At 40.1% G+C, this 56,492-nt stretch overlaps 3 protein-coding genes and 1 pseudogene across 4 annotated transcripts in view; all 4 read right to left on the bottom strand.

Annotated features, from left to right (window-relative positions):
• The window catches only part of ovol1a (ovo-like zinc finger 1a), an 11,466-nt gene extending 5,213 nt beyond the window's left edge, over nt 1-6,253 (bottom strand). Inside the window, exon 1 of the mRNA XM_085154806.1 lies at nt 5,548-6,253. Within this exon, the coding sequence (XP_085010932.1) occupies nt 5,548-5,647 (100 nt within the window). The 5' untranslated portion in view covers nt 5,648-6,253. The remainder of the gene's footprint in view (nt 1-5,547) is intronic.
• An 11,248-nt stretch (nt 6,254-17,501) lies between these two features.
• LOC146522581 (N-acylneuraminate cytidylyltransferase-like) lies at nt 17,502-24,809 on the bottom strand. Its single transcript, XM_085152846.1, has 8 exons — nt 24,179-24,809; nt 23,352-23,494; nt 23,055-23,210; nt 21,431-21,564; nt 21,232-21,326; nt 21,019-21,154; nt 20,756-20,921; nt 17,502-20,677 (listed from the first exon to the last, which is right to left on the bottom strand). Exons 1-8 carry the CDS (start codon nt 24,418-24,420, stop codon nt 20,496-20,498), a joined length of 1,254 nt encoding a protein of 417 aa, XP_085008972.1. The 5' UTR covers nt 24,421-24,809; the 3' UTR covers nt 17,502-20,495.
• Nucleotides 24,810-34,604: 9,795 nt separating this feature from the next.
• Nucleotides 34,605-44,587, bottom strand: cmasa (cytidine monophosphate N-acetylneuraminic acid synthetase a). The gene is made up of 8 exons (XM_085152832.1): nt 44,203-44,587; nt 42,455-42,597; nt 42,218-42,373; nt 38,350-38,486; nt 37,491-37,585; nt 37,230-37,401; nt 36,970-37,135; nt 34,605-36,639 (listed from the first exon to the last, which is right to left on the bottom strand). The coding sequence occupies exons 1-8, from the start codon at nt 44,415-44,417 to the stop codon at nt 36,425-36,427; spliced, it is 1,299 nt and encodes a 432-aa protein (XP_085008958.1). The 5' UTR covers nt 44,418-44,587; the 3' UTR covers nt 34,605-36,424.
• Nucleotides 44,588-45,932: 1,345 nt separating this feature from the next.
• LOC146522583 (GTPase IMAP family member 8-like) lies at nt 45,933-52,972 on the bottom strand (annotated as a pseudogene). Its single transcript, XR_014872581.1, has 2 exons — nt 51,870-52,972; nt 45,933-50,737 (listed from the first exon to the last, which is right to left on the bottom strand). The product of XR_014872581.1 is annotated as a GTPase IMAP family member 8-like (transcript).
• Nucleotides 52,973-56,492: the final 3,520 nt, after the last annotated feature.

The raw sequence follows: 56,492 nt of genomic DNA on the forward strand, positions 1-56,492 counted from the left end.
CAAAACACAGAGAGGCGTGCAGGTGTGCATGTAGGGGTGTGTGTTACTCAAAGGCAGGCGTGGCTGAGCTCAGCCGAGACAACGGATCAGTTGAATGTGCCGTCGGGGCCTCGATCAGATAAAACCCAAATGTAAATGCAAATGAAGTGAGCTATATGAAGAGAAGACATAAAGCCAGTCTGTGAAGCAGCCGGATTAACGGAACGCTGAGAGAAACAGTGACGGCTCTGTGCAACATCAACACCACAACTGGTGAAGACATATCACTCTTCGAGCCACTGTGGGTCTCCGGGTTGGGTTTACAGTGACGGCTCAAACAGGCCAACGGCTCAAAATAAACCCGGTGAAAGACTTGAGCATTATTTGGTTAAACAAACGCATTCAGTGCTGTAGTACTAACCTCCCTGCTCTCCCTACGATTCTGATTAAAATAGATCAAGCTATGCTGCACACTGAGATCATTCCACACAGAAAGAGACTCCTCCAATCATGTATTCAAAACCAGCTCTGCAGGTTATTTGTACAAACAGCTGAATTTCCATATGTGCATTGAAAGGTGACAGATAGATGAGAGGGCAACTTGGTGAAACTCATAGTTGAAAGTCGGATTTATTTATAGAAGAAACTTTTGTGAAACACATTGGACATGAGACCATCAGTAAGATGCCTCACTGAGCATTTTCTAGTGTTTTAAACCCTCAGTCACAAATGTCTAGAGCAGAAGTGGGGAACTCCAGACCTCGAGGGTCCTGCAGGTTTTAGATATCACCCCGGGTCAACACACCTGAATCAAATGATTAGTTCATTACCAGGCGTCAAGGAGAACTTCAAGACATGTTGAGGAGGTAATTTAGCCATTTAAATCAGCTGTGTTGGATCAAGGATACATCTAAAACCTGCAGGACACCGGCTTTTGAGGCCTGGAATTCCCCACTCCTGGCCTAGAGACAGGTGGCATGTGATCACCAGCAACCACAGGTCGCTGTGGCAATCCCCCGACTGGTAGGAGACTGGTTGCTGGAGGTAACTGGCTCTTGCCAGATAAAAATCAGTCGTAAAGACGTTGCTGCACCAACAACATCTTTGATTGCTTTGGTGGCCAACAAGTCTGAACTAGTCTGGAAACACGTGTCAACTACACGCCGAGAAACCTGTAAAACTTGAAAAAGTGCAGCGCAAGCTAGAAACGAAGAGTGGTCACCTTCAGAGTAAATGCTGCGGCCTCTGTTTGCTACCAACATGTGTCAAAGGCGGAACTTTTTTACTTGAAGAGAATTTTCTTCATTTCCAGTTTGTTACAGTCTTCATAGTTTCACTACTGCTCTGTGAGCAGTTGGCAAGTGTTTGCAGACAAGTTGGCATCTTACATGCAAACTACAGGCATTCTGCTAGAGACCTTTGGGAATACAAATTTTTCCTTGGTGAACTCTAGTTGCCAGGTTGTGGCCAACTGGTGACCAGGATGTTGATAACAAGCTATTTCCCAGCAACCACTTGCAACCAGTGTGGGAATACTAATTATTCAGGAGTTCCAAAGGGCTGTCAGGCTGATCTGCCATCTTGTGTGACTGAGGGCTTAGAGGAATTTAAGAAAAAAATGAAAAGTCGCTGGACATATGACAAATGAGGCTTAATGATAAAAGTTCTAAGAGAGACTTTATGACTTGTAAAATGAGAGATCCTTTGTTTTTAAGTCACAACATGCCTGTACCATGACTGTATCCTCGCTTCAGTGCCTGAAAGACTCACATCTTCAACATTAGCATTTCACATTTCATGAACAAATCTGTTAATCAAATTATCTCCATGAGGAACTTGATCTCCACATTTAGTTTCATCTACAAAGTTTAAAGCTTTTTGAACCTGTTTCTGGTGTGTGACACAAAACATGTGCTATCTGCCACTGAGAGCCTAATCCTATGATTAAAAGCCGCCGAGATGATCAGAAATTTTCACTGTACTTTTTTACCACGTTTTCAAATCCTTCTTAATTACTCCTGAGTGCTGATAGTTTCTGTGGTGATTGCTGCTGGCTGGACATTTAATCTCATCTTGTATTGTTTGTTCACCTCTCCTGCCTCCCCCCCCCCCCCCCCCCCCCCCACATGAATGAGGTGTGTGTGTGTATGTGTGTTTGGTAGTTAAAGGGCAATGTGGACAACTCAAGGCTTCTACTCCATGAGCAAGTAAAGGAGGAGTGGTGCTGCTTTAAATGCTCTGTAATATTTTCCTTTTATTCATTTAACATCGCTCAGCTGGTAGAAAGAGTCAACAATCAGTAGATAACTTGATCAAACAGAGGATGTGTGTGTGTGTGCGTGCGTGCGTGCGCGTGTGTTTGCTTAAGGCGTATTGCCTGCAGCAGCAGGCTGTCCATAGGGTCCGTTACATTTCCTTCCATCCAATAAACATTAACCTTGAAGCAGTCATTGAGCAGATAGTGGAAACTATTGGTGCAATGCAACAAACCCCCCAAACAAAACATGACATCAGCTCCTCCTGGACTGCTCTGAGATTCTAGAGAACACGTTTAGTCGTTTTTCGCGACATCTTTCTTGTGTGTGCATACATGAGCCAGTCTGTGTGAAGGTGAAACTAACGTCTGCTAAAACTACAGAATGAAGTCAACACGACAACAACAAGTCTTTTATTTGTGTTATAATATAACCTCAAATATTATTATATTATTTAGCTTTATAGATAAAAGCTAAGTTTATATACATTTGGAAAGTAATAATTAGATTATATGTGACCTCTGAGTGTAACAGAAAAATAAGGCATAATGATACATAGACTTATTCAAAAACTAAGTATGCTATAAGCTAATTTTTACGGTTTATAATAATAATAATTTATTATTATTATTATTATTATTATTATTAGAGAAAAGCGGCGTGTAGGAGAAGATTTTTCATTTCTATTTTTCATTCTTTTCCCCCTCTTTTTCAGTTTTACTTCAGTTTTCTTACTTTTTAAATTTCTTTCAAAATGTAAAACACTTAAATGAACTTTCGATATATTTTCAATTACAACTTTTATTTGAATAAAAAAGGGATGTCTCGTCTACTGCGCTTGAAATCAACGTTGTATGTTTGATGGGTTTGAGGAGTTTCATGGCGGATACTGATGGGATGCAAGTTGATTTTCTGCTGTGTCCAGTTAACCACCTGGTCCTTACATCTGGGCCCAAAAACTTTTAAGCATTTATTTATGTATATTGACGATTTGTTTCTTTTCTCTGCCACCAGTATAAGGAGGGAATAAACTTTTATTTCAAACACTGGTACCGACCGGCGCAGAAGTTCAGAATCAGCGCATAGGCAGCAAATACCTGCGCATGTTAACAGCGGTACTCAGTAGTATTTTATGTAAAAGTTAAGAAGGAAGTATACCTACTTGGCAGTGATGCTGAAACTCAGCAGTCTTTGCAAGGGCAGTTATTATGACGTACTGTCTAAATTAGCTTTCATTTCAATAGCCACTGGGACATTAAAATGGCGAAATATTTTTAATTTCTATTTAGGAATATGTTTTTTCTCTGTTGCCTTTTTCACACGCAGCGGTTCAATGTGTGTCTGGAAGATGGAGGAGGGATGATACAGACTGAAAACAAAGGTTGATTTCAGACTGATGACCCATCAGAAACAGGCCCCGGCACATGTTTGTGGATAAAAATAAACCCTTGCGCGCGCCCACACACACACACACACACAGAAAAGTGTCGAAAGCCATGGCATGTGGCGTGTCACAGAATTATTCAACACGCAGATTACTGAAGACAATTATCACATCTGAGTGTGTCAGCTTGTTATTGGGTTTTTGTACGTGCGTCTCTCATACACGCCGGGCAGGTACATCAAGTAACGGCACATACCAGAAGATTTAGCTGAGACCGTTGCTGGGCTTGGCAAAGCGTTAACAGTACGCGGCACAATTACGCACTGACGTTCAGGTTTTATCTTAAGGTTTTTCCTGGAAAACTAGTTGCTGAAACTTTCTGCGACGTTTCTTTGGCTCGTGGATGTTGAGAAAATACCTGAATAAAGACATTAGACGGCAGATTCCCTTTGTGTGTGAGTGGGGAAGAGGAAGGTGGAAATAACTGCAGAGAGATATCATGTTTGCTCTTCTCACTCTCTTGTCACTAAAGCTTCACATAAGACCTGAATCAAACCCAAAATGCCCGCGCGCTTTTATTTAGGTGGTTACATCGTTTGTGAGTCTGAGTTTTTCCTCTTTTCCTTTCTTTTTCTTTTTATTGATCCTGTTTGGGAAAAAAACAGTTTGAAGCGTATCCTGGTTCAGTTCATCCAAGTGTTCCGGTTGCAAACACCCCAAGAGGATGTAAAAGTCAATGATTAAAAGTTAACGGTGATGGGATGAGGACAGAAAAAGGACACACACACAGGGAGAGAGAGACACACACACACAGAGAGAGAGAGAGAGGGAACGAAAGAGGGGGGAGGGAGAAGAGAGAAAGGAGAGCGAGAGAGACGTTTAGGGTGTAGTCCGTTACTTGTTATCTGATACCGGCGGGGTCTTACAATAAAAACTCCGCCGATGGCAACAATGGGGATTGTTTTCACGAAAACTGGGGGATGCGGAGGGGGCAGAAGGAGTCATTTGGGACCTCAACGTGTCATTTAAATGTAAAGTGACGCATTCAAAGAATCTAACTTGGACACCCAGCTCAGTGAAAAAGTATGAAAATCATTGTGCAGGTCAAGAAAGCTGATGTGTTTAGTTTCTTTAAAAAAAAAAAAAAAAAAGTAAGACCAACACGTGTAAATACAATAAAAACAAAAAACAAACAAACAAAAAATTAAAGGTGTAAAACATCATCTCATCATTTAAAACTAAGAAAATTAAGAGATTTGAATTCAAGTGTTTATTAATTGGCCTGTGCTGAATGACTAATCAGAAGCCGATTAATAGGTCGTTATTTGTGCTTCATAAGTCAGGCCGGTGCTATGCTGTACAAGGAAGAACAATCAGGGGTTGAAGGTCGATATGAAAAAAAAAAACAAAAAAAAAACAAACACCGGGCCTTTGCGATCGCTTATAGGCCACAACACTGGTGTTGGTGTAAGAACACATTAGTCCTGTCACTGTTTGCTTTTGTGACACTGTGCTCAAATTGTTCATATGTGAACCATCAAAAACACGAAAACGAGGAATGGTTTTTAACATTTTCATTAAAATGAAATAAGTTTAACATAAAATGTTATCTAAAGTAAGAAGAGCACAGCTCTGACACCCCACAAAACAGGAACTACTTTCTCCGAGCACGGCGGGCCGCTGCTGTTTCCCGTTATTCCGTGGCCCCGTTACAATCACCGCCGGACACCCCTTTCCCCGCCACCTGTCACATCGGTATTCCCGCTGGATTCCAAACCGCGCAAACAAACAAACAAACAAACAACAAAAATCCACAAATCTGTGCGTAAAGGCGCCCGAAAACAAGCCCGTACACGCTATCGCCAACATTTCTTTTTCTTTTTAAACAACAACAACAACAAAAATGGCTCATCACGGCAGTGGACTCACCTGGGATGTAGACGTCCCCTCGTTCATGATCGGGGAGTTCACTCCAGTTCCGCTTTCCCGGCGAAACGTTCGCCTTTTTAACCAGAAAGGCCCTCGGCATGCTCAGTCAACACAAAGTCCCTTTGAGAGAAAGCGATGTGCAGGGAAAGCCGCTGTGGCGACGTAAAGTTACGTTAAAAGTGACAAAAAAAAAAAAAGCAGGAAACCGAGAGGAAAAACTGGAAGGTCGGTCCCCTCTTCTCCTTCTTCCTCCTCTTCGCACCTTTCTTCTCGTTTCGCAAGCCTCGTCCCGCTTTTTCCCCTCCTTCCAGCACACCTTTCCTCTCTACCAGATTTGTTTTCGAGCTGTAAAGAAAAGTCTTTTCGGCGTCGGGACAGGTGAGTCCGCTCAGGTGAGCTACCAGGTCAGGTACAGACAGATATCGCCCACAGCGCCCTGAAATAACGGGAGTGTGGCGTCACTAGGTGAGGGAGCGGGGCTGGGAGGGAGAAAAAAACGCAGATATTCCTGGTCGCACGCACACACACATACACAAGTGTCGATAGAGGTGGGTCAGAGAGCTGCACAGGTACTCATTTAAAAGCAGGAAACAGGCAGCAGCGCGCATGCGCGGGAGAAATAACGGTGACAACAAGCCGGAGAGAGCCTAGGTTAGGCCTCTACCTGCTGAACCGGTTTACCCCTCCTTTTATTCTCTGTCTCGGCCTTTCCTATCCTCTCTTTCTCCACCTCTTCTCCATTCCGCTTTAAGGTGTGGGAACGGTGAAAATGACGAGAAGAAAGAGTGAAAGATTGAGAGTGTGTGTGGAAGTGTGTGTGTGCAGGAGTGAAGGGCAGTTATACAAGAAACTGTAGACACAAAGAGACAGAGGCACACTTTAACTGTGCAGATGCACAAACACAGCAGTCAGAATAAAGAGACTAATGGAGGAGTTCATTATTTTAACCACACTGTCAGTCACACTTATTTAGCAGATATTTGTAGAACATACAGACAAATATCTGCTAAATATGAGAGTCTAATGCTCAACTTACTATCTTTTTTGTCGGAGTACTTAAAAGATGAAAAATCTTCACAGTCAGGAACATTTTAATGTTTCGAGACGTGACAAAAAACCAGTTTATCATGAATCACTGAAACAGAAACGAACATTTGTCTGAATCTCGGGCGAAACGAAGTGAACCTATGAGAGGTATAACCATGGATTTGCTGTAACAAGTGAAAACAACAGTCAAGTTTGAGTGTGCATGTTGCAGATTGATCTCTGAGGATGCTCAGCTGTGTGTGAAGTTTTTAGTTTATTTTAAATGTGTCCTGAGTGATTAGATCAGAGTCAGGGAGCTGAAATAGACCCCTCCCACACCCCCCAATTCACCATTATGTCTATCAAGTGTCTCCGAGGTGTCTAAGCTGGCTACACAATTCATTACTGTTTAAGTTGATTACTCTACAAGGTCATAGGTCTCCATGTGCATTGATCTGCTGCCAGGAAGGTGCCGAATTCATTCAGATAGGCCCAGCAAAAGAAAACAAACTGCTTCAAGAACTGTAAAGACTCTTCCAGCAGTTGAGATTTTGCAGGACAAAGTTATTTGTGATTTTGAATAAAAGCCACCATGCTTTGCTTTGTTCACATGCAATATTTTCCTGTTTATTCCTTGTTGTAGACGTATCATCAGACCAGGTGTAGATTACACACTGACACAAACAGGACCGTGTAGGTCAGTCCTTTTATATCATCTAGTGTGTCATAATAAAGGAAAACCTACACTGCAGCTGGGAAGACTCGGTACTGTTGTATCAGAAAGACTCGTGTGTTGTGATGTTTGTTTTAGTCTTCCTCTCTGGTTTCCTCACTGCTGTACGGTTGATCAGTATGAACAGAGAGCTCTCTACCAGCTGTTGAGTGTTTTCCTTCAATTAACTGTGTACATATTGTGTAAATGATGCTGTCGCCGTAGCTAGGTGAGTCGACAGCCTGTACCAAGCGGAAAGAACAGCAATTTATTGTTGACACTAGGACACAGAAAACATATCAAATGTTTAGACTGAGAAAATATTACCTTGTTTAGAATTTCATGACAGGTAAAAGTCTCAAAAAACCTGGGACAGGGTTTTGTTTACCGCTGTGTAGCATCCCCTCTTTTTTTGTAACAGCCTGTAATGGTCTGAGAACTGAGGAGAGCAGCTGCTGGGGGAGGAATTTTGCCTCAGTCTTGTCTGATAGATGAGTTTAACAGTCTTTGTTGTCATATTTTTCATTTCATGATACTCTAAATGGTAAAAAGTCTGGACACCAGGCAGGTCAGTTCACCACCTGGACTCTTCTAATATGAAGCCATGCTGCTGTAATAGATGCAGTATGTGATTTAGTACCATCTTGTTGAAGTATTCAAGGCCTTCCCTAAAAAAGATGTAATCTGGATGAGGACATGTAAAACCTATAGATACCTTTCAGCATTAACAGCGCCTTTCCAGATGTGAAAGTTACTAATTCAGTGGGCACTGATATGCCTACGTACCAGCAGAGATAGGCCTGTTGAAAACGTTGCTAAAAGCAAAAGGCCTGATCAGATCACTCACATGATGTTGTATTTGCATAATATATTGAACACCAGGACCTCATGTAATGATGTTATAATTTGTGTTTCTGTGTAATGAAAGAGACGTGACAGCAAACTTGCCACAGCCCCACACCTTTGTTTTATGAATCGAAAAAGTTTTTGATGTGTGTCGGAACTTTGTTTTGTGCCCCGATTGCCAAAATTTTGCAACAACTTTGACAAAACAATTAAAAAAGAATCAAAATGACACATCATGAAGGTGCTGGGTGAAGGTTAGGGACATCAGCGGTGACCTCTCGGGGTTTAAAGAGTCTCTTCTCTCCACGCTGCCTTTAAATACAACAGGAAACTCCAGTACAGCGAGATTCACCTCTTACCTGTCTGTTCTTCTCATGACTAATAGCAAAAGAAATGCTTCTCAAGACAACTAATACGCAAAGTATTTATTAGGCTGTAACAGGAGACACGCTATAATGCCATGTAGCTGCGTTGTCTGTGTGGGTGGCACGTTGTCATTTGAGATCATGGGCGTTTAAATTGTTATGATCTGAGGATAATTTTAATGGATAACAAATATTTACTACGTGTAATGCAAAATAGATTTTCACAATCAATGGACAAAACAGTTAACCTGTGAAAACACTTAGATAACAAAGAACACTTTAAAGTGGTTCAATGCAATGAAAACCACTGACCTGGCAACCCTGTTTATGTTTTGTGTTTTTTCCCTGTTTAATAATCGTGCAGACATCAACATATCCACAGCACCAGTGTGACAGTGACATCATGGCCGTTAATCTAGTGCAGTACATCTCAGGCCAAATACAGCCCACTTTGATCTTAAGTGGGCCGAAACTACAAAATTGCCCTTTCTGTCAGTGTAAAGATGTGTAACTACACATTTAATCCCCTTCAATATAAAGAGCAGTGCAATATCAACAGTATTCCTCAGTTTTTCTACTCGATAAAGAAATGCTGCCATGCTAAATGAAAGAAATCTGTCAGCAAAATAAATAAATTCGTAAAATTACAGACCAAAGCTCCTGTAGCTCACTGAACAGAAAATGCCCCCCCCCCCCCCCCCCCCCCCCCTGTGGACCCACTGTAAAATAGAATATGGTGAACGAAACAGGAACCTTTCTGTGATTTGATTGTTTTTGTTTATCTGTTACTTAATTAATTTGTTGTAGTATGAATGGTAGTGGGGAAGGTTTTTAGAAAGTAGGAAATGCTGTAAAACCTTTAAAGTACAGTTAAAAGTCCAAAATCTGTGCCCTCGTTTCAAAGCTGTTCTGTTGGCCGGATTGGGGTCTTTGTCAGGCTAATTCTAGCCCCCGGGCCTTGTGTTTGACACCACTGATCTAGTACATTATCACTGATAAAGGGACAAACCTCAACCTTTAGGTATGCAAATTTGCAAGTGTGCCCCCCACCTTTCCATCCCTGCTGTGTGTTTACAGCCCCCTCTTGGTTTCTCACTGTTCCCTCATCTTTGGAGCTTAAGTAGCCTAACACACCCACCCACCCACTCAGACCCACCCTAGTCTCTTAATGGCTGCTTGAAAAAACTGAAACCTAAAGGCGATACACAGAAACACAGAAACTCTGCTGATCTGGACCCTCCATCCATCTCAGATTTAACCATTTATCCAAAGCCATTGAGTAACCGCGGTTCAGTTAAATGCATGCATGTCTTTAGACTGTGGGAGGAAGTTGGAGCACTCACAGAGAAATGGCAGGAGGAAAAGATGTAGACCTTGGAGGAAATTCATGGATGCTACAGAGAACTTTAAACTTTTATGCAGTGTTTTAAAATTTAATGGATTACTAAGTATTTCTAATCCGAATGACAGTGACTGTTATCAAGACACTTTGTTGTTAGGATTGTAAACCAGCACATTTCCTTTTCTCATGTTTTACCTTTGTGAAGAGTTTTGTCCAATAACTTTGAATGTATGGATGAGGTGTTTGTTGTGTGTGTTTATTATTGTTGTCCTTAAATATTTTTTTTTATTACATTTGCATTTTTCCTTCTGGACCTCAGGCAGGAATTTGAGGGTGAAGCTGCAACTTTGTGTTTTCTGTCCCTCTGTGTTGCCTTGCAGGTTCCAGATAGGCGGGGCTAACCAGTGTAACTGGGAGTACCTGCTCATGGCTCCCTGGAGCGTTTAACCCTTTAAGATAGCGAGCACGCTCCGTTTTGCATAACTATTTTCAAATCCCTGTAGAACTGCAGCCACATAAGCTAGCACAATACATTTTTTTTGTATATGAAACTGGAGAAGTTGCACTTACATCTTATGCCATCAGTTTGTCACAGTTTCCTTTCACATATAGCTTTACAGCAATAACAACATAATATTCCAGAAACGCGCTTTGCCGATCCGATCAGCTGTTCATAAAACGTCCTATACTGGAATAGACTTCAGTGCTTACTATCGCATGTCCGCCATTGTCAGAAACCGGAAATGATTTCATTTTTAAAAATACCTTCAGGACCTTGTAAGCCTACACTGGTGTTTTTAGAAGTCAAGTTCGACTTTATGCTTTTCTGTATCGTTTCTGGGATGCTTAGAACTTAAATTGCACGGCTGGAAATAGTTTATTTTGATGCATATGATGTATTGCATTATAATTGCATTTTGCATTATAATATTTATTTTTGTTTTTCCTGCAGTATATAAAAATTGGTGTATCTCAAAAATAAAACTACAAAGACACTCAAAATAAATTTCCTGTGGTTGGAAACTATTTTGTGCAACTTTTTTGTAGTTACAGTTTTGAGAGATAAACCTCTTAAATTTCTCTAACTAGAAATATATGTATAAAAACAAAACAAAAACGATTTTCATTTTTTTTTGCAGTTTATAGCACTTTTTTGCAATTTATGTAGTTACTATGGACTTAATGCATACATCTTATTAAAATCTGGGCTATAACGGTTGTATTGATGTATAACAACTTGAAATGCTCCCAGAAATGGCACTACAGCATTTAAAAATATAAAGATAAGCTTGGCAGACTCTAATCTGACCTGTTCTTGAGTGTAACCAGTGGTTTGCACCTTGTTGTAAAGCCTCTGTATTTACATTCATAAATGTGTCTCTTGATTGTAGACATTGACAGTGATAATCCTACCTCAGCGGTCCCCAACCCCTGGGCCATGGAGCGGTCGGCGAGGCCTTATGGTACCGGGCTGTGCGAGTTGAGGCAAAATTGCCAAAAATATAGGTCACTCGCCAAAAACCAATGGACTAATAAATATGCTGGAAAATCATACAGCTTCAGTATAAATTAGTTGAAGGCTCAGTGATCGATTTAGTTCATTAAAAGCCTTTGAAAACCACATAAAGAATGTTATTACAATACCTGTCATAAATAAAAGGCTGCTGAACAATAAACATTACGGGAAGTGTTTGTACTGAACTGAAAGTAACAGTAACATACTGGCACTCGACATACTGAGCTGTGAATGAGCACCGAATGCTGCTTGACTGCATCTGGGCACAGATGCAGTTAAAAAGCAAATCAGATTATCAGCACCTCTGAATCGCACAGATTTAAAAGCAACATTATACTTAAGTAGTCTTTAAACCTGTGATGTCACTAAAGGTTTGGTCATTGGATGTAGAATAGGTCGCGATGTGACTGAAATGTAAAATCAGCTCGTGAATTCCACATCAAAGGCCCAAACTGTGTTCCAAGAAGAGTCGCCTTTGACAGATGCAAGCCTGGTTGTGTTTGTTTTGGATCACTTCCAACCTGAGAAACCCTTTTTTGTCACATGTCACAAGCAGAAGTCATTTTCATTTCCTGGTAGCTTACGTGTCTTTAAATGTAAGAATTTATTCAAAGCAAATATTTTAAGGCTTGTACGCACACATTTTGTTGTCATATACAGCTCAGTTACCCTCTTTGTTTACTACCAAGTGCCATTTTCACTCTTTTTTTCCTTCCGCTGTCCACCTCTGCTGGGATGTCTTCTTCTCCTTTACCTTGCACGCCCTTACTCTGACACGCAGTAAACAAAACCTTTCCCATCCAAAAATAAACCTATGCAAAACTTATGCAGTGTCTGAACAGAGGAGGAGAAATCAGACCCAGGTATGTAGAAGAAGAAGAAAAGGAGTGGTGCAGGATAAATGAATGAGCGGTATGTCGCCCGGGCTGTTGGAGGAGTTTCAGCAGATGGGTTGGGGTGGCTTCCCCTCTCTTCCTTTACTTTCATTCTTCATAACTGCCATCTACACTTGTGTAGACTACACTACACTTTGGTGCAACTTATCCCAATTTATCACCTGAAATCCCAGCGTTACTTTTCCTGGTTGCCCATTAACCTCAAACCAGCAAGACCAGAGGGATCAAAGCCAACTTTTACACCAGTTGGACCTGATCAACAGCCTTGTAATTTCTCGGTCCGCCTCCGCGTGAACATTAATTCGTTTAGTTTCCCCCTCACTGTGTGTTACCACACAACAGGCAGAGATTCCTATAAGTTTTGTTCTTCTGTGTAAACTATGAGTAAAAATATTAGATTCGATTTGCTGTCATTTGTGTCAGGACACCTCACAGTGTGCTTTTCCATTCACGACTGACCTGATCTGGTAAGTTTAAAGGCCTCATGTGTTAAAACTGGTTAATGTGTGAGTTCAGCAGCTCTGAGTGGCAAAAATCGGAGAGCATGGAAATAAGATACAAATCAAAGTGTTAGTATGCTGATTTTCTTGCAGAAAATAGCCCGATCCCTCCCCTTTGCTTAGGTGCACCAAGCCCACATACCAGGCATCCATCTTTATGTGAGACTGCACAGCATTTTTATTATTTATGCCTCTTACTGAGAATGTATGTCACATTTTGGCTAACTTTACATTATACAATTGAACTCACGTCTCAAAAGAGATGTGATCCACAAAAATACAGATGTGCATGCTCATAGAAACCCAAAGATGATGACCGGACAACAGCAGCTGAAATAACAGTCAGCACTTGTAATACATGAATGTCAGAGGCTATTGTTTGAGGTTGTGGAGAAGTTTCAGTTAAGATGACCTGGGGAGCGTCATTCTTCATACAACTGATGCCAAACTTATAACCTGCACAGGTTTTTGTCTGACTTTTTTGGGATGTGCTGTGGAGTCTTCCCCCGTGGCCTCCATGGATCGGGGGGACCCTTTGACACTTTAGGATCTTTGTGATGTGCCTTTGCAGTGCGGTGGCTGTGAGGTCATACTGCCACACTGGGGTTTGTGCTTTGCCTCTAACAAATTGTCTCTGTTTACGTGGGTGGTACTTTTCAAAGTGACATCCACATTATTGGCAGGAACTAAGTTTCCCAGCAGAGCTTTGTATTCTAACAAGATTTTAATCAATATGTTTTTTTATTGTTGTGGCTGAGTAGGTGTCACAGAGTGAAAGTTAATCAGAGTGGGTATATGAATTATGGAGGGACAGCACTGGTTGTATAATCCTAGACGTGTTACTGTGAAGGAACGTTTCTGTGGGTTGAATGTTGAACTGCCAGCTGTTTGGAATGCATCAATATTTCTTGCTGAGGGAATCTGTTATTCCTGTGGGTGTTCAGCTGATGCAGAACTGGATTCCAGTTCTGATGCAGAAGTCATCCAAACGTCAGTGGCTGTGGATAATTAATGAGTCCCAACCGCTTAGTGGACACACTGCTGAACGTGTTGTCTAACCCATGTTGCAGCTCAAAACCTGCGTTCTTTTAGGACCCAAGCTTCACATTGTGTCATATTTAGAATTTGAATTGTAGAGATTTTCTCCTTTCTACATTTTTCTTTTTACCCGATCTCTTTTTTTTTTACTATAATTTTGAACTTTTTTTGTGATAAGTGATGAGTTTTTTACAGCTCTGTGGAGGAATAATGGTCCACTCATATTTGCAGAATTGTTACAAATGCGGAGAAGTGTAAAAACACATATTGGGTGAAGAAAAGTGAATGTAGAAGAAACATGGGAATCCCCAGCAGCCTAGACCTATGGCAGCATAACTAAGGGAGGATTCAGGGTCACCTGATCCAGCCCTAACTATATGCTGTCGCAAAAACGAAAGTTTAAAGCCTAATCTTAAAAGTAGATAGTGTCTGTCTCCCATTCTACTTTTTAATACTCTAGGAACCACAAGGTAGCAGTCTGAGTGCCAAGTGCTCTAAAGGGGTGATATGGTTTTGAGAGGTCTTTAAGATAAGATGGGGCCTCATTATTCAAGACCTTGTATGTAAAGATGTAAGATGTATGTAAGAGAACATTGATCCATCTTTTATTGTTGATTGGTTTTGAAATGTATGACATGAACACCTTCAAGCTTGTGTATCCCACTAGAAAGCATCTGAACAATGTTGGTTTAGCGTGTTAACATATCAGAGGATGATGGGAGTTCGTGTCCTTGGTTTTTCATGTGTTTGCTCCCAAAAGGTGAGATGCTAAGACTTAAGTCATTTGTAAGTTATCCCACTTATCTTCAGTCAGCTACAACAAAAATATAAAATAATTGTTAATATTTAAAAAATACTCCCTCTGGTGTTTTATAGCTGGTGAACTTAGAGTTGATAAGAATCCAATTTCAGGCTGATCACGGCCACTATTTTTACTGACCTACTTATTTTAATTTCTTTCTTTACTTTTAATCCTCTTTAATCATCTTTACCCGTCATATATTACTGCAGTAGGTCAGTTTGCGTACTTCATATTCATAGCCTTTGCTTTTTTTTTTATTATATAACCATAGGTAGGAGCACTGGTCAGGTAGCATACCTGTGTGTGAGTGTGCAGTTGTTGACAAGAAAAGCCTGCCGTGGCACAGCATATTTTTCCAAGTGTTGGGTGTAGCACCGGTGATGTATATTTTGGTTTTTGACTGACAGACGCACAATGTTTCTCTTTAATCCTGAGAAGAAATGTAACAAAGGGCCTGCAGGAGAAATGAAACGAAATGAAAAGAAAAAACCAACGAGTTCGACAGCTACAAGGAAGAGGCACCGGCTACTGTCAGCACTTCTTAGACGCGTCATTTTTCATGTGGGATTTATGAACGTCTGTGTGGTGCTCTACAAAAACAAACTAAAACCAACCAATGGCTAAACTTAAACTGTAAGGGAGAGGAATTTACTTTAATCCTCATATTTTTGCAGTCTCCATGACTCAGTAAAAGAAATCTTGTGTTGTGATATTTCTATTATGAAGTAAAAGGTCAACATGGTTGTCAGGCCATAAATCTTTAGATTATTAACTAATTATTAATTCATTTACTATATATCCATCAGTAAAGACTTGTAGTTCTTTGTATATCTGTAGTGTTTGTGTCATTTGTGTCTTTTAAATGCTTTCAAATTCCCTTTTTGTTCATTTCCTTTTTCCTTTTTCTTTTCTGCAGTGTGATGCATTAAATCAGAATCACTATGGCGTATTTATTCAAACCTTTGCATTGATAAGCTTTTTCTCTCTTGTTCTTCTTTTTATTTCTGCCTCATAGAAAGAAAAAAATGAACTGATTCAGCAATAAATTGTTCATTTTGAATATAATATAAATGTGCATGAAGGATTACTAAAGTCAGTCCAATTCAAACACTTCACACTGTTGAGGAAACTTTGACCAAAGACCAAAATACGGACTAAAGTCTACACTAGTGGCCACTCTATTAGACTCACTGTCAACAAAGTCAACCAATCACATGAGCATCAGAACCGGGAAGAAAAAAGGCTGGGATTTTCTTGCATAACTATCTCTGGGGTTCACAGCAAAAGTATCTGAATCTGAAAAAGAAAACGCGAGCATGCAGTATGCAGTGAGCATCTCTGTATGCTCTTCTGCACGGATTAGGAGGCAATAAATCAGCAGCAACTGTGTGACGCTGTTGTGTTAATATGGACCAAAATCTCTGAGAAAATTTTCCTCTGAGATGTTGTTAAAGCAATGCCATGAAAAATTAGGTCAGTTCTGAAAGCCAAAATGGTACTAGCAAGTACTAGCAAGGTGTACCTAATGAAGTGGCCAGTGAGTGTATACTACAGTGTCCCAGTCTAAATCTTTAGGACTGCTCCAATAATAATCACAGTATTTCACTGGTACTCTGATAGACTCTGATAAACTAGAACATAACCAATTTCCTTCTTCTTCTCCCGTCTGTTAGAGTAGATTTCACTGTTACATCACTGTTATATTAAAAACAACATTTCTCTGCATAATTAGCGACTACTGTCCTACATAATATAGGATCAAGTAGTTTTCTGCTAATAACACAAGACCATCTGAAAATCTCAACAGTCATCGCAACACTGTTTACTTTAATTACAAAAGGAAGGCTGTATAAACAATAACCTGGAAGAAACACTTTTATTTGTGGACAGGTTGTTTCTAGATTATATGACTAACCACATACAAAAGGATACTAGCCTTTATTACTGCAGCAGCACATGACTAAACATAATGACTTATATGTGCAAGGAAAAAGGGAAGGTCCAGAAATTCAGTCATTATCCAGGAAAACAGCAGATTTGCTCGTCGGTCCAAAAGCAAAAGGTGGCGCTGTTGAGCAAGAAAAGTGAATGCACAGAAAAGTTGCTCAGTTGTGAATCACCAGCACTCATCAACATGATTTATTATTTCTGTGAATCTGTTGTGGGTGTTACTCCACAGCTAACCCAGATCAACAGATCCTCCGTCCACACAGTGTTTTCACTTCCTGCCTGAGCTAAAGTCTACACTATTTTATTCTTTGACTGTTTCTAACTAATCTACATAACTACACCGTGACAGGTCAGATTAACATTTGTGATAATTCAACATTTTAGAGACTGTTCAGGAGTCAACATTAAAGAATGGTTTTGTTTGTGAGTCTTTTACACCAGACCATTTATTTGTATTAATTGTATTACAAAAGTTGATTTTATAATTAATAATCAGCATTTACATCAACTTGTATGCTTTTCCACATGAGACAGAAAGACTAAGTTCAGCGCGGTTTCCCTGAAATTACAGCAGCCCATTCTCAGTCCCGAGGCTTAACATCCCGACGATTTGGAGAATGATTTGCTCTGTTTACAGAAAGTCAGTAAAGGGCAACACTGCCAAATGCTGGCTAACCTGCAAATTACCGCATATATCTGTACATGAAATGTAAAAGCACAGCTTTAAAGTCCATCACTTGTCATTTTGGAAATTGAATCAACAAACGTCTTTATTTTTTTGACTGCACTTTCAACTGGTGTCAATATCCTACCATATATATCTATAGATAGATAGATAGATTATATATATACACACACACTTATAATTGTAATTAGTTTTTACTTTGCTGTTTAAAACCTAAATCTAATGATGGAACTATATCAACTATATCAATCAAAATCAATGATAAACAGTCAGATGTTTGTACCCCGTCAACATCAGCAAGTTTATTTATTTGATGAATCACAAAATGATCAGTTCAATAAAATTAAAATCAGAAATGATTCATGAGATTTTCCAACAAAGCAGACGCCTCCGAGAAATGAAACTGCAAACAGAAAAAAGACATTTTTAACAAAATCAGGAGCAGTTTAACCAAGCATAAAGCCTCAATGTGGGTGGAAGCAGCAAAATCCAGCGTGAAGTCTAAACTTTACCAAGTAAAAACAAAAATATAAAAAACAAAAAAAACCTTTGGTTATATATGAAGGTCTTTCCAGCACACACCACGTCATTTCTGGTCTTTGGGTTAGGCTAAAGTGTAACGGGCTAGTAGATGTAGCTAGCAGTTATTAAGTAGCTCCAATCTTCTCAGCAGGAAAGTAAAGCAGCATATTAAAGAACTTTGAGAACTCCAGCCTTACTTTATCAAATTCAATCTTAAACACAGAAATGTTCTAGAGGAACTCAGGTCTGCAACAAAAGCTGCCTGAGCCTGTCCTGCCAATCACGGAGATGCACAGGGTCTACAATTGATTGCAAAGGGGACCACAGCAGTTAGCACTACAGCCTCACAACCAAAAGATCCAGTGTTCAAATTCACTCTAGGATCTTTCCTTGGGGAGTCTGCATATTCACATATCTGTGTGTTCTCTCTGAGTACTCCTGAATACATCCATGGCTTTATGTAAGCTGGTGATTCTAAACTGGCTGTTGGTATGAACGTCTGTCTCTCTGATGACTTGGATAATTGGGAGAAAATGGACTGAATAACTCTGAGCCCTGCAAACCACATTTGAGAACCAGTGCTATAAGGGGATATGAGCAGCACGATAACTGTGAAATGTTTTTCTCTTCCCACACTGACCTTGTTATTGTTCGCTTCTTGCATGTCTTCTGTCAAGGATTCAGAGGACCTATCTGCCATATATGACAAAGAAAGCAGCAACTGTACCCACTGAAATGTGCTTACAGACAATTTTAGTTACTCTATTTGAAATGTTGATGCTGTTTAGAATCAGCCCTGAGGTGTGCACTACAGAGCAAGTTCAATGCTTCGCTACAGCTCCTTATTGTTGCAAGTGCGTGGACAATAAGATTATGCTCACACAGCGACAGTCACTTTAAAAGTGCATGAAACAAGGTGCTGCAGTAATAAGGAGAGGTAGTAAGACACTGTAGTTAATGCTGGATGGACCTGGCACATCCAGGTCATCGTAGTTCATCAGAACTCTAGAAAGTTCTTGGATGAGAGGTGAAACGTCTTCAAGAAACTTAAGTACAGAAGCTTTTCTTTCCAAGCTCCTTAGATTTAATTATGTTTGATAGAAAATGTTGTCCAGCATAATATAGTGTAGCTTACATAGCTCCTGAGGTTATTGAGGGACTACAGATATGTTTTTGTCCATCTTGGAACTAGACGTCAGCACACAGTCACAGAAACCTTTCAAGACTTAGTGTTCAGTACCTTACTATGTGACATTTGACTAATTTTACTTCCATTTTAGCACCTCATCTTCTTTTCTACATCATGTGTTACCATGGTGATGGTCTCTGATAAGATGTGTTTATGTGTTTCGTAGTACAGAAACTCAGAATAAAACCCAGATTCTGCTCCATAGTCTAGGCCTCTGGTGTCCTTGCAGTAAAATGAGGGATCCTTCCTGTTTATACTTCACTTTATCTAATCATATGCAAACACAGCCTTTCTTAACATTTGATTTAATTTGTAAAATTCAAAACACTGCTGACATTCCTCTTGCTCGACACAGGAAAAGTTTCTTGCTTAGAGATGGTAATAAATTAAAAAAAAAAAAAAAAAAAAAAAAAAGACAGCTCTGAGGTGTTACATATCAGGATGTAATAAACTTTTCTGGCCTTTACCAGATCTTACAATTAGGTAAATGCAACATCAGATGAACAAAAACACGACATATTACAACATGACATTGTTTGTTTAATAAAACTAAACCAAAATGCAAAAACAATGTGTAAAAAAAACCCCCAAATGCAGTCTATGAATCAGTAGCTTGTAGAACCACCTTCAGCAGGACTAAGTATGCACTTTAGCAGCCTCAAATCACTGTAGAGGAATTTTAGCTCACTGTTCTTTACAGTTAAAGGGTTCAGATCTGGACTTTAACTCTCTGCAACACAAGACCCAGTTTCAGTAAAGACAGACAGATGGCCTCACATTTGAGTAGTTTGGTACACAAAGGTGGTCATGGTCGACTCAGAGACCACACCACCGTGTCTGACAGCTGATTGGTGTTTCTGCTGATGCTGTGCTTGGTTTTCTCCAAACATGGTGCTGTGCATTATAGCTAAACATCTCCACCTTGGCCAGGTCAGAAGTCTTGTTCAGATACACTTTAATCAACCTAAGCCATGCTGTCACATTGTTTTTAGAAGCAGAAGAGACTTTCTGCTAGCAACCCTTCCAAACAAGCCATACTCGTCTTTTTCTGTTTGTTTGTTTTTTGCACTCTTTGAACATCGCACAGTCCAACCTTGGGATCATGAGACGTCCACTTCTGGGAAGCGTGTGGCATTGTGTTAACTCACAGGTGAGAGCTCTGGACCTTAAAAATGGTCAAACCTCTGCTTTTATAGAGGTCCACACACATGCTGATGATAAATTAATCAAATGAATTTGACTAGCAGGTGCTGCTAACCTCCTGCATTTTGGCTTAGCTTCTGTTAAACTGGGACAAATTGTAGTAGCCGTGTGTTTTTGCACATCTAAGGTTGCCTTTCCCCATTTTTAACAACTGGTGAGGACCAGATGATTATTTTATTATGTCCTGATATAAAAAAAAACAAAACCTTAGAATTGAATGAGGATCTGCTTTTTTACCATTACTACAAACCCGTCTCTTGACATTTCTAACATATACATGACTAATTTTAATTATTTTGATTTCTTCCATTATCAAAATTAATCTGCCATTAGAAGTTCTTACAAATGCTGTGGTCCTACTGAGGTTTTGCCATTGGTTTCTGCAGGAGAATGTGCTCAGCAAAATCCCACACAGCTCCTGATCCCCTAGAAAGGGGGCAGATGTACTTTGCAGCCTTTGAGGCCAACTCTGGAGCATCCCCGGGTACTGCACTCAAGCCTGCCAGCTTCAGCAATTTCTCATCTGCTTGATCAAAACCTGAGAGGAGAACAGAAAAACATAGTGAGGCTAAACTGAAATGATAACAATCGAGAAATAAGAGTGCAGTTGTTTTACCCATGAATGCCACATGTTTCCAGTCCAGACTCTTGTCTTTCATGACCTCTTGCAAATCGTTCAGTGGCTTCTTTCCCACCTCCATGACCTGGCACCCTGTCCTTTTTTGAAGTTTGGCAGCCAAAGACTGGGCCACAGCATCATCACTGGAGGTCAACAGTATGACCTTGTGAAACAAGACAGAGGGCAGTTTGTGGGCAATGTTATACATGATGGGTCAGTTTACTCAATTCTGTTCAGACAGCTGATGAAAAAAAGCCAACCTCCACTTGTTTTTCCTGCAGCATGTGAATAGCAGATGTGTTTCTGGTATTACTAGACAGAGCGTTGATTCCTTCTGCTAAACATGCAGAAACATTGCAGAACAGGAGGCGGACTACCTTACCGGGGTACCCGTACCTGATTGAGGAAGCACAGATTAAATGAGAAAAAGGAGTCGATAGTTGATTAAAAGCAGACTGAGAGGCGCTTCTCACCTGAGAACTCTCTGTTCTGCAACAGGCCAGTCGATGTCTCCATCTATGTCCACACTGAACTCCGGCAGCATCTCATAGTAGATTGACTTACCGCCCTAGAGAGGTGAAAATGCAAGGGTGACAAAAATATGCAGTTACCTGAATGAAAGATGGTGTAGTTTCATGCACTGGTACTTGAGGCACAGTTTTGCCCCGTTACCTGCAGCTGTCCCGTCTTAATGAGATCTTTTGTGGTGAAGTAAAACGAGCCATTCTCACACAGCTCTCCGGGCCAGTCCTGACGCCGCGGCCGGTTGGCTGGGTCCAGATTTATAGCCTCAGTTTTTTCATCAGCTAGGAGGAAAGAGGCTCAATTACATAAATTGAAGGATTAAAAGCATATGACTGAATAGAGTTTCAAAAATCAAACTTAGTGGAAACTCAGGCTATCATTGCAGCAGACGTGTAATTAAATTTGGAAAGAGGAAAAACATAAAATGAACCTAATAACAGAGTTATTGGTTGTTATCAATTTGATAGTGAGTGCTCATTTTCTGTATTTCATGTATCCAGAATTTTAAAAGCAAAGGCAAAACCTTCATCACTGAGGACTAGGATCTTCATCTTGCCGATCTTTTCATTTTTAGTTTCACCTTCAGGTAATCCATTCTTTCCTCTATTGGTGAAGTGGTACTAGCTACAACATGAGCCCAAAGCATTCCCGATCCGTACTTGTGTACATAAATTTTCCACGAAAATGAGAACAGCACGTTGCCACTCAGTCCGCCAGTCTTCCTGAAAGCCTTTTGCAGTTACACCAGGAGTTCAGATTTCTAGTGAAGAACAACAAGCAACTCTAAAAAGATTTCTTGATCTTCCAGACATCAACTAATGCAAGAGTTATAGTCCTGCATTGCTATAGGTCTTTGACTAGACAGTGAGGATGACTGTGGGAATTTAGGGAGCAAAATTCTTTGTTTAATGCAAAGAGCTTTAACTAGAGGAACAGAACAAAAACAGCCAGATGGTTGTTCCTCATATTTGAGGCCAGGCCAGTAAACCACTTTAACATGTAAAGTTGGGCCTGCTGTGACAGACAACCTACACACAATACCACCATACCAACTGATATCTAATTAATTAATTGATGTCACTCTAATATCTAAAATTCAAAGGCTGTGAGTGATCAGTTGTTTGTTCAGAAAGGAGAATATTTGAGTTGCATCGGTAGGATTTGTTTCATCCCAGTTAATAAGTTACTAAGGTGGAGGTCCACTGACACATTCAAAGTAGGTCCACACTGACAAAAAGATTTTTGCAGAACTGACAGACTGCAACTTGTAAAGATATGCACATAGATCTATTTAGCAAAACAACAAATAAAACATCAACAAACCAAGACTGTCTAAAATTACTTCAAATAGGCTGTTGTAATGTCATTTACAGATACAATACAATGTCAATATTATTCACTCACTTATCCAAATAATTGAATTCAGGTGTATAAAATCAAGCACCTATTACTACACCTACAGGATGCTACCTGTGCAGCAAGTCCAGTTGTGAAATTTCCTTGCTATTAAATATTTCAGTCAGCAGTTTGTAGTTTTATATCCAAGTGGAAGCAACTGTGAAAGACAGCAACTCGCCTACAAAGTGGTAGGCCACATAAAATCACAGAGCAGGCTCAGCTAATGGTGAGGCACACAGTGTGCAGAGGTTGCCAATCACTTCAGACCTCCAAACGTAACATGGCCTGTAGACTAGCTCGAGAACAGTGCGTGCTATGAACCACTGTCTGTGAACTCAGCATGCACATAACAGTCAAACATGTGTTAACTTACATAATTCATCTACCTCCTTCCACCGAAACTGGTGTCTCCTGACCACTGAAAAGACGGAGTCATAGCCGTCCTCTGTGATCTTTTTTAAGGCCTCCCTCACATCAAACGGATGGAGGCACGGGGATGTAGCCTGGATGTTGCAAACTATATCCACCTCTGTGAAAACAAAAGCCAAAGAATTTAACTGCGTGGCAGAAGAATGATGCTTGTGAAACAACAGCGCAAAAACTGATTCTTTGACACTTCAGCAGTTTTGCGTGATGGGGAGGGGCAGCTGTGGGTTGCAGGTGTACCTACCATTATGGTATTCGAGGAACTCTTGGATAGTTTCTAATGATGAAGTTGAGTCTCTGGAGACTTCAGGACTCCTCTGGTGCACCTGAGCACCCCATGCCTCAGCAACTTTCTTAATCTCGGCATGGTCTGTTGATACCCACACACTGTGAAAGAAAAGACGCATTGTTGTTGTTTTTATTGCATTTCAAATAGGCATGTTGCAACAACAAGAAAGTTGTAGAGAGCCCTCTGGTGAAAAAAACTACACAATATAAACACTCATAGCATGGTTGAAGGGTGCTTCTCTTCTTCACGTTTCATTTTTATTTATCAGACATTATAAAGGCCCATACTGACAGATGGACAAATTGATAACAGTGGGCAAACATATCCACCAACAAATAAATAAGTCGGCTGAGTAACCCCCATCACTCAGACCACTCACACATGGACTCTATACACACACATAGCCATTTGTGCTACTTCAAAGCACTTTGTTCTCCAACTTCTCCCTTTCTCTTCTTTTATATATCCCTCTTGATTGTGTATATGACGAATCTGTGGATGCAACACGGAGAGTGGAATATGTAAACAAATCTAACCAGTAATAATAACCCATAAAAATCAGTTAGCCTGGAACACCGACTCAGAGTAGATTGATAAGCCATTAATACTTAAAGAGTGCCACCTATAAGAAACAGGGAAATGCGCAGTAGGGTACAATGATCATCCCGTGTGGATCTAATTTGAACTGGTGGTTCCACACGGGACATGGAGCAGACACAGAGATATGAGCTCCTTGCAGCTCTAATTCAGTTTGAAATCACCGTCACACATTTGCAACGTACCTATCAAAAACTTCGGAGTCCACAGCAGCCCTCAGCACCCATCCCATGAGGGGGACACCGGCTAAGGGCTTGATGTTTTTAAGCGGAATGCCTTTGCTTCCCCCCCGTGCCAAAATGAGAGCAGCTACATGTCTCTTCTGGTTCTTGTTGGAAGAAGCAGCTACTTGTCTCTTCTTCTGTTTCATGTCGGAAGAAGCAGCTCCGTCCGCATCGTTGTCATCGTGTCTTCGCTTAGCGGACATTAAAGCGGTTCTTGTGGTTAAAAACAGACTTTTGGGGCAAAAGGGAGGAAATGAAGCTGCTGGAAACAAATTCTTATTCCTCTTTATAGGGTTTACTGGCGGTTAGCAAACAGCAAAATGGTGCATTACCGCCACCAACTGGCGTGGAGTGTGGACCGAAATGACAAAAAATAAATAAAAAAAATCCTCCCAAACAAACGAGTCTGCCTTAAAAACGAAAATATGGCCTGCTAGCTTTCACTCACTGAGTTCTTGCGAAATAAATCAACCAAGTCCAGTTTTACTTTAATATCGTCAAGCTTTTTGATCAGTTGTCTTCTTTCATCATCATGCTTCTGACACTGCAATAAAACATGCAGTCACGCTACGCTGTAAAGGTCTCGGTCGTTGTGTCTTTGGGCGAGACACTTCACCAGTTGCCTACTGGTGGTGGTCAGAGGGCCCGGTGGCGCCAGCGTCCGGCAGCCTCGCCTCTGTCAGTGCACCCCAGGGTGGCTGTGGCTACAATGTAGCTTGCCATCACCAGTGTGTGAATGGGTGGATGACTGGATGTGTAAAGCGCTTTGGGGTCCTTAGGGACTAGTAAAGCGTAAGACAGATGTCCTCACATTTGAATAGTTTGGTACGCAGAGGTGGTCATTTAGTAAAGTATAAATACAGGCCATTTACCAGGCCATATTATAGTACCATTTTCCTGTATGGCTCTTTCCTGTTAAAAATAACCTGCTGCCCAAATCTAAGTTGTGATTTAACGGTCTCATCTCATCTCTGCTGTTTTCCTTTGGATTTTGTAAAACAATCTTCCTTTTCTTTCTTCGTACCATTGCTTTTGCCACCTTTCCTTCATTTTCTGCTTTATTATGCCCTTTTTTGTTGTCCCGCTGACACCAACAACCACAACCTCTGAAAGACTTTTTGTGGCTTTCATTCCCTTTAACCCCACAGTGTGCTGGTACCCAAAAAAGGTCTCCTTAAGCCAAATCAAGTGTTTTGTGAATTTCTATCAGGATGTCTGCTCTGCTGTCTGAATTACAGCACTGTAAACCGGTTAATGATGAACTTGACTCTAGGCATATCACTGTTCTTTATGGCTTCTCTATTGAGTAGGTAAAAAGTATTGAAAGCATTTCTCCTGTGTATACTGACGCCCCAGCCAGAGGCCGATCTACTGGGGTGGCGTGTGGCACCCAAGTTTTGCACATGACAATATTGCTTATTAATATAAGCTAGCACTAAGACTTTGAGCTTAGCTACAATTAACACAGAATATGAATTCAAAAACTGCATATATTGCATTATTTTACGGTCTCCCATTTATTTTTAAAAATGGTTCAGCTCATAGAGTCTGAAACTGCATTATTTCTATATTTATATATAGAGAGAATATAGAAACATTTTTATTTCTATATTTATTTATTAATCAACATCATGGGCAATTTAGATTACAACACAGGTGTTTGATTGCTAAACTCTGGAAAAGCCATGAAGGTGTGAGTTATTAACCTAATAAATCATGAAAAAATGAGGTTTGTTCATGACAGTGCAGATTTTTGTCATTTTTTTGTACATTTAAGCATGAAAAAAAAAGATTATTTCTGTGTATGTGTATACTTGCTGTACTTTAACCAATGATATAGTACACAAAGAATATAACACCTGCACATGTGTAAAAAAAAAATGGCTTTGATTTTGTCACCCTAAGAAACTTTCTCTAGATCCGCCACACTGATCCTTTTCCTGCTTTGGCATGAAACCCATGTGCAACAAATGCCATTCCAGCTGGGTTTGTTGGCTTTGGTGCATCTGTATATATTTGGACGTAACTGTAAAACTGACCCATGCATGCAAGTTTAAAACGATACTCACTGTCCACACAGAGCTCTTTATCCCTCCTTCCTCTTCCCAGCAGGATTTAAGCACATCTTGTGTTGGATGATCTTGTCCGTGTCTACTGGCATTTCTCCGTCTACCTGTAATCCTACTGCTGGGTTGTTTTAAATGATTTTTGGTATTAAAAGATTATTGCAAACTCTTCTCTGATCATCTTTTTTGTCCTACACTTACCTTCACCTGAGCTATTTTCCTCTATTAACTTCGTTTGCTGCTCCGTGTTCCTAAAAACTTCCTTCCTCTCTTCTGCTTCTCCCACTTCCCGATCCTCTCCCGCCATGAACCGTCCTGTCACCATGCCGCCGCCTATCTGCGGGGCAATTCCTGTCTCACTAATGCCAACCGGCAAAGCCCGTGATCCAAACGCCCAAAATCCATGGCTTCTATTTGTAGTCGTTTTAATCTCGCGTTTCTTTCTACCTTCAGCGTCCAAACTCTTAATACCGGCGCTGACTGACCTTAAAATCCAGGAAGCATGTCAAAGCAGTCATCCCCAGTGTGCACGCGCCTTCTAGTGGTCCGCGAAGGTACTGCAGGTGGCCCGCAGTAAAGACAGAAACGATTGCATATTTATATACATGTATTTATTTATATAAAAATCGACTTAAAGCTGCTTTCTGATGTTACATTCCTCTCACCTGAATTTCCCTTACACTGTAATTTGTTTCGGGATGACACACTGGCCTTATTAAATCCCCTCAGTCAGTTTGCAGATAGGAGCTTTAGTTTGTATCAATTTTGCTACATCTGGCATTTCTGGTGCAATTTATTGCTTCAAAATTGAATATGGAATTAATCCAGGTTTTTGAAGAAAACAAAATCCATACAAAAATCATGCCAATTGCAAAAGTCGCCATCAAGTGTGGGATTTACTGAGGAAATGCTCTGCCCCCACTGCTGTGCTACATAGGTCTGAACACCCTCACCGAGATAACTGAAAAGAGTGGCTACACATACCGATTATGGAATGGAGCAGTCTTTAGCTACATCCTCTCTGACATCAAGATGTATGCCAGGAGGGAACGAGTTACTGATTGACTGATCCTCACCACTACTATGGATGCCTACCCTTACATGTGAGAAATGTGTTCACCTGAAGCATGATTGCATACTCCCTCCTTTCAGTGGTGGTGGGGATGAATAGAATAAAAGCATTCTATTTTATACTATTTTCATCTTCATCTTTGGAGGACACAAGGCCCTGGGTTGGCTAGGCATTTGACCTTGTTAGTGCCCAAGTTCAAAGCTAACCTTGAAAAAATATTTCAAGAAATTTTATAGAGTAATACAACATCAAGGTGATGCCATAACTACCTGAAATTATCATATTGTAATTGAAACAGGCTGATGTCAACATGTTGTAATGAAAACATCACAAAACATCCAAGTATTAGTTTAGCTCTTGCCCTTCAAGGGCAGTTGTGCTCTCTGGGTGCTCTTGTTGTTATAGTCATTATGTAATATTCCCTCACACCCCTCCTTTAGGCTACATGCATTTCTCTGTAGTAGATCATTAATTTATCCCTTTTATCACAAAGCCATCAGACACTTGCTGAACAGGACTTGCAGACAACACCATTCATCCATGCCAAAAATTAAATATTGACTCAAACATCCTAGTCAAAGGCACACACCTGCAGTGCAAACAGAATTTAGAAAGGCACCACTCTGTGTGGGAGACATAAGAACAGGGCACTGATAAAGACAAACATCCAGGAGAATAAATGAGAAGGAAAAGTAAGAGTAGAGGAAAGAGGAGCATAAAAAATGTTTGGATCCATGTTGGATCAGCTGGTCTGAAATCCATAATAAAGAAAAAAGCTTAAAATAAATTAACTGACCACAGATCATGTGCTGGGCTGTTTTAGAAAGCAGCAAAAAAACTTCTGAAATGTGGATTGACTGACCTTAAGATGTAACTGTGTAGAAATTCTAGCTAGAATTACCGGTTTTCCTCTCATAGCAGCTGGACAGAGGGAAATAAAGCGAAAAGCCTCTGTTTGAATCCAGTGTATACAGAAATATGAATTTATTTTAATTTTTAAAAGAGACAACCCCATTTCCTTTCATTGATCAGGATATTACATCGGATTTTTCAAAAAATGTGTACTTCATCGTCTCATGGAGTGTTTTTACTAATCTTTCTGGAAGCAGCCCTGTAGAGACTCCAGCAGGTTTGATTTTCAACCACATCTCCAAACACACACAACCTCAGAGAGACTTTCTTATAGATTAGTAATTTACACCTCACACCTCACATTGTTAGGTGCATCTTTTCATTTACTTGTTAACCCAAATATCTAATGAGCTAGTCACATGGCATAAGTGGTCAACGCAGCCTGTTTAGATTCAAACCCAGCATCAAAATGAGGAAGAAAGGGGACTTTGAACTTGACATGGTTAGTCGAAAGGGTACAGAGGATGGTTTGAAAAGAGAAAATTTCCAAAATTGAGTGGCAGTTCTCTGGTAGAAAATGTCTTGTTGATACCAGAGATCAGAGGAGAGGGGCCTGATTGCTTTGAGCTGACAGGAAAGCAGCAGTTTCTCGAATAACCACTCATTTGGTGCAGAAGAGCATCTCTGGTCTGGTCTGGTCAACAGCAGCAGAAGACCTCACCAAGTGCCACTCCTGTCAGTTAAAAACAGGAAACTTGGGCTACAATTGATACAACCTTACCAAAGCTGGACAATAGAAGACTGGAAAAACTTTACCTGGTCTGACGAGTCTCAATTTCTGCTTATACATTTGAATGGTAGGGACAGACTTTGGCATAAACAAAATCAAAGTATGGATCCATCCTAGCTTTTATCGATAGCTCAGGCTGGTAATGATAGTGTAATGATGTTGATAGATATTTCATGGCACACTTTCAGGTCTCTTAGTACCAATTGGGCATCGTTTAAACACCAAAGCCTACATGAGAATTGGTTGCTGACCATGTCCATCACATTTGTTCCACAGTCACCAGATCTCAGTCCACTAGAGCACCTTCGGGATGTGATTGATCAAGAGAGTGTCATTGTGGATGTGCAGCCGATAAATCTGCAATAACTGTCAGCTGCTGTCATGTCAAGTGCCACAAAGAAGCTCCAACCTGGCAAGGGTGTGCCTAATAAAGTGGCTGGTAAATGACATTTGCGGATGCACCTGCAGTCGTCAGGCAACTTGCACAAAAAATGAATGATAAACAGCACAATTGTCACTTTTGCTGTTTCAGTATTGGTTCTTCATGCAGAAGCAACAGAATGTTGATGATCTGTCATATTGAAAAATCACATCAGGGAAGCTGGATAGAAAGACAAATAGCTCTCTTTACCAAAATACATGGGAACTGTAGTTTTTACCAAAAAGGACTTCAAGTGCCTTTTACTTAATGAGTGCTTTAAAGAATATTTGCCACTATAAGGCTTTGGATAGCCGACAATAGGCTAAGTGTTTTCAATTTCTGTGCATTTTGGGATTAAAATTAAATTAAAAACAAAGGATTTGCCATTACGTCAGCATTTGTTAAGAATTTAGTTTCTGTATTCAATCATCGTTTCTGGTGTCTCTGGAGTCTCCAGTTTATTTTTAAAAATGTTTGCTGGTAACTTGCTTTGTTTCTCTTCCTCACCTTTGTTCTCCTTCCTTCATCCTTATCGGTTCCACCCAGCCAGAGTAGTTTCACTTACACTTCTTTGCACTTTCCAGTCAGTCCTGTGTGTGTGCAATTTTGTTCCTCCGGCTCCTCCCTGTGAGTTTATCCTGTGCTCAGTTGTCTGCATGCCACAGGGATGAGTTTGTCCATTTAAAGCTCTCAATGAATTGATGACGGTTTAACTTATGAGGAGACGAGAAGGAATTATTGGTTAGATCAAAAGGTTAAATCCTTGCCAGATGGCTCCAAGTTTATGCCATTTACGCACATCCTTAAAGGAAAGTAGTAAGGGCTTTTAAGGGAACTGAAGACTTCTTTATAGGAATATGACACCTCTTGTAAAAATAAATGCAGTAAGAATCATTAAAATAAAATTTAGACGTTTAGGTTTTATATATATAAAAAAAATGATTAAATAAAGTATTGGACCTCCTTACAACTGTATAGTTTACAAGGTTAGGTGTCTGTGAAACAGGACTCTGGGTATCCAAATGAAAATCAGTGAGCCTGAAGGTTTTTAACTCCCTGCATAACTTTGGAGAGTAAACTCTGTGAGTTTGATGTTTGCTGAAGGGGAAAACACTCTTAATAGTCAAGAAACATCTCAGCAGAGGTGGGCCCAGAGATGTACTGATAAAGCAGGCTGATCTAGTTAAGCACAAAGTTTAAAAATGTGCTGGGGGGGCTGTGGCAAGCAGAGAATCGACCCAGCGTGTAGGACTTGCAAACAGACAAAAACTTAAAAGGACAGCTTTTATTTTCTTAGCAAAAGGCAAAGAAAACAAAAGCAAACACAATAACAGAGCAGACCGGACCAACAGACAATGAGGGTGGACATGACAAAGAGATATAAACACAGTAGGAGAGTAGGGCAGAGTGGACACACCTTGGAGCACAGCTGAACAGACGCTAACTGTCAAGACAGGGATAGTAAAAAGGAACAGCACAAGAAAGGAAGTGACTAACACAGAAACTTGACTAAGACATACGAACAAACAGGGAACTCAGACAACAATGGAGACCGAACACCAGACAGGCACGGGACCCGACTGGGGAGACAGACTTCGAATCACAAAAAGAGATTAGACTAGAGAGTAAACAGACCGAAAAAGGTTTATATAATTAATGATCAGGGAAAATAACAACATACTAATATTACCAAGACTTAACATAAGATACTAACTCTAAATTACTGGACCCAGGACCAGGAAAGAAAACAATAAACTGCTACACAATAACAATGGACACAATCATTGTACATTTGCTAAAATACCCACTTGTAAAAACGATGTTACATATATTTGAAATTGATTTCAGATAATACACAAACGTATTGCATTCGTACATTCACAACTAATATCATCGGTGTGTCTCAGTTTGCATAGTTCTGTTAGTTCACTTTGACTTGTGTGTGATAGAAAGATGATCTTTGGCACAGTGTTACTAGAGACAGGTCACTATATCCAACATCATATTCCTTCGTTGGGAGCCTCATTGTCAGCATACTGGACGGGCACAGAGGCCTCCTTATTACCAGTGTCAGTTAGAATGTGTCTTTATTGTCACTGTAATGTTTAACATGTGCAACTTAATATAGTGCAAAGATCTCAACAGTGCAAAGATCACTCACAGCGGTCATAAAAAATAAAAAAAACTACAAGCTACATAAGATATAAAAACAGAAAAAAAAATTACAACAGCTATTCCCAACCCAGTTGTGCACAGAGCAGATTCAAATAGATGCTGCTGTGTTTAATGCTCGTACATTGATGCCCCATTAAAGAAGATTCAAGTCATGTAAATAATAAGCTCTTTATGGAGGACAAAACAATCTCAGAGAGACTTGTTCTTCCTGAGGACCCCCAGGAAGTATAGTCCTCAGGATGTTTACACTCCAGGTTAGATCCTCTTTGATGTAAAGTCCCTGAAACCAGAAGTCTGTGACCATCTCCACAGTCCCCCGATGATATTTAAAGGCTTATTGTCTTGTTTTTTTCTTCCTAAAGTCAGTGATCAGTTCTTTTGTCTTGGATGTATTCAGGAGCAGGTTGTTATCTCTGCATTGCTGACACATTTAAAGCCGTTTAAACATTTTGTAGCCTTCATTTTTTCATTCATCCATTCATTTTAAGAGATATACTAACAGATAATAACAAATAAATGTCATTGACCTGATTTAGGAGGTGTGGAAATCCTGATTATCTGGTTGTACAGGTGGAATTGGTGACATTTTTCAGTCAGGTGTGTTTGTGACAAATAGATGAATACTTTAGAGATGAGTCGGTGCAGGCAAGTGGAGACACACAAAAAAAGCAGGATTTATTCCTGTCAGTTAATTATTTGTGCATCCTTATCTTCTTTGGGACTAAGATGTAAAGAGGGGAATCGAGGATATGCAGTCTATGAAATGAGAAAGGGCATGGAAATGACACACGGCAAAAAGGGCAAAGCAGTGGCAGGGCAACACTCAAGGCACACGGACAGTTTGGCAGTTAGTTCTGTCTTTAAAGGCGTGACCTTAGATGCAACTGAACAAACCTGATTTGCAACTTGTATAAACTTCTAATAAAACAAGACAAAAGCATCTACACTAAGAAATTCTAGCGATGAGAGTTTGGCACTTATAATATCTTGAAATAAACTCCATGCGCATTTAAGCCTGTTTGTTTTTCAGTGCGCATATTTTAGATGCAGGTGATTTGGTCCCAGGCTGCTCCAGTCTGCATGCCAAATGTCCTTGGGCAAGATACTAACCCCATGTTGCTCTCTAGTCTGAACGTGTATGAATGTTAGATAGAGCACTTAAGAGCTTAGAAGAAGTGTTTGTATGAATGGGTGAAAGCAGTTTGAGTGCTCAGACAGAGTAGAAAAGTGCTATATAAGAACCAGTCGATTTAAAAACCCTTTCAGAGTCATAATTAGTGACGTTTACATCCAGAAGTGTTTCCCATGAAATTTAAGCAAAGGTATTAAGAAGTGTTGTCCCCCTCATCCCCAGACTCTGCATACTCCACGGAAGACATGCAAGTGGGATTAGGAAGGTGCTCAAAGTATTCCTTTCAACACCCAACCAGAAGTCACTGACGCAATTAAACAACTCATTGGTGGCAGGGCCCCTGGGGTGGATGAGGTTCGCCCTGAGTTCCTGAAGGTGCTGGATGTTTATGGCTGTCTTGGTTGACATGCCTCTACAATGCTACGTGGAGATCAGGGGCGTGGTGGAACTGGAGGGTATGCTCCAACTATAGGGGGATCACACTCCTCAGCCTCCCTGGGAAAGCCTATGCCAGAGTGGTGGAAAGGAGAGTTCGTCCGTTAGTCGAACCTCAGGAACAATGCAGTTTTGGTCCTGGTCGTGGAGCTCTGGACCAGCTTTTTACACTCGCAAGGATACTTGTGCATGGGAGTTTTCCTAAGCAGTCTACATGTGTTTTGTGGACCTGGAGTAGGCATTCGACCTTGTCCCTCTGAGTATCCTGTGAGAGGTGCTTCGGGAGTACAGTGGTCCCTTGCTATAATGTGGTTCACCTTTCATGGCCACGCTGTTTCGCAGATTTTTTTTTGTGTGCAATTTTGCATGTTTTTTTTTCTTACAGCGCATTGTGTTCTGCATCCTGGTCAGTTGTAGACCATTGTCAATCAAGCTCCTCCATGCCGTGTCTTCTGTCCAGTAGAGAATGCGTTCAGCTTGTCAAATTTACATAAATCTTTGATCGCTAGCAGTGTGACTCTGAAGTGCTGCACTGTGTGTCTGTGAGTTTTCTCCCCAACAAACACAACAATGTCGACGAAACGTTTTGCACCGTCAAAGGCACCTTTGGTAGCACCCAAAAGGCAGAGGAAGATGCTAACCATCGCACAAAAAGTTGGACTTCTTGATATGCTAAAGGAAGGTAGAAGTTACCATATTTTTTGGACCATAAGGCACACCGGATTATAAGTCCCATGAAGCGAAACATAACAGTTAGATAAGTCAGACTTTACTCAACTGAATCTTCTTGCTTCCTCTACTTCTGTACCACTGATTCATTAATCTTGAATTTTCACGCGCTACTCTATTCCCATGTTCTAGACCTGAAAACTTTCATTCTATAATACTGAACTTATTTTTCTATGAAGGTTTGAACTTTGAGAGTTTTTAAAGAAGAGAGAAAAGTGTGAAAATGTTCATACCTGTCTGAGAAAAGTGTATACTGTGGGGTTTTTCAGACTTACAACATCTATAATAATTGTAAAAAATAAAGCTGGCTACTTTGCAGATTTCACCTATCGTGGGTTATTCGTGGGCCGGCAATAAGTCGGACTCAACCAGAAACGAGATCGGTCTGTCACCGATTCCGTTTGTAATTTTTGAGGACAGAATTTCAAGGTATAGCCAAGTGGTGGAAGGCTTTCACCACTTTCAGATTTGGCAGTAGATCTGAGGCCATGGTCCTCAGCTGGAAAAGGGTGGAGACCAAAATTGACCCGTGCCAGAATTTCTTTTGGCAGAGAAATTGTCTGATGTTCAAAATAACATTAGCAAATGCCATGAAGTGTTGAGTTTTTGTGATGACCTAAATTGTCTTTGTTCAACTACATTCCTGTTAAGAAAATGGATAATGATGACAGTACCCAAATTTGTTTTGTTAACTTGAAATACAAGGAAATTAATTTTATTAATTCAAAAATAATTATAAAATAATCACAATCCAGTCAAATTAAAATCAGAGAATGATTTAAAAGACATTTAACCAAAACAAGCACAGGAGAAAAGCAATGCAAAATTCTTGAATAACAGAAATAAAGAATACACCTTTACACATACACCTTACCCCACCTTACCCCCCTCACAAGACCCACTCACAAACACTGATAAATTCTTATTTTTAAAGAATACGTTTGCTTTCTTACCCTATTCTAGAATAATCTAGAGTATGCTACAGTGAGGAGAAACCTAGCTAAGCATAAAGCCGGCAAAAAGAGGAAAGTGACAGAATCTAGCTAGCTTCACCTCCAAACCTTACTAAGAAACCATCAAACTTCAGTTTTATTTAAGGCATTGCCCTTATGTGTGAAGCAGGGCAGCAGGGGATATCAGCGGCATAAACAACAGATGCATGATAACTGTGACATGTTTTTGAGTGGAGAGGTGATAGAGGACTTCATTTCTTTTTCACATCGACCTTGTAATTATTTGGATTTTTGCATGACTTCTTCCCAGGACTTGGAGGCACTATATGCCAGTTTCGAAAAAGAAAAACATAACAGTGACTCCATCTGTAGATTTGTGATTACAGAGAGATCTTACACGGTAGCTTCAGGGTTGACCCCAAACATTGCTTTCTAGTACAGTCCTCCAGTGTCCTTGTAGTAAATGTGACAGTTCAGTGCAGCCTTGCTAGTGCTAGCTTAACGCGTTATGTTTACATTTGGTGCTTTACTTTGTGTGATGGAATTCAACCCTAACCTAAATTAACATCTGATTTAACGTATGAAATTCAAAGCGTTGTCAAAATTTCTTCTTTTATTCCATGTGCAGAAACCCTATTCATAGTGTGTGTGTGTGTGTGTGTGTGTGTGTGTGTGTGTGTGTGTGTGTGTGTGTGTGTGTGTGTGGAGGGGGGACAAAAACCTTCACTGCAAGTTTCTTTGCTTTAACCCAGCTACTGCCAAGTCGGACATGAATGCCAGGGAATATTTTTGACCAGGTTTATTAAATCAACCGAAAAACCTTCTATTAGTGTTAAAAATGACCCCAATTTTGAGAACCTAAGAGGTCAAGTACATTGCTTAGCCATAGTGAAAAACAAAATTTTTTAAAGAAACTATAAAAAGTTTATACCTAATTCAATGTTTACAGTGCAGTAGGAATGTCAAAGTATTACATATAGTAGGACTGCATAAGTTCAATGTAAGCATAAAAGTATTTCACTTAGTCTTTTTCTTGTAAATTTTAAGCCAAAGTATAACTTGAATTCTTAAGACTTTAGTTTAACAAAATAACTATTATCCCTTCTAGGATTGACACAATATTGTAGCTATAAAAATGAAAAATAGTTTTACTGGGATGTTGTATTTTGGGTCAAGGTGCTTACATTCCTTACTTTGCACCATGTAATCACATGACTGTTTGCTTTTCTGTCAGATGCAGTATGGTTAGTGAAATATCCAGTGATGCTTGGTTCAGACCTTTCTTTACTTTTGGGTCACACGTGACCAGCTGCCTTGGTTGCCTCAAGTGGTGCAACAAGTTTGTTGTTTGGACCTTTAGTGGGAACAGTTTCCTTGTAGTTTATTTTTTTAAAAAGTGTTTTATAATGTGTTAATGTGTTTTGCGTTTCTGTACGGACCACATGACTTTTTTGATGTCCTGATATATAAAACCTTAGATTGAAAGAGGGCTACTGTAAATCTGGCCTCAATATTTCTAACATGCATGTGCATCGTTTTGTTTTATTACTCTCAACTTTTTCCATGTAGACTCCTTTTAAGATTAGAAGTTGTGGCGGTCGATGCGGTCGTGCTCCCTCTGAGATTTTGCCATTTGCTTCTGCAGCCGAATGTGCTCGGTGAAATCCCTCACGGCTCCCGATCCCCCAGCACAACGGCAGATGTACTTTGCAGCCTTTTTAGCCACAGCCGGAGCATCGTCGGGTACGGCACTCAGCCCTGCCAGGTTCAGGCATTTCACATCTGCTTGATCAAAACCTGAGAGGGGAACAGAAGATCATTAGTCCTTATAATAATTTACTTAAACTAGCTGCAGAGATTGGCTGCACAAACACAAACAGTCAGACATCTTTAAGTGTTAAGTTGTTTCCAGACTTTATTCAGATTTGATTAAAACAGCAAAATACTTTAACATAAATGTTAAATACACGACTTTTTAAAGCAGTAACTATCAACATATTTCCAATTTCTGCCAATTAAACTGTTAACCTCTTAAGCCCCAAGCCTACCTGATCTGCTGCTTTTTGCCCCCGTATCAGGGGGCGTTGGGGCTTAAGAGGTTAACACATAAAAATACAGTTGTTTTACCCATGAACGCCACATCCTTCCATTCCAGCTTCTTCTTCTCAACGATTGACTTCAAATCATTCAGCGGCTCCTTTCCCACCTTCTCGACCTTGCACTTTATCCTATCTTCAAGTTTTTGAAGCAAAGCTGGGTCAATGGGGTCTTTCTCTGTGGTCAACAGTATGACCTGGTGAAGCGAGACAGAGTGCAGTTTTGTGAGCGACGTTCCACAAGATGGGCCAGTTTACATAATTCTGTTCAGACAGCTGAAAAAATCCAACCTCAACTTGTTCTTCCTGCAGCATCCGAAGCCCAGTTGTGTCTCTGGTGTTGACAGACACCATTGCCTCTCCCGACACAGACATAAAGATCTTTCCATCAGTTAAACAGCCAGAAATGTTGCAGAACATTAGGCGGACCACCTCTGGTGTGTCCTTACCGAAGTAACCGTACCTGATTGGAGAAACATAGGCCGGATCAGGAAAGGGAATGGATAGTTGATTAAAAGATGACTGGTAGACATTATTTTCGGCGCTTCTCACCTGAGAACCCTCTGTTCTGCCACAGGCCAGTCGATGTCCACGTCTATATCTACGCTGTACTCCGGCAGCATCTCATAGTAGGTTAACTTACCGCCCTACAGAGGTGAAAACACAAGCATGACTTAGATGTATTGTTACACAAAGGGTTTGGAAAAGCCGTGGAGCTGTCACAGTCCAATTTGGTCCTTTGGTTTATTACAGATTTTTTTTCCCTTGTTTGGTACCAGCCAGATCTCTGTCCTTATGTTTTGGGTTTTGTTTTGTTTTTTGACAGATTCTTCTCCTAAATACATCAAACTACACAACAATTAAAAAGAGAAATACGTAACACTCTGAGTATCAAATTAAATCGAACCCAATATCAGTTTCAGTAAGAATCCCAGAAAAATAGAGCACAACTAACTAAACTTTCAACACAGAACATCCAGCTCAGAAAGTCTGTTTTTCTTTATTTCCTCCCACAGTTAAGTTCAGCTTCTTATTCAATGACACTTTTTTCCTATAAACATAACATTGTTCCTGTTTTAAGCAGACTTTTTTTTCCTGCAGTCCAAGGACTCCTTTTCATAATAAAGAGTCTGGAGATTTCAAAAGGTTGCAGACAGCATGCCCAGATATTTTTCCAGCAAAATGGATTGAACAATCTCTTTGACAACTTAGCTGATGAAATCTGATCCATTTGTCATCAATCTCATCTGCTGCTGTTTTATAGGTGTGTGTTTAATGTTGGTGCCAACCAGGAATAAAAAAGGCATGATTTAACTGTTGGGCATTGGGGCTGTTTTTTCAGTCATTATAAAGTCATTATAGTCGTTTTAAACCATATATGCACCACCACCATCATCACCACCACCTTTACCTGCAAGTGTCCTTCCTTTTCAATGATCTCTTTTTTGGCGAAGTAAAATGAGCCATTCTCACACAGCTCCCCTGGCCAGTCCTGACGCCGCGGCCGTTTGGCTGGCTCCAGATTGAATGGCACTGTTTGCTCACCAGCTAGAAGGAAACAGGATCCATTAATAACAATGCAAACTCCTCTTTCCATTAAAGAGTTATTTACACAGAGAAGCTGTCTGCTTTTTGACATAGTAACCAGTGTGTGAGAGAACTGAGTTTTTAAAAAGTCATTTAAGGGAAATTCATGCCATCATAGTAGGTGGGTGACCAAATCTGTGAGAAATATCTTAAATTCTGTAGCTTTGTTTGTTTGTATGTCTTTTATCATAAACATGTTAAGAGTTTTATTGATCTGTTCATAAAACTAATGAAAAAAAGAAACACGAGTGTACACGATGAAGAAGGATGAAATGGATATTCCAGTAAAAAGAACAACAGTCACGATTTATACTTCCAACAACCAGTTTATGAGTTAACCTTTAAACTGGTTGTAAACCTGGAGGTAGGTGTGTAACCAAGTGCACTGACAGGTTGTGTGGGTAATTACAAACACAACTTAGAAATACATGTATGTGCCAAAGTGAAATGACTTTATGCCAAGTGAAACAGGATGCATGGTTCAAAATGTCTTATTGGTGATAAGTAAGCAAGTGAAAAGGAATTAACAACTAAATTAGGACTTAAAGTTTGATTTTATGATTCACCGCATCAGGATATATTAGCACTCTGTATGGTGACAGTAGGAACTTAAGAGTCTTTTAGTTCTTGTCTGAGGGGATTCACTGTTCCTGCAAAAACCCTTCACTTCTGTGAGATTCTGGGTCTTTCATGCCTCTTTTAAAAAACAAAAGTGTGGGACTAGTCAGCTAGATTTTTAAATGTTAGCTGTTATTAGTTTTGTTTTATTAATGTACAGCAGCAGTTTAATGTTCAAAGTTACAATGCCACCAGCCACTACCTGGAGCTGTGCACCTGACGGATGGCTGCACTCCTCTTTGGCACTCTGTGTGAATGCAAGATACAAATGAAGAAAAGTGGAAAATGAACTAGTGACAGCCGTGATGACCGGTGATGTTTTGGATTATTATTAGTATAACTATGGAGAGTGAACAAGATTGAAAAGATCAGTGTCTTGTTATTTGTTTAAGCTATCAACATACTGGGAAATGATGCAAGTACCTGACTTTTGTTTTGTTACATGAATCTGCTGCATCTGATTTAGGTTGGTAAGAAATGTCAGGCACAGTGTGCAGTGACTTAATTATTGGTACCTCTTTTAACTCAGCCAAAAAGTGGTAGGGCACATAATAATATAATCACAGAGCAGGGTTAACAGATGCTGAGGCACTATGTGAGGAGTGCCTCACAGAGTCTATCTATCTAATAGACTCCAATTTGTGCATGTAAATGGAGAGTCCTCTTCACACACTGAGGTTAATTATGGAGTTCCACAGGGTTCAGTGCTAGGACCAATTCTGTTTACATTATACATGCTTCCCCTAGGCAGCATCATTAGAAGACATAGCATACATTTTCACTGCTATGCAGATGACACCCAGCTCTATCTGTCCATGAAGCCAGATAACACACACCAATTAGTTAAACTGCAGGAATGTCTTAAAGACATAAAGACTTGGATGGCCACTAACTTTCTGCTTCTTAACTCAGATAAAACTGAGGTCATTGTACTCGGTGCTGAAAAGCTTAGAAATATGGTATCTAACCAGATTCTTACTCTGGATGGCATTACCTTGGCCTCCAGTAACACTGTGAGGAACCTTGGAGTTATTTTTGACCAGGATATGTCCTTCAACGCACATATTAAACAAATATGTAAGACTGCGTTCTTTCATTTGCGCAACATCTCTAAAATTTGAAATATCCTGTCTCAGAGTGACGCTGAAAAACTAGTTCATGCATTTATTACTTCCAGGCTGGACTACTGCAATTCATTATTATCAGGATGTCCAAAAAACTCACTGAAAAGCCTTCAGCTAATCCAAAATGCTGCAGCAAGAGTACTGACAGGGACTAGAAAGAGAGAGCATATTTCTCCTGTTTTGGCTTCCCTTCATTGGCTTCTTGTTAAATCCAGAATTGAATTCAAAATCCTGCTCCTCACATACAAGGTCTTAAATAATCAGGCCCCATCTTATCTTAATGACCTTGTAGTACCATATCACCCTATTAGAGCACTTCGTTCTCGCTCTGCAGGCCTACTTGCTGTTCCTAGAGTATTTAAAAGTAGAATGGGAGGCAGAGCCTTCAGTTTTCAGGCCCCTCTTCTGTGGAACCAGCTTCCAGTTTGGATTCGGGAGACAGACACTATCTCTACTTTTAAGATTAGGCTTAAAACTTTCCTTTTTGCTAAAGCATATAGTTAGGGCTGGACCAGGTGACCCTGAATCCTCCCTTAGTTATGCTGCAATAGATGTAGGCTGCCGGGGGATTCCCATGATGCATTGAGTTTTTCCTTTCCAGTCACCTTTCTCGCTCACTATGTATTAACAGACCTCTCTGTGTTGAATCATATCTGTTATTAACCTCTGTCTCTCTTCCACAGCATGTCTTTTATCCTGTCTTCCTTCTCTCACCCCAACCGGTCGCAGCAGATGGCCGCCCCTCCCTGAGCCTGGTTCTGCCGGAGGTTTCTTCCTGTTAAAAGGGAGTTTTTCCTTCCCACTGTCGCCAAAGTGCTTGCTCGTAGGGGGGCATATGATTGTTGGGTTTTTCTCTGTATCTATGAAGCGCCTTGAGGCGACTTTTGTTGTGATTTGGCGCTATATAAATAAAATTGAATTGAATTGAATTGAATTGAATTGAATTGAATTAGAGAGAAGATTGTGAGGCAGGTCTTCTCATCATACATCACTGTCTGACCTCGCAAATGTGCCCCAGGAAGAATCATAAAAACAATTTGCATTTAACTTCTAAATTTTGTGGAAAGCCTTCCCAGAAGAGTTGAAGCCATTATAGTTGCAAAATGTCAGCAGAGATCATATTAAACCCTACGTCCCTTGTGAATGGGACGTTCATATGCATGTAAGGTTAGACAAGCAAATACTTTTGGCAGTATATTGTATTTTGTAAACTGCCTGAAAAACAAACACTCTCTGCAGGGAGACGAGTAATCCATGAATGCCTAACAACTGCCTTTGTGCTTCCCCCGGGTAGAAAACAAGCACAAGTGTGAGTAAGTATCAAAACTGAAAGCTGCTTGCATGCAAATCAATAATTATCAGATGAAGCACCTGTTGGATTTTGTTTATTACAGTTAATAATTACTAAGGTGCAGGTGCAAAGATCATCTATTTAATGGCTGCTCCTCCCTGTCATTTGAATCCTTTAACATACCAACAAGAAATCTGACCTTTTTGTGAAAATTGAGAAAGTGAGTGTAAAAAAAACAACACACAGGTCTATTTGGAAGAGAAGACAAACAAGATGATCAGGATAACCACACCCTCTAAAAGTAGTTTAAATACTTTCCTTTAGGCAGCTGAAATATAAGAAGCACTCCAAGAACACAAACCTCATTAATTACAGTAATTTTATGTTCTTTGTTGTTTTTAAATGCTTTTTAAGAGGTTTGTAGTGCAATAACAATCAGATAAGGGGGGCATTGATATGTTTAGTTATACAAACTTATACAGCTTATTATATAATAATATACTACAGTATATTTCTAACTAACTAGGCAGCTCATTCTCTTTCTCTTCATAATACTTTCTGTAAGACAGTAACACATTTTGGGGTGAGATTAAAAAAAATGGCAGATGTAAAAGGTAAACGTGAGATCAGAGGTCAAATGTGCAGACTTGCTCCCTTACATCCTTTTTCAACCTCCTTCCAGCGAAACTGGTGTCTCCTGACCACTGCGAAGACTGAATCGTAACCGTGCACCGTGATCTTCTCTAAGGCCTCCTTCACGTGGAACGGGTGGAGACACGGTGATGTAGCCTGGAAGTGGCAAACTATATCCACCTCTGTGAAAACAAAAGCAGAGTAATCTGCACTGTGTGGCAGCAGGGCAATGCTTTGAGACCATCTTAGGAACACGTTCCTACCTTTATGGTGCTCAAGAAACTCTTGGATGGTTTCTACTGATGATGAAAAGTCTCTGGAGACTTTAGGACTCCTCCGGTGCACCTGAGCACCCCATGCCTTTGCAACTTCCTCAATTTTATCATGGTCCGTTGATACCCACACACTGTGAAAGTGAAGGTGCATAATCATTATTATTAATTGTAACCGTCTCTTTTCATAACACTACCAGACATTCTGTATTTTGTCCTCATAGCCAAAGCTATAGTGATTAGAGATGTCCAATGTGATTAAGAAAAACAATACTCTGATATATCGCCCGATATTTTTGTTTTTGGATATACAAAACAGTTAATTTCTCTACCAAGTCCAGCGTTTGGGTCCTTTCTCCAACATCCCCCCCACGGCTTGCCCTGGCAAACCGTGACAAGGGTGTTTCGTCCGTCTCTTTTTTGCTTTTTTAATTTTTATGTTGACATTTTTATATCGATATCGACTTTTGGTCTATGGATGTGATCCATTATAATTAAGGAGATTAGACTGAGACTCAGTCTCTTCACTTTTTCTTTTTTCTTTTTACTTAACACATGAAAGCTCACTGAACAAATTGGGGGTGGATCAGGAAATTTGCAAAATCAAATCTGTGTATCCACCTGTTGGGGCGACTTAAGAGGGATTCTTGGACTCAGCGTGCCTGGCTTAATATTAATAAATGTGTCCAGTATAATTGTCGACAATGACACAGCCAGCTGTGATAATGATGGCAGAGAAGTCTCACCTTATCAGAAAACAAGATATGACCTGCAAAAAGCTAACAAAAAAAATGAGAATTTGTGTCTGTAATTAACCACAGGCACACAACCTGCCAGCTTCTTGGTGACACACATACCTCCAAGCTTATCGGTAAACGAACAAACCGGTTGTAGGAAGACTAAACTGGTAATTGCTGTTCTTTTCGCTGGAATATAAATTATGCCCTAGCTCAGTGCGCATTCTCCAGTTTTTTTTTTTAAATGAGCGGATCTGATGTATGATAAAAACAAACAAACAAACAAAACAACAACAACAACAAATCTGCACTTATAGTTAGCAGAGCTTTGATGATGCTCATGCTGGTTAAACGATGGCTACAGCGGCACTAAACTGTTAATTAAACTGAGCTCACACTGCAATAACTTATTGGCAGTGAGGACGTTTTAGGGTTTTATTGCATAATTGTATGAATTATTGTAACTTATAGTTTGAGTAGTTATATTTCAGCTGAGGGCTACTTTAATGGGAAAAGACGAATTCCAGCTCATAATAGTGTTTGTAACGTCAAAATAAGTTTATGTTACGTCAGGTTGACGTGTCGCTGGCAAAAATGTTAGAAAATGTTTCTCATAATGTGCAGGTTATGTCTGCGGAGTCACGCCGATGAAAAAAAAAAAGAAGTGGAATATAATAGATAAATGCGAGCAGTTTTCTTGATTTGTGACTTTGTTTAAGTAAACATCCTAAAAGGACGCGTGGGACTCCTCCACGTCACACTGAAAGCTGAACACAGAGCTGCTCAGCAGTAGCGATCAGGGAGCAAACTGATGCAATTTATATTCCCTGACTTTACTGATGTGCAGAATACTTTAAGGAGGCCGTTATGACATGTGGACAGAAGTAGGTTAATATAATATAATCAAATCTGATTTGATGTTTTCATTACGAAAAGAAATTAAAGTTGGCTGTTGGTGATCGTTCATCTGACCCTACAATAAAAGCTCTTGTCCTTCCTCACCTGTCAAACACTCCCGAGTCCACGGCGGCCCTCAGCACCCACCCGATGAGCGGGACCCCGGCCAGCATCTTGATGTTTTTCAGCGGGATCCCTTTGCTTCCCCCTCGAGCTAAAATTAAAGCTGCTATGTGACTCTTGTCATTCCGCGGCAGCTTGCTCGATGACTGACATTCGTCTAACGAAGTCTCATTGTTTCTCCGTCTAGCGGATGCCATAACGACACCAAAGATCTACTCCTACTACGAAGCAAGGTTTGGGTTTATCCGGGTGACTTCCGTGGCCTACTATGAAGGTGGCTCACTTATTACCGACATAAATCGCTATGATAACCTGTGCAGAAAATCTACCTGCTCCGGAGCTGGTTAAGTTTCATATCAGAGAGCAACAGGTGTGAAAGCACCGCCCACCGACCAATCAGGTCTCCGGAACAGAGCGTCATCATTAATGAAAGATTCCTCAGCCCTCTGCAGGGAGAGGAGGCGGGTTTATAGTTTGTTCTATGCGCCTTATTATATGAACTAAACCAGGACACACGCACTGTACCGACCTGTCTGTGTATTAATCTGGTGATTTGGAAAATGTATTAAATTTTATTCTCCTCGCTTACATTTTGCTGTACCTGCAGCTGTTTGAACAGCGAACACACACCAGGAACACCTGTTCAATCAGTCACATTAACTTTGATCTGCAGCGATACCTCTTTTTCCTAACCGGAATAAGAGGTTAGAAAAAGAAGGGTAGGGGAACTGCAGTCAGGAAATGAAAAGAGCTGTCCGCTGTGTTGAAACTACCATTTGAATGAGATGGACAACACTCCTAATTCAGCAGGCAAAGGATAAAAGCCTGTAAAAAAAAAAAAAAAACAAAACCATCGGTTACAAAGGCTGTGATTTTAAAGAACCAAACTTTGGCTCTTACCTAAAATCCTTCACTCAGCCCTCACACTGAGTGTTTAGATGCCAGCCCCATTTATTGCTCTGTTATTGTTGATTTTTCCAGCAGCTCTCTGATCTTATAGAGCGATTTTCGTTTCTCTTGTTAAGAATACGATGTCCTCCCTCACACTCACTGATAATATCACTGAGATCTGGATGTTTATTGATTATATCTTGCTCCTTCAGATTATCTTCACGGATCAACAAGGTCATTGTGTAACGTGCTGCTTGTTCACAAAATGTATTTTGAATTACTTTTTCCTTCTTGGTGAATCTGAAAAAACAACAAAAGAGAACAATCTCTCTATTCACCTCCTTTTCAGTTAGTCCAGTTTCCGTACCAAATTGTGAAACACAAATCAGTTTAAAATGACGAAATTTACAAGCTGCTATGAAAGCAGATGCTTAACTGTACTGCATGCTTTTAGGAAGGAACATCTGGTTTACTTACTCCTAAAGGACCCATTCTTAAATAGCATTTTCTGAACTGTATTTCTGATTTTACCACAAGGTGGCAGCGTTTTACAATAATGTGTTTGTATTGAAATAGGGCTGACCCAGTGACATTGAGGCGGTCTAGTAGTAAATACCGTATATCACAGTAGTTGTTGTAAGAAATATTTCAAATACAATAATTGTCAATTTAATATAATGTATTTGATGTAATTTAATTTACAGTAAAAATACAATTATTACAATATCTCATATAGTATCCTGTTCGAGTAAAGCAACTGTAAGTTTAATCTAGAGTAAAATTAATGTATAAAACTATTATAGTGTCTTACCATTACTGTTATGTCTTACGTTTTTTGCAGTGTTTGTATCAGTCTTGTTTTATTATTATTTAAACATTGTTTTAGTTGTGTTTAATAAATGTGTGTTTTCAGTTCCAGCCTTAACTTCAGGTCTTTTTGTACATTATTCTCATATTAACAAGTTTCTCTGATCTTTTTTGACACAATTCACACACATTATTTCTGATTAATTATTACTTTGAGCTGATTTTAATAGCAGCAGTTGATTTAAAAAAAATCCATCCACATTCAGTCTCGTCGATTTCGCATCCCTCAGCACAGATGATCACACACTTAAAGTTCAGAGGTGAAAGAAATATTTCTGCTTCGTTTCAAGTTTGACTGCAGGTTAGAGTTAGTCCAGCAGGTGGTGCTGCTGGATGAAACCAAACAAACTGATTCATAATGATGGCTGATGCATTTTTTCCAACCCTCTGTGTGCAGATTATTTTCAGTTGACTGTTGACTTCTTAATTTGTTCCATTTAATCACTGAATAAAAATGTATTTAACCCAGTGGAGAAAACATGAAATAAATGTCTGCTGTTCTTTAACACCATCATTTGATCAGCTCAAACACCTCAGTGAATCTTCTTCATGGGAAACTGGTTCATTCCAGGGTTTTTTGTTTGAAAAGACAAGAAAAAACCCTCCATCAATACATTTAATCTGTTTTATTAATGATACATTATTCAGAAGATCAAACTAAATGTGAGACCACAGCTTCAAGACACATTAAACCAATAAGTCTGTCAGATTAGAAGTAGAATTCAAAATTCAAATTCCCCCAATCATTACAAGTAGGCTAATAATCAGTGATGATTAACATGTTTCTATTCAGCAAACTAACAAAAACTATGTTATTGATGATTATATTTTACATAAAAAAAATTAAAAAAGAGACTTATAAAGACAGTTATGCTATGCTGTGGTTATGTTCTTCTGTCTTTATGATAATTTGTCCTTAATAAGTCACTGCTAAATGATGACAAAAACTCAGCTGTCCCAAAGAAACTGATTGTTTCTTTCAGCTTCATGTCCTTCTTCTTTAGGTAACATATTGTAGCGGGTCAGGGCTGTTTGGGGTCATGACAGCTATGTTCTGTTGTTCCAGGCGGCAGCGTAATGTTGCCATGGTTTCAGGTGACTCTCTCTCTGCGTGGAGAGAACTCCTTTTTGATGTTGTTGTGTTTTCTGTTGAATGGCTGTGCTCCCTGGCTAACTCGTGGGAAGAAAGACCAAAGGACACATCTGTCTCCTCCTTGTATAAGCTCGCGACAATATATTCTGTTTCTCTTTCTAACACATACTGAAAAAAGGTTCACACTATTACTGTTATTATTTTTCATTTAATTCTTTGTTTACCAGCTGATGATACATTGGGGCAAAAAAGTATTTGGGAGACACAGATTGCTGTCCCACTTAAAAAGATGAGAGAGGCCTGTAATTTTCTGCATAGGTTTGCTTCAACTGTGAGAGACAGAATGTAAAAAAGAAACCCAGGATATCACATTTTATGATTTTTAAATAATTTATTTGTATAATGGTGCAGAAAATAAGTATTTAGTACCCACAAACAAGCGAGAATTCTGTCCCTCACAGACCTGTTACTTCTTCTTCAAGAAGCTCTTCTGTTCTCCACTCGTTACCAGTAACAATGGCCTCTGTTTGAACTCGTTATCAGTATAAAAGACATCTCCACACCTTCAAACAGTCAGACTCCAACCTCCACTATGGCCAAGACCAGAGAGCCGTCTAAGGACACCAGTCTTGTGCAGGTGTACAATCCATAATAGGCAAGCAGCTTGGGAAGAGGGCTCCATGCAACATGTCAACTCGTTGGGTACAAATTATCTTGAGAGAGGTGAGGAAACGCCCAGAACTAGTACACGGGGGTAACTGGTCAATGACCTGAAGAGAGCTGGAACCACAGTAACAAAGATTAGTAACACACTAGGTGTGGAAAAAAATCCTGCAGTGCTCAAAAAGTCCCCTTGCCCATCTAAAGTTTGCCAGAGACCATCTGGATGAACCAGAGGAAGGCGAGAATGTTATGTGGTATAAACGCCACTTGCCATGTTTGGAGGGGGAAGAATGCTGAGTTGCATCCCAAGAACACCATACCCACTGTGAAGCATGGGGGTGAAAAAATCATGCTTTGGGGCTGTTTTTCTGCAAAGTGGACAGGCCAATGAAGGAGTGGCTTTGTAAAAAGGTTCTGGAGTAGCCTAGCCAGTCTCCAGACCTCAATCCAATAGAGAATCTGTGGAGGGAGTTGAAAGTCTGTGTTGCCCAGCGACAGTCCCAAAACATCACTGATCTAGAGGAGATCTGCATGGAGGAATGGGCCAAAATACCAGCAACAGTCTGTGAAAACCTTGTGAAGACTACAGAAAACGTTTGAACGCTGTCATTGCCAACAAAGGGCATATAACAAAGTATTCAGATCAACTTTTGTTATTGACCAAATACTTATTTTCCAAATAAATTCTTTAAAAAGACAATGTGATTTTCTGGGTTTTTTTTCTCATTTTGTTCTTTACAGTTGAGGTATACTTATGATGAAAATTACAGGCCTCTCTCATCTTTTTAAGTGGGAGAACTTGCACAATCGGTGGCTGCCAAATACTTTTTTGCCCCACTCTAAATGTTGACTTCCACTGAGTATTACTGTGTAACACAATCCCCCAATTTAAATTTTAAAATTGTAGTTTTTAATGCCGAATTCACTGCAGCACTTCCTGCAGCTCCAGCAGCCCCTGCAGCTCCCATACCTTGCACTCCTCGAACAAAAAATCCAACTCCAACAGCAACTACAGCACCAACAGCAGTAGCAACTCCAGCACTAACTTTTGCAGCAGTTCCACCAATAATGGCATCCCAGTTCCCCTTACTAAACTCGTTCCTTCTTTCTGCTTTGTGTCTTGCTTCATTGCCCGTCATCTCTGGATTTTCTTTCTGAAGTCGTTCTATCTCTGTTTTTATGGATTTCTCTGCCTCTTCAAACATATTGGTGGTGTAGCAGCATCCTCCATTTCTTTCAGTCAGATTGTTGATTTCCTTCAGCAGCTCTCTGACCTCAGAGCGATCCTTGTTTCTGCTGTTAAAAACATGATATCCTCCACCGCACTGACTGATAAAGTCTTTGAGATCTGGATGTTTGATTGCTTCTTCTATGGTGTCTTTATTCACATCATCTTCATGGATTACCAAGGCCATCGTGTAATCAGCTGCTTGTTCACCAAATATCTTCTGAATGATTTTCACAGTTTTTTGTTCTTCTTTGGTGAATCTGTTTGGTTGGATCACAACCAGGAACACATGAGGACCAGGAGCAGCAAAGGAGATGCATCTAACAATCTCTCTCTTCACCTCCTCTTTAGTTAGTTTAGTGTCATACAGACCTGGAGTATCAACTACAGCCAGTGTTTGACCTTCAAACAGACCTGTTTCCTTCTGACACTCTGATGTTTACAGAGGAAGAAGAAGATGTTGATTTAAATACTTTTCCCCTTAAGATGATGTTTCCTGCTGCACTCTTCCCAACTCTGGTTTTCCCAACAAGAACAATCCTGAGGTCGGCTTCTGGTTTGTTCATGACTCTCTGAGCTTCTCTGAACATTTCATTGGTGTAGTACCCTCCTCCATTTCTTTCAGTCATTGTGTTGATCTTCTTCAGCAGCTCTCTGACCTGAGAGGGATCCTTGTCTCTGTTGTTAAATACATGATATCCTCCACCGCACTGACTGATGAAGTCAGTGATAATTGGATTATTATTGATCATGTTTTCTATGGTGACTCCATCTGCCTCAAGATTGTCCCCACAGGTGAACAAGACCATAGTGTAACATGCTGACTGTTCTCCAAACATGTTCTGAATGATTTTGACAGTTTCTTGTTCTTCTTCTGTGAATCTGTTGGCTTGAATCACAACCAGGAACACATGAGGACCAGGAGCAGCAAGGTTGATGCATCTACTGATGTCTTCTCTTCACCTCCTCTTCAGTTTTTTTGGTGTCAAATAAACCTGGAGTATCAATTACAGCCAGTTTTTGACCATCAAACAGACCTGGTTTCTTCTGACACTGTGGTGTTACTGTGGCAAAACCTGCTGCGGCTTTAAAAGCTTTTTCCCCTAAGATGGTGTTTCCTGATGCACTCTTCCCAACTCCAGTTTTCCCAATAAGAACAATCCTGAGGTCATCCTCTCTGAACATTTCAACTGTGTAGTATCTTCCTGCATTTCTCTGAACCATGTTGTTGATCTTCTCCAGCAGCTCTCTGACCTGAGAGGGATCCTTGTCTCTGTTGTTAAAGACATGATATCCTCCACCGCACCAACTGATGAAGTCACTGAGAGCTGGATTATCACTGATTAATTCTTCTATGGTGTCTCCATCTGACTTCAGGTCATCTCCATGGGTGAACAAGACTAACATGGAGCATGCTGACCTTTTTCCAAACATCTTCTGAATGATTTTCACTGTTTCTTGATCTTCTTTTGTGAAACTGTTGGCCTGAATCACAACCAGGAACACATTAGGACCAGGAGCAGCAAAGCAGATGGCTCTCTCCATCTCTGCTGTCAACTCCTCTTCAGGCTTAAAGGTGTCAAACAGACCTGGAGTGTCAACTACAGCCAGTTTTTGACCTCCAAACGCTCCTGTTTCCTTCTGACACTCTGATGGTTTCAATTCAAAAGCATTCTCCTTTCCTAGGATGGTGTTTCCTGATGCACTCTTTCCAACTCCAGTTTTTCCAAGAAGCAAAATCCTGAGCTCTGGCTTCTCTGGTTCTTCTTGTTTTGCTGAAGAGTAATAAACATTTTAAAGGTAAAATTTAAAGTTAATATATTCACAATTCAAACTCTGAAGACAAACAATGTGTATTTTCTATTATGTCAAGTGTGTCTCTGGACTGTTGGAGGAAGCTGGGAAGTGGGAAACCCATGCGAACTCCAGGAAAAAAATAAAAAGATCCCAGAAGGATTTGAACCAGTAACCTTCTTACTGTGTCAATTATTATAGATCATGATGTCAAGACACCATCTCTCCCTCACCCTTCAACCTCTGTATGACTTCCTCTTCATGTGCGCCATATATGATGATACCTACGGTATAGTAATATTTAACTGTTTAGAGACTCCAAACCAGTAGGTGTCTGACTTCTGTCACCACTGTTACATCAAATTAAATAAAGAAAAGGCACACAGATACTGTAATTTTCTCAGTTTAAATATTTGATGTGTTTTCTATGTTCTATTGTAAATAAAATCTGGGTGTTACATTTTCTAATCATTGCAATCTGGCTTTATTTAGATTTTACAAATATTTTGGAATTGGATCAAACAAGGAAATAAAATCTTGGTAGATTTGGTGAGTGGACCATTAATCTGAAGCGGGGTAAAGAACCATGTTTATTAGTGAACAGAACAAATGTTGAAGGAGACGGACAAGAAAACACCTTCCTTCTTTTGTTCCTCTGTAGTTTTAGTAGGAAAACTGTTCAAATCTTTTTTTTTCCACTTCTTGTGTCATCAAGAAACTGCAGATGACATTAATTGAAAAGCAATTCTTTTCCTAATAAATGATTTTAATTTTCTGTTCCTACGTTCTTTCCGACTCTAAGCTTTAATAAAAGAAAATAACTTTTCAGTCAAACTTTTCTTTTAACTTTTGAGAGTTGATGTTCATGTTGGGCATTTCATGAACCAGCTTTTGGATTTGTAGACTGAACTTCTGATTTGAATCACAGTGTACAAAGTACCATTAAAAGTAGTAATAACAAAGAGAAATTGTTAAAGGGATAGATCAAACAAGGACATAAATTAAAATAATGACTAGAATCTGATACATGTTTGGTTTAATAAGTGGCTGTTGACTTTTATTAGCCTTTATATAAAATTAATGTTATAGATTAGTATTTTTAAATGTACTCACCAGGACGAGTGTATTCACTGGCCATGTCTGTCTTTTACAGGCAGTTATTGTGTGATTTTCTGGCTCTGCTGATGTTCTGCTGCTCAGCGGTTTCCTCTTTATCGCTCTGCTGTGTTGGAACGTGTGGAAACGTGTCTGAGAAGTGGGGCAAAAAGGTCAGAAGGACACAGGAACAGCTAGTTGTTAGTTACATGTGATTCAAGTTGAGTTACTTTTGTATGAGAGAAGAGTTCATATTTTGTGTTTGGCGTATTGAAGAAAAAAAGGAGAGCTAATCTCAAATCCTAGTTTTTAGCCTGTGTAATTGTGGAGCTCTGAGTATTGACAGTTAATCACAGACTCCGCATTTAATATTGATGTTTCTGTTGCTTTCACAAACCTGCATGCAGACCCTGTCTGGGACATTAACTTTGTGACTCAAACTAGGAGTACAGCGGCTTGTGCCACCCTGAATGGAAATGGGCATTATATATGCCAGCTGAGGGTTTAAATTCTTATTTTCCATGTCATCATATTTCTGTTTGGCTTTTGAATATCCATCCATCCATTCGCTACTGCTTATCCTTTTCAGGGTCACTGGAGCCTATCCCAGGTGTTATAGGGCGAGAAACAGGGTACACCAGTCTGTCGCACTCACATTCACACCTATGGGCAATTTAGTGTTTCCAATTAACCTAACCCCTCTAACTGCATGGAGAACCCACTAAAACACGGGGAGAACATGCAAACTCAGGACCTTCTTGCTGTGAGGCAACAGTGCTAACCACCATGCTGCCCTCGGTGGCTTTTTAATAAATCAAAGAAATAGCATATCAAGGCAGGCATCCAGGGCAACGCCCAGAAGCTAGGCAAATACTTTCTCTGTAACATATCACACAGCCAAATCTAGCATCCACTATGTACAACTGAAAAGCATAGCATGTTACATTATGTTACGTTACATATGGCCCAAAATTCATATCTCAATATTATTTAGCTGGATGGTGATACACGATATATATCTCAAGCTTTTTTAAAGCCATAAAGTAAGAACAAAAAGAGAGTTCTTAGTCAAAGTTGTGTCCCAGATGTCACACAGGCACTTTTATTAACATCCAGCATAGATGTACATGAAAAAAAACAACTCAGAAATAAATTATCAGCATTTATTAAATAATAATGATCCATAAATAAAATAAAACAATGTTGTTTTTGTGCATAAAAAAAGCTCACAATTGTGCAGTCAAAATGTAAACTAAAAGTTTACATTTGCTGCGTAAATGCAGTTATAGCGTTAACGTCATTTTAACGAGATTAACGCTACCAGCACTAAAATAGTAATTTCCAGATGTTTTCTTTTAACCGATCAGCTCCTCTTTGATAGCTGCCGTGTCCATCTTGTTGTTGCCTGCATGTGAAGCGATGGGGGAGGAGGAGTTGTGTTCAGTGAAGGAGAGAGGCGAGGCAGAGTAACATTGCGTAGAGACAAAAGTGGACGAAAGAGAGGAAAACTTTCAGCTCCACGAGTATAATTATAACGTGACAGAACAGAGGGCGACACAAACAACACACAGGAGGAGATCAGGTCAGAGTGGACACGCATGGGGAACACAGAACCTGGAGGAACCAGGGTGAAGCAAAACTGAATATAAAACACACAAGATGGGAGACTATCAAAATAAAAAAGGAAGTACACACACACAGACACATACAAACTAAGACACGTGAACTTGACACTGGGACAGAGGAGAGATATGGAGACATGATAAACTAGGTGAGACCAAGGAGTAAAACACACAGGCACAGGTACAAAACACTGAGATGAAACTAGGACGGACTAACAGAATGAAATTAGATGCAGAAAATACAAAAGTAAAGACCAACTAATACAGAACTAGAATATGAAAATCTCTTGAATCCAAAAGAATGAGTCACAACACAAACTCATAATCTGGCTCAAAGACCCAGGACCATGACAGTGATATAAAGACTTGCACATTCATACATGTATGTAACCCTTTAAATATAAGTGTGTACACATAAGGGGCTGAGAAAATAATAAGGAAAAGGCCAAAGAACAAGAAATTTCACACGCGATGTGTCTCTGCTACACGGCACTTTGGTTGAGGTCTACACTAATCCGGATAAATTTGAGAACGGCGTTTTCGTCTAAAAACGCTGCGCATCCAAACTGAGCCCGTTCTGGTAGTGAGAACGTGTTACCCAAACTATAATTTTTAATCATTTCCGAAAAGTTGTTCATCCACACTGAAACGACTGAAAACGCGTACGTTCCTGTACTGCGCATGTGTGAAACTGGTCCATTTGAACAATTCAATACATGAAAAGTACATTAACAGGCTTGCATATAGTCCACATATGCCTCAAACACTATTATAAAAACGTTCGTTTTTAGATGTTCTAGATAAGCCCATAAATCCAACTCGGTTGTGCATAAGACAAAAAGCCGACTGTAAAGCTATTTACTGTGCATCCAGTTACTGAAACGGGCAGAAGGAAACCCGAACGAAAGCTGAGAAAGTGAAAGCAGAACTTCTCTAATGTAGCCCAGAGAAGTAGCAGTCCGCTGTTAAGATATCAGCCTCACACCAAGACCAGACTGCCTGTAATGTACCGTAAAATTAGCATTTACAGTAAAGAGACCATTGTGACAGAAGTAATGCTAAGATCGTAACAACTAAAAGTTACACACCGATCAAACGGCGCCGCCCGATTCTTAAACAAAGTGGCCAAAATGAGGTTTCTGCAGCTCCAACCTATAAAAACACCTGTTTACTACCAGGTAAAATAATTAAACGTACGACACAAAATAAACACATAACAGCAATCGACGGAGAGAAGACAATTCAGAGGAAACGATCCGCAGGTGATCTCTACAAAAACATGAGGCACTCCAGTCAACAAAAATATGGCCAATTCAGACAGCTGGGACACGACTCCTACCTGTGGCAGCTGGGAAGGTCAGGAGCCCGGAAACCCGGACACATAGGGGAACAGGTGAGTGAGTGTCAGGGTTGCTCAGCCACTACTAGCACCAGCTAACCCACCGTCACAGTTGATTGGATCTTGCTGCCTATAACCACTCAACTCCCCGTCGCTGGCCTGCAACTATTCTCGGTGCTATTCACCTGCCTGCCTCCCTGCCCTACACTTCACAATGAGTGTACACGAACTGGTTCAGCCTCACTCGGACCACTAATCCCCTCCTATAGTGATGGGATTTCCGGCTCTTTTAAGAGATCCGGCTCTTTCGGCTCGGATGACTAAAAAGAGCCGGCTCTTTCGGCTCCGAACCGGCTCTTCAGGTTGTTTTGTTGCTTTAATTATTTAATCATTAACAATAATATAAAATTATGCAGAAAAGGAATTGCTAATGTTAAAAAAAGTGGTTTTATTTATATATGTTTATATATGGCCCCTAGAGACAAAGCACGTACAAACTCTAAAGCATATACAAACTCCAAAACACATTTCTAGCGTTTACTGAACTTCCAAAACAGAGCTACCCAGATCACTTAAATTACACAATTGAAAGCATGTGTGTATTGTTTGTGTATTTATAGACAAGCACTCATATTTATTCAAATAATTAAAAAAAAAAAAAGTTCATTTACCTGTTACTACCACACACCAAATCCGGTTGTTGATACTTCCTGGCTTGTGTAGCCACTAGGAAACAAAAGCTCAACACTGCGCCCAGCATCCTGGAGCACTTCTGTTGTCTTTTGTACGTGCTTCTGAGTTTTTACGTGTTTTGGAGTTTTTACACGTTTTGGAGTTTGTACATGCTTAGGAGTTTGTACGTGTTTTGGAGTTTGTACGTGCTTTGTCTCTAAGGTCCACCATAAATATACTTTTATTTATTCACTCCACATAAAATGTAATAAATAAATCATATAATACAAAAAACAACTATTTACATTTTAAATTTTTAACTATTTAAATTTTCAGCGTTTTCCTTTTAAACAAATTTAACATGAAACAATACAAAACACTGCAAACCCCAAAACAATTAAATATAAATTAAAATATTAAAACAAAAAGAAGATGCACATTCTCTGTCATATGGGCCTGCATGATTTCTGAATCCTTTATCATCTGCAACTGAAAATAGTGGATGATTACTATACCTTTCTAATGTGACGTTGTTGTCCCTCGCTCTCTTTCTCTCCTGCTCTGTTCCTGTGCTACTGGGAGTGTAACTAACGCCCCTCCCCCCTCTGCCCAGCGCAAAGTACAGGCCGCGCGTGCGGAGTTTAGCGGAAAAAAGGGCGAGAGAGAGGGTGAGAGAAAGAAAAACAAAAAAAACCCTCACGGCTCCCAATAAGGAGCCGGCTCGCGTCGTTCACTTCAAAGAGTTGGCTCTAAGAGCCATTTCGTTCGCGAACGACCCATCACTACCCTCCTAGCCTTGCCATCAACCCAGACAAGTAAGACTATGTATTTTGTTGCCACCACTTCTTAGACTGCTGCGTGGGGCACGCATTGACTCTACACTCCTTTAATTACAGTGACTCAGAGAAACCCTGCGACCCTGTTCCTTGTATGCCTGCTCCGGAAAATCCCAAATAACGTGCCCAGCCCGTTAAAGAGACTATTTCCTTTTGGCTTTGCTGCTGCACA

This window comes from Neolamprologus multifasciatus, chromosome 3 (genome assembly GCF_963576455.1).
Source record: "Neolamprologus multifasciatus chromosome 3, fNeoMul1.2, whole genome shotgun sequence".
Taxonomy (NCBI): domain Eukaryota; kingdom Metazoa; phylum Chordata; class Actinopteri; order Cichliformes; family Cichlidae; genus Neolamprologus; species Neolamprologus multifasciatus.

Excerpts from the sequence above, each read along its gene's own strand:
- LOC146522581 (XM_085152846.1), bottom strand. The coding sequence starts at position 24,420 with ATGTCCGCTAAGCGAAGACACGATGACAACGATGCGGACGGAGCTGCT. Across the intron at positions 23,211-23,351 it reads GTTCCTCGAATACCATAATG|AGGTGGATATAGTTTGCAAC; the intron begins GTAGGTACACCT and ends TTGTTTTCACAG. Across the intron at positions 21,327-21,430 it reads TTAAGACGGGACAGCTGCAG|GGCGGTAAGTCAATCTACTA; the intron begins GTAACGGGGCAA and ends TCACCTCTCTAG.
- cmasa (XM_085152832.1), bottom strand. The coding sequence starts at position 44,417 with ATGGCATCCGCTAGACGGAGAAACAATGAGACTTCGTTAGACGAATGT. Across the intron at positions 37,586-38,349 it reads AAAAGGAAGGACACTTGCAG|GGCGGTAAGTTAACCTACTA; the intron begins GTAAAGGTGGTG and ends TCACCTCTGTAG. Across the intron at positions 36,640-36,969 it reads GAAGGATGTGGCGTTCATGG|GTTTTGATCAAGCAGATGTG; the intron begins GTAAAACAACTG and ends TTCCCCTCTCAG.